At 48.5% G+C, this 60,948-nt stretch overlaps 1 protein-coding gene across 1 annotated transcript; it reads left to right on the top strand.

Moving 5' to 3' along the window:
• Positions 1–262: 262 nt before the first annotated feature.
• MAN2B1 (mannosidase alpha class 2B member 1) lies at positions 263–34,028 on the top strand (the record flags this gene model as incomplete). Its single annotated transcript, XM_080715381.1, has 24 exons — positions 263–424; positions 2,262–2,364; positions 2,499–2,672; positions 3,226–3,419; positions 5,124–5,256; positions 5,500–5,645; positions 8,859–8,975; positions 14,027–14,112; positions 14,195–14,315; positions 14,394–14,472; positions 15,484–15,593; positions 15,994–16,101; positions 16,408–16,524; positions 17,743–17,928; positions 22,403–22,500; positions 22,575–22,692; positions 30,018–30,136; positions 30,798–30,899; positions 31,025–31,112; positions 31,225–31,305; positions 31,936–32,163; positions 32,754–32,909; positions 33,007–33,109; positions 33,919–34,028. The coding sequence occupies 24 exons, from the start codon at positions 263–265 to the stop codon at positions 34,026–34,028; spliced, it is 3,039 nt and encodes a 1,012-aa protein (XP_080571507.1).
• Positions 34,029–60,948: the final 26,920 nt, after the last annotated feature.

The raw sequence follows: 60,948 nt of genomic DNA, 5'->3' as shown, positions 1-60,948 counted from the left end.
TCCCATGGGGACACAGGCACTCTAAAGCCCCAGGGCTAAATGCTAAAGGTGCTTTGACCCTAACAGTACCCGGAGGGTGGCATACGCTGCAATTTCCTAAACTCCATTGATTGCAGAAGCACCTCAGGCTGAAACCTCATCCCGTGACGCAGCTGGCACCTCCCTGGACACGCCCCCTAAGGCTCCGATTGGTCCGGCCGGCTCTGGGGTGGAGCGTTCGCGCGGCAGTAGAGACCCCGGAGGCCGCTGCCGCTGCAGAGCTATGGGTCCCGGCGAGCTGGCTTGGGTGATCCGCGCTGGCGACTGCCGGGGCGCGGCGGAGCCCGGGACTAGCTCTCGCGCCCTGCGGCCGCCCATCCCGCCAGTTTCCTTTCTATTTTTGTTGTTGCTGGCGGCGCCCGGCGCTCGGGCCGCGGGATACGAGGTGAGCAGGGCCGGCGAAGCCCCGAGTAAGGTCCGGAGGTGTGACTGGGTGAACTGTGGGTGTCTAGTGAACGGCTACTGATGCGACAGTGTGGTCCGAGTGCGTGCTTTGTTTCACTGAGAAGTCTGGCTGCTCGCTTCTGAGAACCGGGCTGCACCCGATCACCCCTGGTCTCCGGCCGCTTCCTTGGACTTGGTCGGAGGGGCGAGGAGGGGCTGGAGAGCGTCTGGCTGAGAGCGGAGCTGGAGTTAGCCTGCCTGCTGCTCCACTCTGACCTCTTGTACTTCCAGCTCCAGGCTTCTGTGCTCTCGTCCTAAAACTAGGCAGAACACCGTCCACTCCTAGGGTGGCTGCCTGCCTCCGCCACTGCTGTGATTATTTCTCCAGGGTGCTAATGAGAGCAACCCTTTATTACTTCAGGGTTGTGCAAAATGGGAGTGATATCTGTGAGAACAACTATGTGCGTGTCCTTCCTGGGAGGACCTCCTTTCTGCACGAAATCGGTGGTAGTTTCTCTAATGCGCTGAGCTCCTTGGAGAGCAAGACTTACTTTGTAAGCCAGGGCTGGTGGCACATATTTCATCTGTAATCCCAATACGTGGAGGCTGAGATAGGAGATAACAACGGTCCTCACCAGCAAACAGTAATTTAGCAAGATCCTGTTTCAGAATAAAAAACAGTCGGCTGGGCTTGGTGGCCCACACTTGTAATTGCAGTACTTGGGAGGCTGAGACAGGAAGATCTCAGGTTTGCACCAGCCTCAGCAACTTAGTAAGGCCCTCTTCAATTTAGACTCCGTTCTTTTCTTTTCTTTTCTTTTCTTTTCTTTTCTTTTCTTTTCTTTGTTTTCAGTACTAGGGATGGAACCTAGGGTCATTCTACCTTCAAGCTACACCCCCAGTCCTATTTTTTATTCTTTATTTTGAAACAGGGTCTCATTGAGTTGCAAAGGGCCTCACTAAGTAGCTGAGGCTGTCCACGAACTGTGATCCTCCTGCTTTTATCTTTTATTTTGAAACAGGGTCTCATTGAGTTGCAAAGGGCCTCACTAAGTAGCTGAGGCTGTCCACGAACCAGGATCCTCCTGTCTCAGCCTCCCAAATGCTGGGATTACAAACATAGGCCACCATGCCCAGTGAGACCCTGTTTTAAAATAAAGAGGGCTGGGGGGTATAGCTCTGAGGTAGAATGCCCCTGGGTTCTATCCCCAGTACCACAGTAGTAGTAGTAGTAGTAGTAGTAGTAGTAGTAGTAATAATAATAATAATAATAATAATAATAATAATGTGCAAAATAGTCTACAGCTGGGCAGACTTGTAAACCCAGTACTTGAAAGGCCGAGCAACTTGCTGAGGCCCTCAGCAACCTAGTGAGATCCTGTTTCAAAATAAAAAATAAGCCGGGCATGGTGGCACATGCTTGTAATCCCAGCATTCCAGAGAATTGCAGTTTGTGGCCAGCCTCAGCTATTTAGTGAGGTTCCTGGCAACTTGGTGAGACCCTGTTTCAAAATAAAGAAAAAAAAAATAGGGCTGGGGTATAGCTTGGAGGTAGAATGCCCCTGGGTTCCATCCCCAGTACTGCAAAAAAAAAAAAAAAAAAAAAAAAAAAAAATAGGGTTAGGTGTATATCTCAGAGGTAGAAAGCCCTTAGGTTGAATCTCTAGTACCAAAAATAAAAATAAATATATACAGCCATATCACCCTGAATGTGCCCAACACACACACAAAGACTTATCTTGTGTTTCTTCCACCTGGCGCCCCACTTCCAGCCTACCTCAGCTCCACGGTTACTAACAGGGTGTGGGTGTGTGTGTGTGTTTGGGGTCCCTGTGCAGACATGTCCCAGAGTGCAGCCAAACATGCTCAACGTGCACCTGGTAGCCCACACACATGATGACGTGGGCTGGCTCAAGACGGTGGACCAGTACTTTTACGGCAGTAAGTCAAGGGTGGGGACTGGACCCTGACCCTATTTCCTCCTGGGGACCTGGAATTTAGAGGGTGGGGGCAGTGCATGTCAAGGAATGTCCCCTTGGCTGTGCCTTCCCTGACTGCCTGACCCCTGTCCACAGCCAGGAATAATATCCAGCACGCTGGGGTGCAGTACATCCTGGACTCCGTCATCTCCTCCCTGCTGGCTGAGCCCACCCGTCGCTTCATCTATGTGGAGATCGCTTTCTTCTCCCGCTGGTGGCACCAGCAGACAAATGAGACACAGGAAGCCGTGAGGAACTTGGTGCGCCAGGGTGAGCCTGCCCCAAGGAAGTGAAAAGAGGAAGCCCACCCCGCTTCTGTTTCTGCAGGCTTGGTTTCTTTGGTTCTGTTACGCCATGTTTTGGCCACGAGTGCATGTTGTTTCACCCGCCTGAAGTCTCTTATTTGGAGAATTTTTTTTCTCTTTTGGTACTGGGGATTAAGCCCAGGAGCCCTTTACCACTGAGCCACATCCCTAGCCCTTTGTATGTATGTATGTATGTATGTATGTATGTATGTATGTATGTATTTATTTATTTATTTATTGAGACAGGGCCTGGGTAAGTTGCCCAGGGCAGTCTTAAACTTGTGAACTGCCTGCCTCAGTCTCCCAAGTAGCTATTTGGAGAACTCCTATGTACCTTGCAAGGGTCCACTTCTAGTGGCTTCTCAGAACAGCCTGCCTTGCAAGGAGCCTTCTTGGCCAAACCTTGCTACACTGGCCTTGGAGTACCCACGCTGCCTCCCAGGCAGGCCTTCCCACCCCAGCAACACACATCCTGTCCAGTTCCTAACAGCTGCCACGGCCTGCCATTCCTTGCTCAGGGCGCCTGGAGTTTGCCAATGGAGGCTGGGTGATGAATGACGAGGCAGCCACTCACTACGGTGCTATCGTGGACCAAATGACACTCGGGCTGCGCTTCCTGGAGGACGCATTCGGCAACGACGGGCGCCCCCGTGTGGCGTGGCACATCGACCCCTTCGGTCACTCTCGGGAACAAGCCTCCCTGTTCGCCCAGGTACTACACAGACCTCCCTTGGGCCCGCCTTTCCACTGAATCCACTTCTCCCTCAACAGCTCAAGCCCTGGTGTTTCCCTGCAATCTTGCACAACCAGCCCCCAGGGTGAATTGAGCCTGGTGGATAATGTGCCTTTTGCACTGTCCTTAGCCTGGCAGTGCCCCATCCTATGACTGGCCCTCCTAGAACTCTGGCCCGTCCCAAAGGTGAGGATCTTGGCTCCTCCACAAACTAGGTGGCAGGCCAGGGCTTACCTTGCTTTTCCAGCTGGTGCTGGGGATGGTACCTGGGGCCTCATGCATGCTAGGCAAGAACTCTACCACCGAGCTACAACCCCAGTTCCCTACCTGCTTTTACTTTATTTTTTTGCAAAATGGGATTGAACCCAGGGGCATTCTACCTCTGATCTACACCCCCATCCCCCTTTATTTTGAACCAGGGTCTCACTAAGTTGCAGAGGGCCTCACTAGCTGAGGCTGGCTTTGAATCTGCAATCCTCCTGTCTCGTCCTCCCAAGTCCTGGGATCACAAGGTGCCACCATGCCTGGCTTCCTACCTGGTTTTCTAATCAGTTTCATTATGCGTGTGCTCACTGATCTATGTCTTCAGGCTGAGGAAGAAGGAAGGCCTCATTACGGCTTTCACCAAGCTGGGGACGGGGAGGGTTCTGACTTTTTGCCTGCATCTTCCCTCCTGTTTCTACCCAAGCTTGGGGATAAACTGGAGGCCTCCTTAGTTTCCCTCCCTCCCTCCTTTCCTTCCTTCCTTTCCTTTTTTGTGGTACTGGGGATTGAACCCAGGAACATTCTACCTCTGAGCTACACTCACAGCCCTATTTTTTTTTTTTTTTTTTTTTTTTTGGTGCTAGGGATGGAACCCAGGGGCATTCTAACTAAGAGCTATACCCCCAGCCCTATTTTTTTTAATTATTATTTTGAAACAAAGTTTCACTGAGTTGCTGAGGGCCTTACTAAGTAGTTGAGGCTGGCCGAGAATCCTCCTGTCTCAGCTTCCCAAATTCTGGATTACAAGTGTGTGCTGCCACGTCCGGCTCCCAGCTCTATTTTTTATTCCTTTTTTTGTAATAGGGTCTCACTAAGTTGTGGAGGTCCTCACTAAGTAGCTGAGGCTGGTCTTGAAACTGCGATCCTCCTGTGTCAGCCTCTCAAATACTGGGATTTTAAGTGTGTGCCACCAAGCCTGGCTCCCCTTCCTTCCTTTCCTTTCGTTTTCTTTGCTACCTGGGGCTTGAACCCAGGCACATTCTACCTTCAGGCAACACCCCCAGCCCTTTTTATTTTTTATTTTTTGCGGGTTTGGGATGGAACCCTGGGGCATTTGACCTCCAAACTACACCCTCAGCCCTATTTTTTATTCTTTAATTTGAAACAGGGTCTCACTGAGTTGCAGAGAGCCTTACTAAGTAGCTGAGGCTGTCCGCAAACCGCGATCCTCCAGTCTCAGCCTCCCAAATGCTGGGATTACAAGCGTGCACCACCACGCCCAGCTTATTTTTTATTTTGAAACAGGATCTTGCTAAATTGCTGAGGCTGGCCTTGAATCTGTGGTCCTCCTGTCCCAGCCCCCGAAGGACTGGTTCCACTTCCTTTGTACCTGAGCTCTGACCTGTCCTTCCAAAGCTGGGTGGAGCATGGTAGTGAGGGCTGCTCTACCCTTAGATGCCCCTCCTGCTCTACCCTTAGATGGGCTTTGATGGCTTCTTCTTGGGGCGTATCGATTATCAAGATAAACTACTGCGGTGGAAGAACCTGGAGATGGAGCAGGTGTGGAGAGCCAGCACTAGCCTGACGCCCCCCACGGCTGACCTCTTCACTGGTGAGAGGGTAGAGCGGGTGCAGGCCGACCAATTACAGAGATCGCCAGGCTCAGAAGGGCTTGACTTAATGATCTGCAGTTACGATCTTAAAATTATGAATAATTTGCAAATGAGGTAAGTGCTTCTTCCTTTTGCACCTAGCCTATAGATTCTGAAGCCCATTCTGGGTGGGACATGGCAGGCTTGGACACCGGGGCAGGTCTGGGGTGCTGGGCACACCCTGAACCTGGTGTGGCCTATAGGTGTGCTGCCCAATAATTACAACCCGCCGGAAAGACTGTGTTGGGATGTGCTATGTAAGGACAAGCCCATAGTGGAAGATGCCCGCAGCCCTGAGTACAACGCCAAGGCGCTGGTCAATTACTTCTTGAATCAAGCTACTGAACAGGTAACCTTGATGTCCAGAACCTGACAGGCCAGTGTGCACCGTGCACTGAGCCCTTCCCATGTTCAGGGGAGCCTCTGAGGGCCATGAGAACGTGTCCTGAATGGTCCTTATGCTGCCCTTGTCACCGTTTCCCCCTGGGGTTTGCCATTCCTGCAGGAGTTGGGAGCGGTGGTGAGTGCCTATAATATAGCACCCATGAGGCTAAGGCAGGAAGCTCACAGCTCCAAGGCAACTTAGTGACAGTCTGTCTTTAAATTAAAAATAAAGCCGGGCGTTAGTGGCACACGCTTGTAATCCCCCGCGCTTGGGAGGCGGAGACAGGAGGATTGCACAGTTTTGTAGTTAGCCTCTCTGGCTTAAAAGACCCTGTCTTCAAATTAATAATAATAATAATAATAATAATAATAATGATATAATAATAATAATAATAATAATAATAATAAAAAAAACGGTCTGGGAGTGTAGCCCGGAGGTAGAAGGGCTTCCAGGAACCCCAGTACCATCAAAATAAATAAATAAATAAATAAAATAAAATAAAAATAAATTAAAAATAAAAAGAGCTGGGGATAAATCTCAGTGGCAGGGCACTCCTGGGTTCCATCTCCAGTGCCACAAAACAGAAACAAAAACACACAAACAAGAAACCCTGAGCATAGTGCTGCACACGCGTAATTTCAGTACTTGGGAGGCTGAGCTAAGGATGCCCTCGGCAACTTAGCAAGGCCTTCAGTAACTCAGTGAGACCCTGTTTCAAAACAAAAAATGAAATAGGGCTGGGAGTGTAGGTCAGGGGCAGAATGCCTCTTGGTTCAACCTCCAGTTCCAAAAAGAAAAAAGAAAAAAAAAAAAAAACAGAAAAGAAAAAAGGATAAAAGAAAATTAAAAAAAACCAAGAATGCCTGAGACAGCATGTGACAGCACCTCTGTGCCTCCTCTTAGTGGCCCCAGAGAACAGCTTGGCACTCACTGGACATTTCATCCTATGTCCTTCCCATGTGCCACAGCCCATATTTTTTGTATGTCATACTGGGGATTGAATGCAAGGGCACTCCAGGCTCCCACATATATTCTCTTTTTGGGGGAGGATACTGGGAATTGAACCCAGGGACATTCTACCTCCAAGTACACCCCTAGCCCTTTTTAAATTTTTTGTTTTGAAGCTGGGTGTGGTGGCGCATGCTTGTAATGCCAGCATTTGGGAGGCTGACACAGGAGGATTACAGATTTGTGCTGGCTTCAGCTACTTAGTGAGGCCCTCCACAATTTAGTGAAACCCTGTTTCAAAATAAAGAATTAAAGCTGGGCGTGGTGGCGCACGCTTGTAATCCCCGCACTTGGGAGGCAGAGACAGGAGGATCTCGCAGGTTCGAAGCCAGCCGCGCGCTGGCTTAGGAGACCCTGTTTCCAAAAAAAAAATGTAAAAATAGGTCTGGGAGTGTAGCCCGGAGGTAGAAGGGCTTCCAGGAACCCCAGTACCACCAAAAAAAAAAAAAAAAAAAAAAAAGAATTAAAAAAAAAAAAAAGGCAGCTGGTCGAGGTGACGCATGCTTGTAATCCCAGCATTCGGGAGGCTGAGACCGAAGGATCGCAGTTTGCGGACAGCCTCAGCTACTTAGTGAGGCCCTCTGCAACTCAGTGAGACCCGGTTTCAAAATATAGAATAAAAAATACAGGGCAGGGGCTGTAGCTCGGAGGTCGAATGCCCCTGGGTTCCATTCCCAGACCTGAAAAAAAAAAAAAAAAAAAAAGGCCAGAGATGTAGCTCATTGGTAGAATGCCCCAGGGTTCAATCCCCGGTCCTGAAACAAAAAATGTTTTGAAACGGGGCCCCTCTAGGCTGAGAATCTTGCTAAATTGCTGAGACTGTTCTTGAACTTGCGATCCTCCTGTCTCAGCCTCCCAAGTCCTGAGATTACAGGTGTGCACCCCATTTCTGGTTTTGACATATACTTCTGTGTGTGTGTGAGTGTGTGTTACTGGGGATGGAACCCAGGGGCTTTCTACCTCTGGGCTACACTCCCAGACCTATTTTATATTTTATTTGGAAACAGGTCTCCTGTTTGTTGCTGAGAGCCTCACTAAGTAGCTGAGGCTGGCTTCGAACCTTTGCGATCCTTCTGTCTCAGCCTCCTAAGCACTGGTATTACAAGTGTGCACCACCATGCCCAGCTCTGACATATATTCTTTTTTTTTTTTTTTTTGTAGTACTGGGGATGGAACCCAGGGACATTCTACCACTGAGCTAAACCCCCAGCCTTATTTTTTATTCTTTATTTTGAAACAGAGTCTCACCGAGTTGTAAATGGCCTAAGTAGCTGAGGCTTTTTTTTTTTTTTTTCCTTTTTTGTGGGTCTGGGGATGGAACCCAGAGGCATCTGACCTTCGATCTACATTCCCTGCCCAATTTTTACTCTTTATTTTGAAACAGTGTCTCACTGAGTAGCTGAGACTGTCTGAGAACCGCAATCCTCCGGTCTCAGCCTCCCAAACGCTGGGATTACAAGCATGCACACTGCCTGGCTGTAGCTGAGGCTTTCTGTGAACTGTGATCCTCCTGTCTTAGCCTACCAAATGCTGGTATTAAAAGAGTGCACCACCACACCTGGCCTGACATTACATATATATATGTATATGTGTGTGTATGTATGTATGTATGTGTGTATCTATCTATCTATCTATCTATATATATATATATATTTTTTTTTTTTGTGGTACTGGGGTGGAACCCAGGGGCATTCTACCTATGAGCTATACCCCAGCCCTATTTCTTATTCATTCTTTTTTTTTGTGTGTGTGGTACTGGGGGTGGAACACAGAGGCTTTCTACCTCCAGGCTATACTCCCAGACCTGTTTTTGAAAACAGGGTCTCACTAAGTTACTGAGAGCCTCACTAAGTAGCTGAGGCTGGCTTCGAACCTGTGTGATCCTCCTGTCTCAGCCTCCCAAGCGCTGGGATTACAAGTGTGCACCACCATGCCCGGCTCTTATTCATTATTTTGAAATAGGGTCTTACTAAGTTTCAGAGGGCCTCACTAAGTAGCTGAGGCTAGTCGCCAACCATGATCCTCCAGTCTCAGCCTCCTAAATGCTGAGATTACCAGCGTGCACCACCACGCTTGGCTTCTGACATATATTATTGATTGCGTATATACTAAGACACAGGTAGACTCGGGTGATCCAGAACGCCTTGAAGACACCTCTCTTGCCTGCAGGGCTGGCACTACCGCACCAACCACACTGTGATGACGATGGGTTCAGACTTCCAGTATGAGAATGCCAACATGTGGTTTAAGAACCTCGACAAGCTCATCCGGCTGGTCAATGAGCAGGTCAGTGTGCTCCTCTGTGGTACTCATAGGCAAATGTGTGGTGATCAGCTTTCTATCACTATAACAAATGCCTAAAGTAATCAACTTATAAGGAGAAAAAGGAGCCGGGCGTGGTGGCGCACGCTTGTAATCCCAGCGCTTGGGAGGCTGAGACAGGAGGATCACACAGGTTCGAAGCCAGCCTCAGCTACTTAGTGAGGCTCTCAGCAACTTAGTGAGACTCTGTTTCCAAATAAAGAATAAAATAGGGCTAGGGTGTAGCTTGGAGGTAAAATGCCCCTGGGTTCAATCCCCAGTACTGAAAAAAAAAAAAAAAAAATGAAAAGGTAGATGGGTACAGTGGCACATACCTGTAATCCAGTATTTATAGGCTAATACGGGATTACATGTTCAAGGACAACCTCAGCAACATAGGGAGACTTTCAGCAACTTTGTAGGATTTTGTTTCAAAATAAAAAGGACTGAGTATATAATTTGGAAGCTAAATGCCCTTGGGTTCGATTCCCAGTACAGGACAAAAAAAAAAAAAAAAAAAAAAAAAAAGGAAGAGAGTGGCATGGTGTTGTACACTTAGAATCTCAGCTGCTAAGCCGGGTGTGGTGGCACACGCTTGTAATCCCAGCATTCAGGAGGCTGAGAGCGGAGGATTGTGGTTCGCGGACAGCCTCAGCTACTTAGTGAGGCCCTCTGCAACTCAGTGAGACCCAGTCTCAAAATAAAGAATAAAAAATAGGGCAGGGGGTGTAGCTTGGAGGTCAAATGCCTCTGGGTTCCATCCCCAGACCTGGAAAAAAAAAAAAAAGAATTTCAGCTGCTAAAAGCCTGAGGCAGGAGGATCACAAATTCCAGGACTGCCTGGGAAACTGAGTGAACTCTGTCTCAAAAATTTTTTTGTAGCCGGGCGTGGTGGCGCACGCTTGTAATCCCAGCATTCGGGAGGCTGAGATCTGGAGGATCGCAGTTCGCGGATAGCCTCAGCTACTTAGTGAGGCCTCTGCAACTCAGTGAGACCCGGTTTCAAAATAAAGAATAAAAAATAGGGCAGGGGCTGTAGCTCGGAGGTCAAATGCCCCTGGGTTCCATCCCCAAACCCGCAAAAAAAAAAAAAAAAAAAAAAAAAAAAAAAATTTTGTGTGCTGGGTGTGATGGCACACTTGTAATCCCAGCATTCGGGAGGCTGAGACAGGAGGATCGCAGTTCACGGACAGCCTCAGCTACTTGGTGAGGCCCTTTACAACTCAGTGAAACCCTATTTCAAAATACAGAATAAAGCCGGTGGTGGTGGTGCACGCTTGTAATCCTTGCACTTGGGAGGTGGAGACAGGAGGATTGCGCAGGTTCGGAGCCTGCCTCAGCTGGCTTAAGAGACCCTGTTTCCAAATAAAAAATATAAAATAGGTCTGGGAGGTAGAAGGCCCCTGGGTTCCATCCCCAGTACCACCAAAACAAAACAAAACAAAACAAAACAAAACAAAATAAAAAAGACCAACAACAACAAAACCAGAATAAAAAATAGGGCTGGAGGTGTAGCTCAGAAGTAGAATGCCCTTGGGTTCCATCCTCAGTACTGGGAAAAAAAAAAAAAAAAAAGAAAAAAAATGTGGGTGATACTGGAATTGAACTCAGAGGCATTCTGCCTTTGAGCTACATCCCCAGCCCTTAACTTTTTTTGTTGTTGTTGTTTTTGTGGTACTAGGGATGGAATCCAGGGATATTCTACCTCTAAGCTACACCCCCAGCCCTACTTTTTATTCTTTTTACTTTGAAACAAGGTCTCACTGAGTTGCAAAGCGCCTCACTAAATGGTAGCTGAGGCTATCCTCGAACCTCGATCCTCCTGTCTCAGCCTTCCAAATGCTGGGATTACAAGCATGTGCCACCACACCCAGCTGTTGTTGTCTTGAAACAGGGTCTCACTGGGTTGCTGAGAGTATTGATAAGTTGCTGAGTTTGGCCTCAAACCTGCCATCTGCCAGGTGTGGTGATGCTTGCCTGTCATCCTAGTTCTTAGGAGGCTGACACAGGATGATCACAGGTTTGAGGACATCCTCAGCAAGTAGTGAGATTCTCATCGGCCTAATAAGACCCTGTTTCTAAATAAAAATAAAATAGGGCTGGGCATGTAGCTCAGGTAGAATGCCCTGGGGCTCAATCTCCAGGACCACACACACACACACAAACCCCTTTGATCCTCCTGTGTCAGCCTCTCAAGTATTGGGATTACAGGCATGTGCCAGCATACTTGGCCAAAATAAAATAGGGCTGGTGATAAACCTTAGTGGAGAGAGAGAGAAAGAGGAGGGAGGGAGGGAGGGAGGGAGGGAGGGAGGGAGGGAGGGGGAGAGAGAGAGAGAGAGAGAGAGAGAGAGAGAGAGAGAGAGAGAGAGAGAGAGAGAGAGAGAGAGAGAAAAGGGTTGTTTTGGTCAGCAGTTTTGGAGTCTCAGGCCATGATCTCTCGGCCCTTTGCCTTTGGGCCTGTGAGGAGGCAGCACATCGCTGTGAGAGCAAGAGGCAGGTTGAAAGGAAGAGGAAAGGCCTGTGGTCCCACTGACCCTTTGTGGATGTAAATGGCCTAAAGACCCTTGAGTGGGCCTCACCACTTAAAGGTTCCACTAACTCCCAAGAGCATCAGGTTTGGGACCAAGGCTTCAGCACATGGGCCTTTGGGGCAAATTCTGTATCCAAACCATAGCAACATGTCGTGTACCTGTGGCTGGGTTGTGTGCAAAGTTATGGGTGCTATCTTAGTCTTCTATTGTACCATAGCAAATTTTGAACTTTGCAGCTCAAAACATACATGTGGTCTTCCATTTCTGTGGGTTAGGAGTCTATTTCTGTTGCCAGGTCTCCCTGGCAAGAGCGGAGGTGTTGGCAGAGCTCAGGAGAGATTATGTGTCTTTGCTTTTCCTGCTCAAGGCTGCCTGCAGTCCTTGGTTCACAGCCGCTCCCTCCCTCCATTTCCAGAGCAAGCCGCGCACGGCATCTCTGACTTGGCTTCTGCGATCACATGTTTGTTATTTTCCCCTCTTCCGCATTGCTGGGCTCTGTATCAGCAGGACACAGGATGAAGCAATGAAATCCATGCTCTGGAGACTTTATTCCTGGTCTCAAAGAGGCGACAGGAGAGAAGGCAAGGGAGTCAAACTCCTCCAGCAAAGCCCACGGCTTCCTTTTATTATAGGTTTGAGAATGAAGGCTGGTCATCAAATCATTGTCTCTGGCTAAGGAGTAGAGCACAGGGTTAGGAATGCTTTGGGAGATAAGTTGTTATCTGGCAGTTTTTGCAAGAGGAGCTGAAGATGCTGTCTCCAGCAACCTCCTGGAGGTGGTCTTCCGGCTTTTTGTTGTTGTGGTGGTGGTGGTACTGGGGGTGGAACCCAGGGGCTTTTCTACCTCCAGGCTATATTCCCAGATCTATTTTATACTTTCTTTGGAAACAGGGTCTCACTCAGTTGTTGAAAGCCTCGCTAAGCAGCCGCGGCTGGCTTTGAACCCGGGCGATCCTCCTGTCTGAGCCTCCCGTGTGCTGGGATTACAAGCGTGCGCCACCACGCCCGGCGTGGTCTTCCACCTTTAAGCAGAGCAAGCAAAGCTGTAGTAAAACAGGAGGAAATAGCTTAGCTAAGGGGCATTGCGGTCACTGTCTTTGGTTTCCTCAAGAAAGGCAGTCTTTTGTCAGAGCAAGCAAAAGCTATAAATCCCTAAGCCAATATTTTTGAGACTTAGAACAGTTTCTCACACTGTTTCTCTCTTCAGGTTGTTTCTCCTTCTTCATTTGCATTTCTGGGAACAGAACCCAGGGCCTCAAGCATGCTAGACAGGCACTCTGCCACCAAGCCACACCCTATCTCTGGTGTCATGACTCTTCCTAGCTGAAATCTATCTGCTTCTCCTTTAAAACACCTCCTGCTGTGCCTCCTCCTCCAGGAAGCCTCCACTACACCACAGGCACAGCCCTTGCTCTTTCCCGTGCTCATGGCAACTCCCATGAACACCCGCGATGCCGAATCCAGGTGGACTGTAACCACCTGACCATCTGCGCTCAATGTCTCCCTCCTCCACTTGGCTGGGAATCCTGTGAGGGTGGAGACTGGCCTCTTTGATTTCACATTACACCTACAATCCGGGCATATAGAGGAATGGTGAATGAACTGTGTGTTTGTAACTGAACGGTCAGCCCTCTTTATCCACAGGTTTTGCACCTGCAGATTCAACCATCTGGGATAAAAATAACTGGGAAACAAAAATTGCATCTCTAGTTGGGCATGATGGGCCACACTTGTAATCCCAGTACTTGGGAGGCTGAGACAGGAAGATCCAGGTTCTCGGCCAGCCTCAGCTACTTGGTGAGGCCCTGTTTCAAAATAAAAAATAACAAATAGGGCTGGGGATGGAGCTCAGAGGTAGAATGCCTCTGGGCTCCATCCCCAGCACCACAAAAACAAAAACAAAAAGCATCTGTGCTGAATATGTACAGACTCTTGTCATTTTCCTCCTAAAAATGCAGTGTAATATGGTACGACTATGTATATAGATAGCATTTACACTGGGACAAGTATTATAAATCACCTAGAGGGAAGGTGTAATTCTAGGATTTGGGAGGCTGAGACCAAAGGATTGCAAGTTCAAGGCCAGCCTCACCAACTAAGACCCTGTTTCAAAGTAAAAAATAAATAGGGCTGGAGTTGGGGGAGCTTGGAGGTAGAATGCCCCTGGGTTCAGTCACCAGTACCAAAAAAGAAAAAAAAAAAGTCTAGTATACCAGCTGGGCGCAGTGGCCTGTCACGCCTGCAGTCCTAGCTACTTGGGAGGCTGAGGCAAGGATTGCTTGAGCTCAGGAAATCAAAATCCTCAACTTGGAAAAAATGAGGTTGAATACAGTTTCAGGTTTACTCTTGGAATCATCCCTGAAATCCGTTCAGGGACCATAATGTCTGGCTTTGGCTAGAATTTGCTTTCACACTGGACCTCTGGTTTGGTCTCAACATGTGCACATCTGTGGGCCTTGGGAAGGCTGAGACCCCCCAGGGCTCACACACTCCTCCTCCCAGCAGCAGGCGAATGGGAGTCGCGTCAATGTTCTGTACTCCACCCCTGCCTGTTACCTCTGGGAGCTGAACAAGGCCAACCTCACCTGGTATTTGGGGGAGCTGGGGAGCTGGGGAGGGGGTGGGCATGCCCGTGGCTCTTGATGTACCTCAGTGCTCCTGCCGCTGCAGGTCGGTGAAGGACGACGACTTCTTCCCTTACGCAGACGGTGCCCACATGTTCTGGACTGGCTATTTTTCCAGCAGGCCGGCCCTCAAACGTTATGAGCGTCTCAGCTACAACTTCCTGCAGGTGGGTGGGCGCCAGGCTCCACGGGGCAACCCAGGAGGCCAGCTGGACCTGGTGCCCCAACACCCTTTTGCTCCCCAGGTGTGCAACCAGTTGGAGGCACTGGCGGGTCCAGCAGCCAACGTGGGACCCTATGGAACAGGAGCCAGTGCACCCCTCAGTAGGTGTTGGGCCCATGAGGGGACAGGGGTACAGCTGACGCTAGGAACGGCCCTAGACCACCCTCTCAAGTCCCTCTTAAAGCTCCGAAGGTCAGCAGAGTGTGGTGGTGTGCATCTTTAATCCTGGTACTTGGGAGGTTGAGACTAGAGGGTCCTAGGTTTGAGGCAAGCCTCAAATTGCAATTTAGAGAGATTCTCAGATATTTAGTGAGTCCCTGTTTTAAAACAAAACAAAACAAAAAAATGAAATAGGTCTGGGGGCGTAGCTCAGAGGTAGAATGCCCCTGAGTTCAATCCCAAGTGCCATCATCACCACCACCACCACCATCAAAAAAAAAAAAAAAAAAAAAAAAAGTGTGGTGGTGCATACCTATAATCCCAGTATCTATGTCTCTCGGGCTGGGACAAAAGGATCACAGGATTGAGGCCAGCCTCACGAATTTAAAGTCCCTAAAAGCTAGCCGGGCGTGGTGGTGCACGCTTGTAATCCCCGTGCTTGGGAGGCAGAGACAGGAGGATAGCGCAGGTTCGAAGCCAGCCACGCTGGCTTAAGAGACCCTGTTTCCAAAAAAAAAATGTAAAAATAGGTCTGGGAGTGTAGCCCGGAGGTAGAAGGGCTTCCAGGAATCCCAGTACCACCAAAACTAACTAACTAACTAACTAACTAACTAACTAAAGTCTCTAAAAGCAGCTGAACGTGGTGGCGCACGCTTGTAATCCCAGCATTTGGGAGGCCAAGACAGGAGGATCACAGGTTCGTGGCCAGCCTGAGCTAGTGAGGGCTTCTGCAATTTAGCGAGACCTTGTTTTAAAATAAAAAATACAGTAGGGTCGGAGATGTAGCTTGGAGGTAGAAGGCTCCTGAGTTCAATTCCCAGCACCAAAAGTAAATAAATAAAATAAAATAAAGTTCCTAAGGATCCAGCCTGCCCGCACGGACCCTTTCCCATCTCCTTGGGGTCAGGGCTAAGTTCTGCGGAGACCCCACCTGACTCAGTGTCTGTCCGTAGATGAGGCGATGGCGGTGCTCCAGCACCACGACGCGGTCAGCGGTACTTCGAAGCAGCACGTGGCAGACGACTATGCTCGTCAGCTGGCCGAGGGCTGGGGTCCTTGCGAGGTGCGTGGGGCAGAGCCTGGGAGAGAAGGGGCGGACACAGGAAGGGCCTTGGCTTGGGATAGGAGGGGCGGAGAGAATGGGCGTGGTCTAGGGCAATAGGATGAGGCCTGGAAAGGTCTTCAGGGGCGGGGCCTAGGGAGGCGGGGTCGAGACGAGAATGGGCGTGGTCTAGGGCAGCAGGTGGGGTCTCCTAAGCAGAGATGTGGATGGGGCGGAGTTAAGGGGCTGGCTGGGGCCAGGCTTGCAGGGTGGATACTGGAGGGGCGGCATCTGGGCTTTGGGAAGAAGCGGTGGAATCCGGGGCGGGGCCTGGAGGGGCGTGGCCTCTGTGGGGGAGGGTCGGAGACCTGCCCGGGCCGGGTGGAGACCCGCGGTGAGGTTGCTGTGCAATCCTCTTCAGGTTCTCCTGCGCAACGCGCTGGCGCGGCTCAGTGGCTCCAAGGAGGACTTCTCTTTCTGCCGGGAACTCAACATCAGCATTTGCCCGCCTAGCCAGACTTTAAAAAAAGTACGCCAAGGCGGGGCGGGGCCACCTCTTTCTGTGGGTGGTACCCAGCGGGCAGAATCCTGCGGACCGCGGGGCTTGGCGAAGAAGAGGGGGCTTGGGCCGATGCTTTCCATAGGGCGGAAGCATCACCGGTTTTGGAGGACCATCCTGGGGCGAGCTTGCTTGGGGCATAGCAGAGCCAGGGGAGGACAGGGACAGTGATGGCTTGTCCTCCAAGGCCAAGACAGAATTGGGACGCTGCCACCCTGGTGGGCGGTTTGGAGAAGGCCTGCTGCAATCCAGTGCCTCCCCACCCCTCCTTCCCAGTTTCAGGTCACTGTCTATAACCCCCTGGGGAGGAAGGTGAATAAGACCGTGCGCCTGCCAGTCCAGGATGGAAATTTCTTGGTGAAGGACTCCAGTGGCAGGATTGTGCTCAGCGACGTGAGCCCATTTAGTAACTATTTCTCCGCCTCTTATGAGAATCTCCCCATGAACCTCTCTTCTTCCCCTGTCCCTAATACCAGCCTCCCTTGGGAGCATCTCCCCGACCTGAGTACATCCCCCTCCCTAGTTTTTGGTCCTGGTGATTGGAACCAGGGGTGTTCTTCTGAGCTACACCCCCAGCCTGATTTTATTCTTTATTCTTATTCTTATTCTTCTTCTTATTATTATTATTATTTTTTATTTTTTGGTGGTACTGGGGGTCCTGGAAACCCTTCTAACTCTGGGCTACACTCCCAGACCTATTTTTTATATTTTTATTTGGAAACAGGGTCTCTTAAACCAGCGCGGCTGGCTTCGAACCTGCGCGATCCTCCTGTCTCCGCCCCCCAAGCGCAGGGATTACAAGCGTGTGCCACCACGCCCGGCTTATTATTTTTGTTTTTTTGGTAGAACCCAGAGGCTTTCTACCTCTGGGCTATACTCCCAGACCTATTTTATATTTTATTTGGAAACAGGGTCTCACTAAGCTGCTGAGAGCCTCACTAAGTAGCTGAGGCTGGCTTCGAACCTGTGCGATCCTCCTGTCTCAGACTCCCAAGCGCAAGGATTACAACCGTGCGCCACCACCCCCGGCTTATTCTTTATTTTGAAACAGGGTCTCACTACATTGCTGAGGCTGGCCTGGACCCCGATCCTCCTGTCTCAGCCTCTCAAGTACTGGAATTATAGGTGTGCACTACACCTGGCTCCAGCTTCCTCCACTTAATCTCCCTCTAGGAGATTTTGTACCTGTTTATGAATACCCTTTTGAAACAGAAGTCCTCCTCTCTCCTACAATCTTTCCCTCACTCCTCTGTTCCAAGGACCTCTTCTGCTTCTTCTTCATTTCTCCCAGACCCTCCTAGTATCATCTCTCTAGGCTCCCTAGGGACGTTTATGCAATTTGGCAATCTTCTCTGCAGTATTTTTTTCCCCCCTAGTGCTTGGAATTGAACCCAGAACCTGGAGAATGCCAAGCACTGTGCTCTGTATTGAGCCATGCTCCCAGTCTCTGCAGTCTTTTTCTTGAAATCTGATGTCCCCTTCCTCCAACACCTAAATTTCTCCTCCTGGCCTAGAACTCCTTCCTCTCTTTGTGTTTGAGGCCTCCACCTAAGAATGGCTCTGTAGTGTTTTCCTGGCCTCCTGACTCAGTTTCCTCCTTCCTTCCCCCAGGTGGTGATACACCCCAGTTTTGACCTTGAGGACCACAGGGAGGAGTTGCTCTTCTTTGCCTCTCTGCCTGCCCTGGGCTTCAACACTTTCAGTGTAACCCAGACATCTGGCAAGATCCCTCGGTCCCGCTTCCCCCAGCCCAGCTCCAGGAACTCTGGAACTCATACTTTGGCCATTGAAAATAAGGTGAGACATTGTCCCCATCTCTTTCCCTGATTCTGTGACAAATTTATTTGGTGTGGGTGGTACTGGGGACTGTACCCAGGGGCATTTTACAACTCTGAGCTATACCTCCAGCTCTTTAATTTTTTGCTTTGTTTTGAAACAGGGTCTCACTGGGTTGCTGAGACTCTCACTATGTTACAAGTCCGTCCTTGAACTAACGATATCCTGGTCTCAGCCTCCTAAGTACTGGAATGACAGGTGTGCACCACTGTTCCTGGTGCCTGGGACAAATTTGAAGTGTTATGGTGAGCTACAGGGGCTTTATGTCAGAGAGTCTTTGGCTTACTGTTACCAATTCCCTGATTGTATGTCCTAAAGTGAATGAAAGACATTTATCTGAGCCTCAGGATTCTATCGTGGGGCTGTTGTGAGGATGCAGTGTGATCACTGTGATTCTTGATAAAAGTTTCAAAGATCATGGCATGTAGGAGTTTGTAATTTTCGAAGAGGCGTGGTGGCACACACTTGTAATCCTAGTACTTGGGAGGCTGAGACAGGAGGATCACAGGTTCAAAGCCAGCCTTGGAAACTTTGTGAGGCTCTCAGCAACCTAGTGAGACCCTGTTTCCAAATAAAAAATTCAGGCTAGGGGTGTAGCTTGGTGGTAGAATGCCTCTGGGTTCCATCCTAGTACCAAAATAAAAATAGAAGAAGAAGAAGAGCCAGGTGTGGTGGTGCACGCTTGTAATTCCGGTGCTTGGGAGGTGGAGACAGGAGGATTGCGTAGGTTCGAAGCCAGTTGCGCTGGCTTAAGAGACCCTGTTTCCAAATAAAAAATATAAAATAGGTCTGGGAGTGTAGCCCGGAGGTAGGAGGGCTTCCAGGAACCCCAGACCACCAAAAACAAAGAAGGAGAAGGAGAAGGAGAAGGAGAAGGAGAAGAAGAGCTTTCCTGATAAGATAACTGGTATTGGGGATGGAATCTATGGATGTTCTACCTCCGAGCTACACCCCCAGCCCTATTTTTTTTAATTAATTAATTAATTATTTATTTTTGTGGGTCTGGAGATGGAACCCAGGGGCATTTGACCTCCAAGCTACAACCCCCTGCCCTGTTTTTTTTATTCTTTATTTGGAAACAGGGTCTCACTAAGTTGCAGAGGGCCTCACTAAGTAGCTGAGGCTGTCCGTGAACCACGAACCGTGATTATTGGTGCATTGTAATCATACATCACATTGGAATACAAGACTTGAGAGGATATACAAGCACACGCACACATCATCCAATCAGCCCTCATCCAGCCCCCATCCCATTCCCACCCCCTCCCTCGATCCCATGCTTGTTTGGTGATTAACTTTGATACAGTTGCTTACATACCTCCTGGGTTTTAAAGAGGCTCCATCCTCCCCTATCCCATACCCTCTGATTGGTCACCTTAGTTGCTTCACTATAGGACCCTTTCTATAACTCGACCTCTTCCTGTTACCCCTTTCCTCCTAGTTATTGCTGATTAGGGGAAGCATCTGGTTTTTATTTTCTGCGATATTTCTCTGTGCATGCCGCGTTGCAAGTACAGATTCCACTCTTGACTGCCCCAGTAGTGGCCTGGCTACCTGGTGGACTGACCTAGACCTCGCTGGCTCAAGCAGCGGCCTTGCTTCATGGAAGGCCCCGATTCTGGCCTTGCTGGCCCCCGCACTATCCTAACCCCTCGGCTGGCTCCAATCCCGGCCTCGGTGGCCCCAGCACTGGCCTAGCCTCAAGGCAAGCTCCGTCCTAGCCTCGCTAACCCTGGCACCGGCCTAACCCCTTGGCAGTATCCTATCCTGGCCTTGGAGGCCCCAGCATCGGCCTTGTCTCACGGGAGGCTCCGATCCTGGCCTTGCTGGCCCCAGCACCGGCCTAACCCCTCAGCAGGCTCCGATCCTGGCCTCGGAGGCCTCAGTAGTGGCTTTGCCTCAAGGCAGGCTCTGATGCCGGCCACTGGCCCTGGCACCGGCCTACCCCTCGGCAGGCTCTGATCCCAGCCTCGCTAAGTAGCTGAGGCTGTCTGTGAACCACGAACCGTGATCCTCCAGTCTCAGCCTCCCAAATGCTGGGATTACAAGCGTGAGCCACCACGCCCAGCTTTTTAAAATATTTTTGCAACAGGGTCTTACTGAGTTGCAATATCAAGTAGCTGAGGCTGTCTGCAAATTGCAGTCCTCCTGTCTCAGCCTCCCAAGTGCTGGGATTACAAGTGTGTACCACCACGCTCGGCATAAGATGACATTTAAACTGAGACCCAGACCTGGCTGTGAACATCTGTGATCCCAGTACTTGGAAAGTTGAGATAGGAGGATTGTAGGTTCAAGACTAGCCTTAGCAGATTAACAAGACCCTGGGCAATTTAGCATGACCCTGTTTCAAAGTAAAAAAAAAATTGGACTTGGGGTGTAGCTCAGTGGTACAATAGCCCTGAGTTTGATCCCCAGTATAACAAATAAATAAAGACCCAGAGTCAGGCACACACATTTTTTTTTTTTTTTTTTGTGGTACTGGGGGTGGAGTGGAACCCAGAGGCTTTCTACCTCCGGGCTATACTCCCAGACCTTTTTTATATTTTATTTGGAAACAGGGTCTCACTAAGTTGCTGAAAGCCTCACTGGCTTCGAACCCGTGCGATCCTCCTGTCTCAGCTTCCCAAGCGTGGGGATTACAAGTGTGCGCCACCACGCCCGGCTAGGCACACACATTTTTAACCCCAGTACTTGAGAGGCTGTGACAGGATTGTAAGTTTGAAGCCAGGCTCAACAATTTAGCAAGATCCTCTGCAACTTCACATGATGCTGTTTAAAAACAAAAAGGGCTGAAAGTCAGGTTTGGTGGTGGTGCACACCTGTGATCCCAGTACTTGGGAGGCTGAGGTAGGAGGTTCACAGGTTTGACACCCTGAGCAGGTAGTAAAATTCTCATCAATTTAGAAATACCCTATTTTGAAAATAAAAATAAGTGGGGTGTGGTGGCACATACTTGTAATCATCACAGTACTTGAGAGGCAGAGAAAGGAGAATTGCAGGAGATACAGCTACTTAGTGAGGTCCTCTGCAATTTAGTTGAAACCCTGTTTCAAAATAAAGCCGAGGGTGGTGACGCATGCTTGTAACCCCTGCTCTTGGGAGGCTGAGACAGGTGGATCGCACAGGTTTGATGCCAGCCTCATCTACTTAGTGAGGCCCTTGGCAACTTAGTGAGACTCTGTTTCCAAATAAAAAATAGAAAAGAGGTCTGGGAGTATAGCCCGGAGGTAGAAAGCCTCTGGGTTCCACCCCCAGTACCACCAAAAAAAAAAAAAAAAAAAAAAAAAAAAAAAAAAGCTGGGTGTGGTGACGCACTCTTGTAATCCCAGCACTTGGGAGGCTGAGACCTCCCATAGGTTCGAAGCCAGCCTAGCTACTTAGTGAGGCTCTCAGCAACTCAGTGAGACCCTGGTTCCAAATAAAGTATAAAATAGGTCTGGGAGTATAGCCCGGAGGTAGAAAAGCCCCTGGGTTCCACCCCCAGGACCACACACACACAAAAGAATAAAGATAAGACTGGGGGTGTAGCTTGGTGGTAGAGGGCCCCTGGGTACCACCCCAGTACCACCACCACCACCCACAAACAAGTGGGGCATGGTGACACGTCTGTAACCCCAGTCCTTGGAGGAGGTGTGTTCAGTGGAAGAACACAGGAGACTCGCAGGTTTGAGGCCAGCCTCAGCAACATAGTGAGAATCTCAGCAACCTAGGGAGATTCTTTTTCAAAACCAAAACCAGAAATAAAAAGGACTGGCGTGGTGGTGCACGCTTGTAATCCCAGCACTCAGGAGGTAGAGACTGGAGGATTGTGGTTTGCAGATAGCCTTAGGTACTTAGTGAGGCCCTTCGCAATTCAGTGAGACCCTGTTTCAAAAATAAAAAGACTAAAAACTAGGGCAGGGGATGTCGCTTGGAGGTAGAATGCACCTACGTTCCATCATCCGTGGTACCACACACAAAAAAAAAGGAGCCGGGGGTATAACTCGGAGGTAGAGTGGCCCTGGCTTTAATTCCCAGTATCTGTCCCTCCAAAAAAGGCTGTTTGCCATGTGTGGTGGCACATCCTGTAATCCTAGTATATGGGAGGCTGAGACAGAAGGATCACGGGTTTGAGGCTAGCCTCAGCAATTTAGCAAGACCTTTTGCAACTCAGAGACCATGTTTTAAAAAAAAAAAAGGCTAGGGCTGTATACCAGAGGGCAAATAAATGCCTCTGGGTTCAATCCCTAGTACCAAAAAATTAAAAAAAAAAAAAAAAAGGAAAAGTTAAGGCTGAAGGAGCTTGTATTTGCATGGGGGTCAAGGGTGAGGAGCGAGAGGAGGTCAGGTGACCCCGTGACCCCGTGACCCCGGCTCCGTGCTGAGCCCTAGGAAGCATGGCGCGGCCATTTGCTCAGGTGGGGTCATCTCCATCTGTCCACCCTTGCCTGTTCAGTACATCCGGGCCACATTCGACCGTGATACCGGGTTCTTGAGGGAGATCATGAACAAGGACCAGAAACTCCTGCTGCCTGTGAGCCAAGCCTTCTTCTGGTGAGAGAGGGCCACTGGGCCTGGGCTGGGCGCACAGCCGAGGCCCTCCTGACCCTCACTTGTTCTGATCCCAGGTACAACGCCAGCACAGGTGACAGTGAAAGCAGCCAGGGGTCCGGTGCCTACATCTTCAGACCCAAACAAGAAGAGCCCTTCCCTGTGAGCCGCTGGGCTCAGACACGTCTGGTCAAGGTCTGGGCGGTGAATGATGGGCGGGCGGGGGTTGGGGGGCTGGGGACCTGGGAGGCTGACGTGCCAGGCCTGGGGTGAGAGAGGAGGAGGCTTTGCATCTCTTTCAGAGAGGGGCCAAGGCCTGACACTCTTCCTGTGGGGTCCATATTTATGGCTGCTTGCGTGGGAGTCTTCCCAACATTCTCACTGGCCATGGGCATCAGGAAGGATTGTACCAATCTTTGGAAATTGGGTGTGAGTGAAGAGGGCCAACTCTAGCTGCTAAAAGAGTCCATCAAGCTGGGCGTGTTGTCACATGCTTATAATCCCAGTGCTTGGGAGACTGAGACAGGAGGGTGAAAGGTTCTCAGCCAGCCTCAGAATATAGTGAGCCTCTCAGTAACCTACAGAGACCCTGTTTCAAATAAAACCATCCGGGCGTGGTGGCACACGCTTATAATCCCCATGCTTGGGAGGCTGAGACAGGAGGATCACACAGGTTCAAAGCCAGCCTTGGCTGGTTTAAGAGACCCTGTTTCCAAATAAAATATAAAAATAGGTCTGGTAGAAGGGCCCCTGGGTTCCATCCCAAGTACCACCAAAAAAAAAAAAAAAAAAAAAAAAAAAAGAAATAAGAAAATAGGGCTGAGGGTATAGATCGGAGGTGGAATGCCCCTGTGTTCAAACCCCAGTGCCACACACACACACACAACACACACACACACACACAGAGGGAGAGAGAGAGAGAGATCACCAAGCCAAGCCAGGTGCAGTGGCTGGGAGGCTGAGATAAGAGGATCACAGCTTCATAGCCAGCCTCCTCAACTAAGTGAGGCCCTCAGCAACTTAGACCCCATTTAAAAATTAAAAAAATAAAATAGGGCTGGGGTGTAGCTAAGAGGTAGACTTTCCTGGTTTCAATCTCCGGTAAAACACACACACACACACACACACACACACACACACACACACACACACACACTTCACCAAGCTAGGCCACGGTGGCACACACCTATAATCTTATTACTTGGGAGGATGAGACAGGTGGATGGCAGGTTTGAGGACAGCCTCAGCAACTGAGCCCAGTGTGGTGGCGCACACTTGTCATCTCAGCATTTGGGAGGCTGACTGAGACAGGAGGATCATAGTTATTGCCTACCAGCCGTACCTTTGAGCCAGTGGGAAAGGGATTTGAGCAGCTAGGTGTGGTACTTGGGAGGCTGAGACTGGAGGATTGTTCGAGGCCAGCCTCAGCATTTTAGTGAGACCCTTAGCAACCTACCAAGACCCTATTTCAAAACAAAAGATAGGACTTCCGGTAAGATGGTGACGGAGAAAAGCGGCACTTAGGAGTCCCACTAACAATCGATCTCTATTACCACAAAACCAGCGCCTTTCAGAGCCAGAAAACACTACCAGCAAAGAAATAAAAACTGTAAATATAAGGGACAGAGAAAAAGAGGGCTGGAAAATTGAGGCACCAGAAAGAAACCAGCCCACAGTGCCGCGGCCACCGCGGTGCAAAGCGGCCGGAGCTGGGGCACGGAGCGGCGCGGGCTACATTTTCCCTTGCAGCACCAGGCTCCAGAGAGGAGGAAGACTCAGAACGGAGCTCAAATCCAGAAAGGAGGTACGCCGGCCTCACGGCCTAGGACGCAGCAGCAGTGCCTTACTGCCGGCGGCAGCGGCGAGTTCACCAGACAGCTGAAGACCAAGGCACACAACGAGCCACCAGGCTCCAGATAGGAAGGGTGGATAGCAAGCCGAGGTGAGCAGTTGCTGAACAGCTGGGCGGCAGTCAGCAGTTTTTTCGGCGCAGGTAACATCTAAAGCTCCCAATAGCCGGCCCAGCACACCTGGCAGGGACTCAGAGTGGAGCTCAAAACCAGAGAAGAAATATGCCAGCCTCACGGCCGAGGGCATGGCAGTGGTGTCATATTGCCAGCGGCAGCAGCTGCGAATCCACCGATTCCACTACAGCTCCATCAGCGCATTCAACAACCGTGAGTCAAATTGCGGCCCCTAGGGGAGAAATCCCAGTACTGTACTCCCGGGGACTTGCGCAGATAGTGTCCCTGGGTCAGAGATTTTAGCAGTCCAACCCAGTGGGGGAGTGGAGGTGGCAGAGATATCACACCATAGTCACAACTCCCCACTGGAGAACGCCCAACTTGGCACCCCCCACGGTCTAAGCAGCCTCGATTGACTCCCTGGGTCTGAGACTTTGCGATACAACCCAGTAAAGGAGTAGTGGTGATTGAGATACCACAGACTTGAGATCCAGAGCACCTTAAGTGAACTCGTAGTGACCCAGGGAAGAACCCAGAGAAGGCACAAATTTCCAAAATCATGGGAAAGAGGAATAACAATGGAGCAGTGAATGCCCACAACCCCACAACATCAGAATCTGATAGCATAGAAATCCAGAGATCTCTAGAAGATCAAATCAGGAAAATAACTTTAGAAATAATAGAGGACTTTCAAAAAGAATTCAGAGAGAGTCAAAAAGAGATAAAGGATGCAATGATTGAAATAAAGGCCTCAATTCAAAGTATAAACAACAGATTAGACCATATGGAGAATAGAATCTCGCTTCTTGAAGATGATCACTCCAAAAATGAATGCATAGTTTCTAATTTAGAAAAAAAATCCAACAGCAGGAATCTGACATTGAAGAAATATGGGCCCATTTTAAGAGAGCTAACCTAAGAATAACTGGAATAGAGGAGGGAAAAGAAGGTAAAACCAAAGGGATCAATAATCTCTTCAAGGAAGTAATAGCAGAAAATTTTCCAAACATAGAGCAAGAGGTCGATACACAGATCCAGGAAACTTATAGAACTCCCTTTAGACAGGATTGGAGAACAGGATCCCCATGCCACATAATTGTCAAAATGGCCAATGTGGAAGCCAAGCAGAGACTCTTAAAGGCAACAAAAACAAAGGGCCAAGTGACATTCAGAGGCAAACCAATCAGAATCACTCCAGACTTCCCAAACCAAGTCATGAAAGCCAGAAGGGCTTGGAGTAACATATTCCAAACTCTGAAAGAAAACAACTTTCAGCCAAAAATTTCCTACCCAGCAAAACTATCCATCAAATTAGATGGGGAAATAAGAAGCTTCCATGACAAACGGAAACTGAAGGAATTTATGTCTTCAAAACCAGCGCTAGAGAAAATACTCAAGGAGATTAACTGCAAAGAGGAAATGGGTAATACACACCAGAACCAAAGAAACAAGAATTCCCATCCAGCAGACAACTAAGCAAAGAAGAATAAACAGTATTTCAAACAGAAATAAGATCTTAACATGTAGGGAATTAAAAATTATCTCTCTATAATTACACTGAATGTAAACAGCCTCAACTCCCCAATAAAAAGACAAAGTGGCAAAATGGATTAAAAATCAGAATCTATCCATCTGCTGCTTACAAGAAACACACATTACAAGTAAAGATAAGAACAAACTCAAGGTAAATGGCTGGAGCAAGGTAATCCATGCTAATGGTACTCGAAGACAAGCAGGAGTAGCAATGCTACTATGAGATCAGACAAGTTAAACTTCAAACCCAAACTTATTAGAAGAGACAGAGAAGGTCACATTTTACTGGTAAAAGGAATAGTCCAGCAAGAGGAAATAACAATAATCAACATCTATGCCCCAAACACAGGGGCAGCTACTTTTATAAATCAAACTCTTTGTGACATGAAGTCACACATAAATCCCAACACAATAATACTGGGAGACTTCAACACACCTCTCACAATACTAGACCAATCTTCCAGACAAGGGTCAGTAAAGATGCCTCAGAACTAAAGAACACCATTAACCAAATGGACCTGTTGGACACATATAGAATATTTCACCCAATTCCAGTGGAGTTTATATTTTTCTCAGCTGCCCACGAAACCTCCAAAATAGATCACATCCTGGGACACAAAATGAGCACTAGCAAATTTTTAAAAATGTTACATACTTCCCTGTGTCATCTCAGACCATAATGGAATGAAACTAGAAATCAACTATAAGAAGACCCAGAGAAACAACATAAACATGTGGAGACTGAACACCACACTTCTGAATGAAGAATGGGTCACAGAAGATGTAAGAGGTGAAATCAAGAAATTTCTAGAAACAAATGAAAATAAAGATACAACATATCAAAACCTCTGGGACACTTTGAAGGCAGTATTAAGAGGAAAATTTATAGCACTGAGTGCTCACATAAGAAAAACAGAAAATCTTCAAATAAATAGCCTAAAGACACACCTCAAAGCCCTTGAAAAGCAGGAACAATTGAACCCCAAAGCGAGCAGAAGACAGGAAATTATTAAAATTAGAGCAGAAATTAACGAAATAGAGAATAAAAAACAATACAGAAAATCAACAAAACCAAAAGCTGGTTTCTTGAAAAAATTAATAAGATTGATAAACCACTAGCCAACCTAACTAAAAATTTAAAAACTTAAATTTATCTGGAATAACAAAAAGCCCATAATAGCCAAGGTAGTTCTCAGCAACAAAAACCACGCAGGAGGAATCACAATACCTGACTTTAAACTATACTACAAAGCCATTGTAATAAAAACAGCATGGTACTGGCAAAAGAACAGATATACAGACCATTAGAGTAGAATAGAAGACCCAGAAACAAGTCCACACACTTTCAGCCAATTGATTTTTGACAAAGGGGCCAAAAACATACACTGGAAAAAAGATAGTCTCTTCAACAAATGGTGTTGGCAAAACTGGTTAACCATATGCAGAAAATTGGAAATTAATCCCATTTTTCACCCTGTACAAAAGTCAACTCACGATGGATCAAAGACTTGGAAATTAAACCAGAGACCTTGAAGCTCCTTGAAGAGGGCATAGGTCCAACACTACAACACATAGGCACAGATAAACATTTCCTCAACAAAACCCCAAAGGCACAACAAATTAAAAGGAGAATCAATACATGGGTTTGCATGAAACTGAAGAGCTTCTGTCCAGCAAAGGAAACTATCAAGAACCTCAATCGAGAGCCAACAGAATGGGAGAAGATTTTTGCCACCTACACCACCGATAGAGGACTAATATCTAGAATATACAGAGAACTCAAGAAACTCAACACTAAGAAAACAAAGCATCCAATAACAAAATGGGCAAATGAACTAAATAGACACTTCACAAAAGAAGAAATTCAAATGGCCAATAAATGCATGAAAAAATGCTCAACATCACTGGCAATCAGAGAGATGCATATCAAAACTACCCTGAGATTTCACCTAACTCCAACTAGAATGGTCATCATTCAAAACACAAACAACAACAGATGCTGGCGAGGATGTGGAGAAGTGGGAACTCTAAGACATTGTTGGTGGGATTGCAAATTAGTGCAGCCACTTTGGAAAACAGTATGGAGAATCTTCAGAAGAATGGGAACAAATCTACCATTTGATCCAGCACTACCACTTCTGGGTATCTACCCAAAAGACAGGAAACCAAACTACCAAACTAATGCATGTGTATCTATGTTCATAGCTGCAAAAATCACCATAGCCAAACTATGGAACCAGCCAAGATGTCCATCCACAGATGAATGGATTACAAAACTGTGGGATATGTACACAATGGAATTTTACTCAGCCATCAAAAAAAAAAAAACAACTCAATTACATCATTTTCAGGGAAATGGATGGAACTGGAGGACATTATGCTAAGTGAGATTTGCTAGTCACAAAAAATAAGAAATCAGATGCTTTCCCTAATATGTGAGAGCTAGGGAGAAATGGGTCATAGGAGGAACTCTTGAAAGAGGAAATCCTATAGAGGAGCAAACAAGACAACCTAAAGGAGGAGAAAGGAGGGGGGAAGAGGAAAATCTCTAAAACACACAATGTACTTAAACATATGGAAGTCAATCACTAAGCCAAGCAAGGAAGGGAGGGACGGGGAGGGAATGGGGTGGGAATTGGGTAGGGGTTAAATCAGCGATGTGTACATGTCTGTACATACAAGTTTTTTTACCCCAATATGATGTTTGAATATAATGCACCAATAAAAAAATTTAAAAGGAAAAAAACATAACAAAACCAAAAACAATAGATAACAATGGCTGAGGGTGTAGCTCAGAGGTAAAATGCCCTTGGGGTCTACAAATAAAATTAAAAAGCCTGGTGTGGTGGCGAACACTTGTAGCATTTGGGAGGCTGAGAAGGGAGGATCATGGTTCGCGGACAGCCTCAGCTACTTAGTGAGGCCCTTTGCAACTCAGTGAGACCCTGTTTCAAAATAAAGAATAAAAAATCGGGTAGGGGGTGTAGCTTGAAACTCGAATGCCCCTGAGTTACATCCCCAGACCCGCAAAAATAAATAAATAAATAAATAAATAAATAAATATAAAAATAAATTAAAAAAAGGAAAGTGAGAGGGGGAAGAGCGAGGCAAGAAACGTGGTCCATGCTGCTCTGGTCACTTTTCATGGCACCGTCCATGGCCCACAGCTACTGATAGCCTCAGAGCCTGGACAGTACAGTGCATTTCAGGCAGCCTTGGGCCAAGCTGGAGTGAAGATGTATGGCTGGCAGGCAATGGCGCATATGCCTCACTAAGTAATTACGAGGCAGAAGCTGGGCATGGTGGCGCATGCCTGTAATCCCAGTACTTGCAAGGTTTGCAGCCAGCCTCAGCAACTTAGTGAGGCCTTCCACAACTTAGCGAGACCTTGTTTCAAAATAAAAATAAAAGGGGCTGAGGATATATCTCAGAGTTAGAATGCCCCTTGGTTCAATTTCCAGTACCACTAAATAAATAAATAAATAGTAAATAAATAAAATAGGGCTGGTGTATAGCTCAAAAGTAGAACACTCCTGGGTTTAGTCTCCAGTGGCTTCCACCATCGACAGAAAAGGACTGGAGCTGTAGCTCAGTGGCAGAGTGATTCTAGGGTCAATTTCCAGTACTCACACACACACACACAGACACACACACACACACACTCACACACACACCAGGTATGGTGGTGCACGCTTGTGATCCCAGCATTTGGGAGGCTGAGACTGGCGGATCGCGGTTTGCAGACAGCCTCAGCTACTACTTGGTGAGGCTCTTTGCAACTCAGTGAGACCCTGTTTCAAAATAAAGACTAAAAAATAGGGCTGTGGGTGTAGCTCGATGGTAGAATGCCCCTGGGTTCCAACCCCAGTATCGCACACACACACAAAAAAATAATAAAAAGAAAGAAAAGAAAGAGGAACTGTGGCAGTGACCTGTGGAAAGTGTGGGCAGTGGGCGTGTGCAGGGTGCACCTCTGCTTGGTGGGGCTGACACCTGCCCTCTTCCCTTCCCTCACACCTGCAGACAGCCTTGGTGCAGGAGGTGTACCAGAATTTCTCAGCCTGGTGTTCCCAGGTGGTTCGCCTGTATCAGGGACAGCGTTACCTGGAGTTGGAGTGGACGGTGGGGCCGATACCTGTGGGGTAAGTGGTGCGGGCTGGCTGGGGGAGCAAGGGCATTGTGCAGTCAGGTATGGTACATGCAGTAATCCCAGTTCTTTGAGGCCGAGACTGGAGGACCACAGGTTTGTTGCCAGTCTCAGCCACTTAGCAAGATTCTAGAAAACCTAGTGAGACCCTGCTTTGAAAATAATGACAACAGAGCCGGGCGTGGTGGCGCAGCTTGTGATCCCAGCATTTGGGAGGCTGAGACTGGAGGATCATGGTTCGTGGACAGCCTCAGCTACTTAGTGAGGCCCTCCGCAACTCAGTGAGACCCTGTTTCAAAATAAAGAATAAAAATAGGGCAGAGGGTGTAACTCAGGGGTAGAATGTCCCTGGGTACCACCCCAAGAACTGCAAAAAAACCCCCAAAACAAAACAAAATAAAAAACTGGGCATGGTGGCGCACACTTGTAATCCCAGCATTTGGGAGGCTGAGACAGGAGGATTCGGTTTGCGGCCAGCCTCAGCTACTTAGTGAGGCCCTCTGCAGCTTAGTGAGACCTTGTTTCAAAATAAAGAATAAGCAGTAGGGCTGGGGGTGTAGCTCGGAGGTGGGATGCCGCTGGGGTCAATAATCTCCCCCCACCAAGAGCAGAGTGGAGCTAGGCGAAGGCCACCACCTTGTCATCCCTTTGCGTAGTGACGCGTGGGGGAAGGAGGTCATCAGTCGCTTTGACACACCGCTGGACACAAAGGGACAGTTCTACACGGACAGCAATGGCCGGGAGATCCTGATGAGGAGGTGGGGGACCGAGGGCCCTGGCCGTGTGCTGTGTGAGGGTCCGGGCAGTGTGGGCGGGAGGGGTGAAGGGAGAACAAGGAATGGGGGAGCCAGACCCGAGCTCAACCAAATCACACCCACCCCAGGCGCAATTATCGACCCACCTGGAATTTGAACCAGACTGAGCCAGTGGCCGGAAACTACTACCCTGTCAACAGCCGTATTTACATCACGGTACCTCCCCCACCCTGCTGCCCACAGCCCTCATTCCTAGTACCTCCTAAACACCTGGACCTGGGCTGGCTCGCAGCACCACTCCTTGTTCTCAGCCACCCTTCACCCCCAGGATGGAAAAACGCAGCTGACCGTGCTGACAGACCGCTCCCAGGGTGGCAGCAGCCTGAAAGATGGCTCTCTGGAGCTCATGGTGAGTGCCCCCCCATCTGAGCCCACTCTGGCCCCAACTGGACCTCGGGAGCTGCTTCTGTCTAGGCTCTCTGCTTGGGTCCCCCACCAAACTGAGAAGGCTAGTCATGTGTTCAGTTTTTTTTTTTTTTTGGCACTGGGGGTGGAACCCAGGGGCTTTTCTACCTCCGGGCTATACTCTCAGACCTCTTTTATATTTTATTTGGAACAGGGTTTCACTAAGTAGCTGAGGCTGGCTTCGAACATGTGCGATCCTCCTGTCTCAGCCTCCCAAGCGCCGGGATTACAAGCGTGGGCCACCACACCCTGCGTTTTTAGCCTTTATTTTGAAACAGAATCTCACTAAGTTGTGGAGGCTTCATTAAGTAGCTAAGTAGCTGAGGCTGGCTGTGAACCTGTGATCCTCCTATCACAGCCTCCCAGGGATTACAAGTGTGCCCCACCATGCCCGGCTTTTTTTTTTTTTTTTTTTGAAACAGGGTCTTGATAAATTGACCAGGCCCTAAACCTCTGATCCCAAGTACTGGGCTCACGGGCGTGGCCACGCTCGGCTCCACTCTTAAAATTGCCAACGCCCTTACCCAGTGTCTTGTCTTGGGATGCTGGCTCGACGCTCTCCCTCTTCCTGCAGGTGCACCGGAAGCTGCTGATAGATGATTTCCGTGGCGTGGAGGAGCCGCTGCGGGAGGACTGGTCAGGGGCTTGGGTGCGAGGGCGTCACCTCTTGCTGCTGGACAGAAATCGCCAAGCGGCCGCGGGGCACAGGCTGCTGGCAGAGAAAGAGGTCCTGGCCCCGCAGGTGGTGTTGGCCCCGGGTGGCGGCGCCCTCTACCGCCCCGGGGCCACCCCTCGTAAGCAGGTGAGGGGCTGCAAAGCTGGCGGACAGGACACGACCGAAGCCAGCGGGGAGTGGTGTCGAGTGCAGATTTTTTCCAGCCAGCCCTGGGGAGGTCAATGCCAGCCCAGGCCCAACCCAGCCCACCTGAGAAGCTTGCAGCCCCAGCTCATGCCCACCCACCTGCTGCCCGCCGGCCCCGCCTCCGTCCTCTCCCTCACTTCAGCCCCACCGTCTCACCAGCTGCCCCGCAGTCACCTGCTCGCCCGCCCCAGCTGCATTCCGCTCGCCCAGCTTCGCCTCTAAGCTTGTCCCTCTCAGTGCTGCCCTTCCCGGCTGTGGGCTGCCAGCCGGGGCCTGCCCCCAGCCGAGTCGCCCCACCCTCTCAGGGCTCAGCCCTCGCCTTCACCTGTCAGCCGCCGCTTTTAGCTGAGCCCTAACCCTACTCGCAAGCTCCGCCCACGGAATAAACCCCGCCCCCAAGTTCCTGGCCCCGCCCACCCACCGGGATAAGCCCCGCCCCCAGCCCAGTCTCTCTTCCCCCTCCTGACCTTGGCCGAGTCCCCCAGTCCGTGCACCCCCTCCCCTCCTAACCAGCCCCGCCCCTCTCGCAGTTCTCGGGGTTGAACCGGGAGCTGCCGCCCTCCGTGCGCCTGCTCACGCTGGCCCGCTGGGGTCCCGAGACACTGCTGCTGCGCCTGGAGCACCAGTTTGCAACCGGGGAGGATTCCGGCCGCAACTTGAGTTCCCCTGTGACCTTGGACTTGAAGGTGAGGATGCTGGTAGAGCTGGGAAGGAGACTGGAGCTTGGAAAGACAGGAAACGGGTTTGCCAGTCACTCAGCGGGGTCTGCCCACTCCCCCACAGGACCTGTTCTCCACCTTCACCATCACCCACCTGCAGGAGACCACCCTGGTGGCCAACCAGCTCCGGGCCAGCGCATTCAGGCTCAAGTGGACACCAGCCACCGGTGGGGAGTGGCTTCTGGGCTCGGCAGTTGGGGTGGTGGGAACGTTGGCCAGAAGCCCCAGGGCTGGCATCAATTCCGGGATAGGGACTTAGGGGTCAAAGTTGGTCCAGCAAGCCAGGCGAAGTGGCTCACACCCAGTACTTGGGAAGCTTACACAGGAGGTCACAGGTGCGACTCAGCAACATAGCAAGACCCTATTTATTTATTTATTTGGTGGTACTGGGGTTTCTGGAAGACCTCTACGTCCGGGCTACACTCCCAGACCTATTTTTATATTTTTTTATTTGGAAACAGGGTCTCTTAAGCCAGCGAGGCTGGCTCGGAACCAGAGCGATCCTCCTGTCTTTGCCTCCCAAGCGCGGGCATTACAAGCGTTCGCCACCACGCCCGGCGAGCATGACCCTATTTCCAAACAATAAAAAGGGCTGGGATGTAGTTTAGAGGTGAACACTCCTGGGTTCAATACCCAGTACCACACACCTACACACAGAAAGGAAGCTGGTCAAGCAAACTAGCTATGTGCCTTGAGGATTTGGGGATTGGGTTTAGTCCCGAGAACAAGATTTGAGAGTCTCCACGAGTGTCTAGTTTGGGGAGTGCATCCATTATCCCTGGGGGTCAGCTTGGGGAAACGGGGGCAGTGGTCGGGCATTGCAGAGGAGCTGGGCATCGGGATGGTATCAGGCTGGAAGAGTGACTTAATGTTCTGGGCGTGAGGTCCTGGGAGAGATTTGGGGGTGTACTGCTTTGTCCAGGCCCAGGGGGGAAAGCAGAGAATGTCCCACCTCACTCCTCCTGTCCCTCCCCAGGCCCTGCGCCCGCCCTCCCTGCCCCCGTGTTGGACCCCGCCGCCATCACACTACAGCCCATGGAGATCCGCACCTTTGTGGCATCCGTGCAATGGAAAGAGGACAGCTAGACGCACAGGGAGCGGCCCGTGCTCGGGGTGGGGCAGGCTCTCCTGCTGCTGCCTCCACTCACAGAAGCCATTAAAATGCTTCAGGTCACAATGTAACTGTGTGCTGTCTGGTTTTTGGAGAGGCACATAGAATGCCTAGTTCAGTCCTGCTCTGAGCCTTATGGCAAGACCACTTGGCAGTCTGAATCCTCATGCCAGACCCCACACGGTTATCACCCCCACATGCCCATCACTCCTTCCCCACCTCCTGCTTGAATCTTTGTCCACTCAAGCCCTGCACAGCTGTCTTAAGAAGCCACTGAAAGCTAGGCGTGCTGGCTCAAGCCGCCGTAGTCCCAGTATTTAGGAGGCTGTGATGGGAGGATTGCAGGTTTGTGGTCAGTTTCAGCAACTTAACCAGGTCCTCAGCAATTTAGCAGACCCTTTTTCAAAATAAAATAATGCCGGGTGTGGTAGCACAAACCTGTAATCCCAGTATTGTGAAGCTGAGACAATTTAGACTCTCAGCAACTTAGTGAGGCCTTGTTTCAAACAAAACAAAACAAAAGGAAGCTGGGGCATGGTGGTGCATGCTTGTCATCCCAGGACTTGGAAGGCTGAGACAGGAAGGATCACAGGTCGGAGGACAGCCTCAGCTACTAAGTGAGGCCCTCAGCAACTTAGACCCTATTTCAAATTATAAACAGTAAAAAATAAAGCCGGGTGTGGTGGTGCACACTTGTAATCCCAGCATTCGTGAGGCTGAGGCCGGAGGATTGCGGTTCATAGACAGCCTCAGTTACTTAGTGAGGCCCTCCACAACTTAGTGAGACCCTGTTTAAAAATAAAGAATAAAAAATAGGGCAGGGGGTGTAGCTCAGAGGTAGAATGTCCCTGGGTTCTATCCCCAGATCTGCAAAAAAAAAAAAAAAAAAGCTGAGGTGTAGCCTGGAGGTAGAATGCCCCTGGATTCCATCCCCAGTACTACAAACAAACAAACAAACAAACAAAAAAACAACAAACAAAATGAAAAAATAAAACAAGCTGGGCCTGGTGGCACATGCCTATAATCCCCAGACTTGAGAGGCTGAGACAAGAGGATCGCAGGTTCGAGGATAGTCTCAGCAAGTAGTGAGACTCTCATCAACCTAGAGAGATCCTGTTTTCAAATAAGAAATAAAAGCCGGGCGTGGTGGCGCACGCTTGTAATTCCGGCGCTTGGGAGGCTGACACAGGAGGATCGCACAGGTTCGAAGCCAGCCTCAGCTCCTTAGTGAGGCTCTCAGCAACTTTGTGAGACCTTGTTTCCAAATAAAATAGAAAATTGGTCTGGGAGTATAGTCTGGAGGTAGAAAACCTCTGGGTTCCACCTCTAGTACCACCACCAAAAAAAAAAAAAAAAAAAAAAAGAGAAATAAAATAGGGCTGAGGATGTAGGTCCAAAGTAGAATGCCCCTGGGTTCCATTCCCAATACCGCAAAAAAAAAAAAAAAAAAAAAAAAAAAAAAGGGAGCTGAGCCGAGTGGTGGTGGTGGGGCATATTGTAATCCCAATGGTTGGGAGGCTGAGACATGAGAATTGCAGGTTTGAGGACAGCTTCAACAGTGTAGCAAGACTTCCAGCAACCTAGTGAGACCCTGTTTCAAACTAAAAAGTGAAAAATAAAACAGGGCTGGGAGTGTGGCTCAGAGGCAGAACTCCCCTGGGTTCAATCCTCAGTGCCAAAAAATAAAATAAAATGGGGCTAGGAGTATAGCTTAGAGATAGAATGCCTTTGTTTTCAATCCCAAGCACCAAAAATTACATATACATGAAAATATATAAGAAAATATACATAATTTAAACTAATATATAATATATATAACAAACCCATCATTTTGGCACTGCAGTACCTGGAGTGGACAGAGCAAGCTCCTATTCTACCTACACTTCCCCAGTCCATTCAGTACAGTCTCCTTGAGTGGAGGGTGCATCAGTGGATAAGATATTATATTGATAAGAACAGATACTACACTGATCTTAGCCAAAAGGCCAAGAGGCCAAGATAACTTTTTTTTTGGCAGTACTGGGGATAGAACTCAGCGGCATTCTACCTCCAAGTTATACCCTAGCCTCCTCCCCCTTTTTTTTTTTTTGAGGTACTGGGACCGGGGATGAAACCCTGGGCATTTTACCTCTGAGCTACACCCCCAGTGATTTTTTTTAGTCTTTATTTTGAAACAGGGTTCCATTGAGTTGCAAAGGGCCTAAGTAGCCGAGGCTGTCTGTGAACTGTGATCCTCCTGTCAGCCTCCCAAATTGCTGGGATTACAAGCGTGCGCTGCAACACCCGGCCAGAGCCCTATTTTTTATTCTTTTTTCCCCCCAGTACTACTAGGGATGGAACGCAGGGGCATTTTACCTTTGAGCTACACCCCCAGTCCTATTTTTTAGCCTTTTTTTTTTTTTTTACATTTTTTGAAACAGATTCTCACTGAGTTGTGAAAGGCCTCGATAAGGATCTGAGGCTGTACACGAACTGTGATCCTCTGCTCTCCCCACCCCCCATGCTGGGATTACAAGCGTGTGCCACCACGCCCTGCTGGCCAAAATAACTTTTTAAATCCTCAGGGTGAGGAGATTGAGCTGGGATGGCCCCGAAGACCTTTGGAAGGCGTCTGCTGCTGGGACACAGTGAGGCTGGTCATTGGGGAGGTGTCTCATAATTTTTTCTAAGTCCCTCTTGGAGACTGAGGCCAGCCCAGGCCCCTCAGACAGTTCTATAGAAGATGCCCTGGGCCCATCATGCCACCTGCCGGCCACAGTGGGTGGAGATTCACCATTCCAGTGAGACTAGACAAGCTGACATCTTGGGGTCCAGGTCCCTTTTAGTCGTGCGCCACCTGGTGACTGCTTTTGTATTGACTCCTGAACTGGGCTGCCTTGTCTTCGGCAGGCCAGGCTGTCGAGATTTCCTCAAGTCTCAGGACTGGACTAGGAAGCCTTGAGCTGGGCCACATCCACTTTCAGTGCAGTGCAGGTTGAGGCTGCCTCCTGAGAATTTTACTAAGTCTTCCTCTTCCTCTAGAGAGGGGGGGTCCCTGTCCTCTGTTGGGGCTGGCTGTGGGGACACTTCCTGTGAAATTAAACCTTTGATCTGGGCCTGATGGTGCACACCTGTAATCACAACTACTTTGGAGACTGAAACAGGAGGATCACAAGTTGGACTCCAGCTTGAGCAATTTAGTGAAACCCTGTCTCCAAATACAAAATAAAAAAAAGGGCTGGAGCCAGGTGCGGTGGTGCATGCCCGTGATCCCAATACTGTGGAGGCTGAGACAAGAAGACCGCAGGTTGAAGGGTAACCTCAGCAACTCAGTGAGGCCCTCAGAGACCTGGCAAGACCCTGTTTCAAAATCAAAAGTAAAGCTGGGTGTGGTGGCGCACGCTTGTAATCCCCGCGCTTGGGAGGCTGAGACAGGAGGATCGCACGGTTTGAAGCCAGCCACAGCTATTTAGTGAGTCTCCCAGCAACTTAGTGAGAGCCTGTTTCCAAATGAAATATAAAATACGTCTGGGAGTGTAGCCCGGAGGTAGAAAGACCCTGGGTTCCACTCCCAGTATCACCAAAAACAACAACAACAACAAAAAAGGGCTGGGGGTGTGGTCAGGAGTTAGAATGCACCTGGGTTCAAACCCTAGTACTGCAAGAAAAAAAAAGGCTGCAGCGTTGGCTCACCCTGTAATCCAAGAACTGACTTGAGAAGCTGAGACGGGAGGGTATTGGGGACTGAAGTCAGGAGTGTTCTACCTTTGAGTTATACATCTAGCCCACCCCCTTTCTGTTTGGGAATAGGGTCTCAATAGGTTGTTGAGTCTTATTACTTGATGAGGATGTCCTCAAATCTGTGATCCTCCTGTCTCAGCCTCCTCAAGTACTGGAATTACAAGTGTGTGCCACCATGCCTAGCTCCTTTTTTTATTTTGAAGCAAGATTTCCCTAAGTTGCTGGGAGTCTTGCTATGTTCCTGAGGTTGGTCTCAAACCTCTGATTCTCCTATTTTAACCTCCCAGATATTGGGACTACAGGCCTGCACCACTCAACTCCTTAGATTTTATTTCTGAGGTACTGGGGATTGAACCCATGTGCATTCTATCTCTGAGCTACACTCCCAGCGTCCATCCATCTTTCCGTTCTCTCTCTCTGGGGATTGAACCCAGGTGCATTCTACCTCTGAGCTATACTCCCAGCTCCTCTCCTTTCCTTTCTTCCCTCCCTCTCTCTTTTTCTTTCTTTTTTTGCAGGTTTGGGGATGGAACCCAGCAGCATTCGACCTCCGAGCTACACCCCCTGCCCCATTTTTTAGTCTTTATTTTGAAACTGGGTCTCACTGAGTTACAGCCTCACTAAGTAGCTGAGGCTGTCCGCGAACCGTGATCCTCCAGGTCTCAGCTTCCGGAATGCTGGGATTACAAGTGTGTGCTACCACGCCCGACTCTTTTTCTTTCTGGTGCTGGAGATGGTACCCAGGAGTATTCTACCTCTGAGCTACACCCTCAGCCCTATTTTTTATTTTGAAACAGGGTCTCACCGAGTTGCAAAGGGCCTAAGTAGCTGAGGCTGTCCAAGAACCACGATCCTCCTTGTCTCCGCCTCCTGAACGCTGGGATTACAAGTGTGTGCTGTCGCGTCCCTAAGGCTCCATCCTGCAGAGCCCTGGGAAAGAACACACAAACGCCAAGTCTGTTGATGATGCTTCCTCTTTAATGCTTCCTCCTCAATGCGCACAGCAGGCAAATATATATCAGTCTCCTAACCCCTTCCTCATCACTCCACCAACCCCAAGCTTCCCACAGCTAGGGCATGCGCATTTCTAACCCTCTCATAGGCGGGCTGGTGGTAGCACGAGGCGCTGCATCACTGATCATCCGTAGGGCGCCTGATAGGGCTCACTGAGCAGGCTCAGGGCACCGCCAGCCTCGTGAGCCTCGTGACTTGGCAACATGCCTAGGCGCCATCTTGAGCCACTGCCCCATCCTGGTCTAGCCGAGTGGGCCGCGACAGTGTGCCACCATGCCTAGCTCTCATTTTTTGTTATTTTATTATTATTTTTGGTGGTGGTACTGGGGATGGAACCCAGAGGCTTTCTGCCTCCAGGCTATATTCCCAGACCTATTTTATATTTTATTTGGAAACAGGGTCTCATTAAGTTGCTAAGAGCCTCACTCCGTAGCTGAGGCTGGCTTTGAACCTGCGTGATCTTCCTGTCTCAGCCTCCCAAGTGTGGGGATTACAAGTGTGTGCCACCACGCCCAGCTCATTTTTTATTTTTAAACAGGGTCTCAGTAGGTTGACGAAAGTCTTACTACTTGCTGAGACTATCCTCAAACCTGTGATCCTCTTGTCTCAGCTTGCCAAGTACTGGGATTACAGGTATGGGCCACCATGCCTGGCCCTTACTTTTTATTTTTCAGTACTGAGGATTGAATCAGGGGTATTCTACCTCTGAACTATATACCAGCCCATTTTATTTTTATTTTGAAACAGGGTCTTACTAAGTTGCTGAAGCTGGTTTCCAAAGTGACCCTCTAGTCTCATCCTCCCAAGTACTGGGATTACAAATATGTGCCACCACATCCTGTCTTTTGTCCAGGCTAGCCTACAATTTGTGATCCTCCTGCCTCAGCTTCTCAAGTAGCTGGGTTTATAGGCTAATTTGGCCAAATTTTCCCTTCTTACAAAGATAGTTCATAATGAATTTAGACTGACCGTAATGATCTCATTTTGTGTGTGTGTGTCTGTGTGTTACAGGGGGTTGAACTCAGAAGTGTTCTACCTCCAAGTTATACTTCCAGTCCTATATTTATTTTTATTTGAAGATTGTCTCACTAAGTTGTGGAGGGCCTTACTAAGTTGCCGAGGCTGCCCAAGAACCTGCGATCGTCCTGTCTTAGCCTCCTAAATACTGGGATTGCAAGCGTGGACCACCATGTCCAGCTCTCCTGCCTGGTTTAAGACTTCATCTTAACTATAGTCATGTATAACTTAATGACCAGAACATGTTCTCAGAAATATAGTTAGTTCATTCATCACTGTGTGAACATCAATATTTACACAGACCCCGATGGTCAGTCACTCACACTGAGATTTACTTTTGCACTGTTAGAGATGGAAGCTAAGGCCTGTGTAGAAGCACAGACGAACAAGAGAGGCACGATGGTGCTGCCTGTGTGGCACTGCCCATCGCTTTACAGAGAGCATTATTCACTCTTTATTTACTGTGGTACCGAGGACTGTACTCATGGGTGCTCTACCTGAGACACCCCTGCAACCACACACTACCTATGTATGTAAAAAAAATTTATTTTTGGTACTTGGGATTGAACCCAGGGGCATTCTCACCTCAGAACTCTATCTCCAGCTATTTTAATTTCTTGTTTCAAAACAGGGTCTCACAAGTTGGGCGTGGTGGTGCACGCTTGTAATCCCAGCATCGGGAGGCTGAGACTGGAGGATCGCGGATCGTGGACAGCCTCAGCTACTTAGTGAGGCCCTCTGCAACTCAGTGAGACCCTGTTTCAAAATAAAGAATTAAAAATAGGGCAGGGGTGGCATCGGAGCCTGCCGTGAGGCAAGGCCGGTACTGGGGCCTCCGAGGCCAGGATAAGAGCCTGCTGAGGGGTTAGGCCGGTGCTGGGGCCAGCGAGGCCGGCATCGGAGCCTGCCTTGATGCATGACCAGTGCTGGGGCCTCCAAATCCGGGATCAGAGCCTGCCAAGGGGTTAGGCCGGTGCTGGGGCCAGCGAGGCCGGCATCGGAGCCTGCCTTGAGACAAGGCCAGTACTGGGGCCTCTGAGGCCAGGATAAGAGCCTGCCGAGGGGTTAGGCCGCTGCTGGGGCCAGTGAGGCCGGCATCGGAGCCTGCCGTGAGGCAAGGCCGGTACTGGGGCCTCCGAGGCCAGGATAAGAGCCTGCCGAAGGGTTAGGCCGGTGCTGGGGCCAACGAGGCCGGCAGCGGAGCCTGCCGTGAGGCATGACCAGTGCTGGGGCCTCCGAGGCCGGGATCGGAGCCTGCCGGGGGTTAGGCCGGTGCTGGGGCCAGTGAGGCCGGCATCGGAGCCTGCCTTGAGGCAAGGCCGGTACTGGGGCCTCTGAGGCCAGGATAAGAGCCTGTCGAGGGGTTAGGCCGGTGCTGGGGCCAGTGAGGCCGGTATCGGAGCCTGCCGTGAGGCATTACCAGTGTTGGGGCCTCCGAGGCTGGGATCGGAGCCTGCCGAGGGGTTAGGCTGGTGCTGGGGCCAGTGAGGCCGGCATCGGAGCCTGCCTTGAGGCAAGGCCGGTACTGGGGCCTCCAAATCCGTGATCGGAGCCTGCCAAGGGGTTAGGCCGGTGCTGGGGCCAGCGAGGCCGGCATCGGAGCCTGCCTTGAGGCAAGGCCGGTACTGGGGCCTCTGAGGCCAGGATAAGAGCCTGCCGAGGGGTTAGGCCGGTGCTGGGGCCAGCGAGGCCGGCATCGGAGCCTGCCTTGAGGCATGACCAGTGCTGGGGCCTCCGAGGCCGGGATAAGAGCCTGCCGAGGGGTTAGGCTGGTGCTGGGGCCAACGAGGCCGGCATTGGAGCCTGCCATGAGGCTAGGCCGGTTTCTGGCCTCCGAGGCCGGGATTGGAATCCTGCCAAGGGGTTAGACCGGTGCAGGGGCCAATGGCCAGCATCGGAGCCTGGCGTGAGGCAAGTTCACTCCTGCGGCCTCCAAGGCTGGGACCAAAGCCAGCTTAGGGGTTAGACCGGTTCAGGGGCCAGCGAGACCAGAACTGGGGCCTCCCATGAGGCAAGGCTGCTGCTTGAGCCAGCGAGGTCTGGATCAGTCCACTGAGTAGCCAGGCCACTAATGGGACCATCAAGAGTGGGATTGGTACTTGCAACGCAGCATGCACAGAGAAATATCGCAGAAAATATAAATCAGACGCTTCTCTTAATCAGCAATAACTAGGAGGAAAAGGGCAACAGGAAGAGGTTGAGCTATAGAAAGGGCCCTATAGTGAAGCAACTAATGTGACCAATCAGAGGGTATGTAATACTGGAGGACGGAGCCTCTTTAAAACGCAGGAGGTACATAAACAAATGTATCAAAGTAAATCACCAAAGAAGTGTGGGATGGAGGGAGGGGGAGGGAATGGGATGGGGGCTGGAGGAGGGCTAATTGGATGATGTGTGCTTGTATATCCTCTCAAGTCTTGTACTCCAATGTGATTGATATATGACTACAATGCACCAATTTAAAAATAAATTAATTAAAAAAAATAGGGCAGGGGGTGTCGCTCGGAGGTCGAATGCTGCTGGGTTCCATCCCCAGACCCGCAAAAATCAAACAAACAAAAAAACAGGGTCTCACTAAGTTGCTGAGGCTGGTCTCAATCCGGTGATCCTCCTGCTTCAGCCTCTCAAATACTGGGATTACAAGCATGTGCCATCATGCCTGGCTTATTTTTATTTTTAATTTGATTAATTTTTTTTTTTTTTTGCGGTACTAGGGATGGAACCTAAGGGACATTCTACATCTGAGCTACACCCCAGCCCTATTTTTTACTCTTTATTTAGAAACAGGGTCTCACTGAATTGCAGAGGGCCTCACTAAGTAGTAGCTGAGGCTGTCCTCGAAACTCGATCCTCTTGTCTTAGCCTTCCGAACGCTGGGATTACATGTGTGTGCCACCACGCCCGGCCTAGTTTTTATTTTCTGAAACGGGGTCTTGATAAATTATTGTAGGCTGGCCTCATACCTGTAGTTCTCTCTCCAAGTACTGAGTTTACAGTAAGCTTATTTGACTTCTTGCAACTGGGGATTCAAACCCAGGGGTGCTCTACCACTGAGCTGCATCCTCAGCCCTTTTTTAAATTTTGAAACCGAGTCTTTGTAAGTTGGCCAGGCTGGCTTAAACCTGCCATCCTCCTGCCTCAGGCTTCACAGTTGCTGGGTAACAGGCAAACGTTGCTGCCCATGGCGAGCACCTGCTGACTGATCATGCTGGTCATTTCTGCTTTGCGTCCATCACAACTACAATTCATGATACCCTTCACTTTGACCACTGGCTCGACCTCTGTGACCTTAGGCAACCGGGCACCGACAAAACCATGGCTTACGTTTTCAGTATCAGGAATGAAAGAAAAATCAGCTTCTAGCTGGGTGACATCTGTTATTGCCAGTACTAGGGAGGCTGAGACCAGGAGGATTACAAGTCTGAGGCCAGCATCAGCAATTTAGTGAGGCTGTCAGCAACTTGGTGAGATTTTGCTTCCTAATAAAATATAAAATGGGCTGGCAGTGTAGCTCTGAGGTAGTAGAATGTCCCTGAGTTCAGGCCCAGCACCACACACACACACACACACACACACACACACACACCCCCTAGCTTCATGACATCAAGTGTTAGGTATAAGGAATGAAATATGCCTGAGGAAAATACTTGAAATGATATGCACATGCTAATGCTGAGTCAGAGTGGGGTGTGTGCGTGTGTGTGTGGTGCTGAGGACGACCCTGGGCATTCCACCTGTAAGCTACACTTCAGCCCCCAGCTCCCCCCTTTTTTTGAAACAAGGTCTTGGTCTTGCTAAGTTGCTGAGGCTCGTCTTGAACCTGTGATCCTCCTGTCTAGCCTCCTTCTGGTTACTGGGGTTCCAGGCATCTGCCACCATCCCCAGCCAGATGCACTTGACAAAATTATAAAGCTGGTCTGAACATCCACAAATGCAGTGGCATATTTTAATGTGTCTTCTGAGGAAATGGAAGCATACAAGTTACAAGAAGTTGTCTAAAACAGGTAATACAATAAAATGTTTCTAAGAAGCATCTACAGACACTTTTGCTTCACAAGAAAAATACACTTTCCCCTTATAGCACTGGGGATTGAACCCAGGGTTGTTCCAGTACTGAGCTACATCCCCAGCTCCCCATTTTTTGGGGTACTAGGGATTGAACTACCAAAGGATTGGTCTACCTCTGAGCTACACTCCCAGCCCTATTTTATCCCTTAGTTTGAAACAGGGTCTAAGTTTTGAAGGACCTCACTAAGTAGCTGAAGCTGGCCTCAAAACCTGTAATCTTCCAGTCTCAGCCTCCCAAGTACTGGGATTACAAGTGTGTGCGACCACGCTCAGCACCCCCTTTTATTTTTTGAGACAGGTTATAGATATGTTGCCCAACCTGTCCTTGAACTCGTGATCCTCCTGCTCACAGTATCTCCAGTAACTAGGATTACTGGTGAATAGTCACGTGGCACACTTTAAAAAAAATCATATACAATTACTATTATTATTTTTGTGTGTGGTACTGAGGATTGATTTCAGGGGGATTCTACTTCCAAGATACACTATCAGTCCTTTTTGTTTTTAAACAGGGCCTCTCTAGGTTGCTGGGAGCCTTACTACATTGCTGAGGCTGTCTTCGAACCCACAATCCTCCTGTGTCAGCCTCCCAAGGACTGGGATTACAAGCATACCACCATGCCTGGCACTACTGCATACAATTTAACATAAGTGAAAATGTAATGCGGGGGTACATCCACAATTGCTGATACGAAACTGGTTATCCCCACACGGAAGGGCTGGGGAGAGCAGCCCCTGCAGAGCATGGTGGGGGAAGAAACTTGTATTTTTGTTTTTCTTTTGTTACCAGGACTTGAGCCCTGATGAGAGTGTGCTGAGCAGTGCTCTGCTACTGAGCTCCAATGTGGTTCTTTTTTCTTTTTTTGGTGCTGGGGATTAAACCTCTGAGCTACAGTACCAGCCTTTTTTATTTTGAAGCAAGAGTTTTGCAAAGTTGCTGAGGCTTGCCGCAAACTTGTGTTCATCCTGTTTCAGCCTCCCAAGTACTGGGACTATAAGTGTATGCCACCAACCCCGATCTACAGGGCCTAGAAAATTTAGTTTACATCACCTGTGTTGAGATGATGCCCATAACCACAGAATTTAGAAGGCTGAGAAAGGAGAACTGCAGGTTGACAGTCAGCCTCGGCTTAAAAAAAAAAAAAAAATAGGGCTGTGGATGTAGTTCAGAGGTAGAATGACTCTAGGTTCAATCCCCAGTACTGGCTGGGTGTGGTGGTGCACTCTTGTAATCCCAGTATTTGAGAGGCTGAGATGGGAGGATCGCAGTTTGAGGACAGCCTCAGCTACTTAGTGAGGCCCTCTGCAACTCAGTACCCCCAAAATATATGTGAATGCATATATATTATATATATTATATTAGTTATCTAAGTCTCAGTCAGAAGGAAAGACAAAGGGCAAAAAATGAAAATAGCTCAGAGTGTCTATGACACTTTACCTACTTACCAATTTATGTCAGATATTTAATAACAAGGACAATAGAAAAAGGCTATTCTGGCAAAACAATCAACCCCTCTCAGAAACTGAGATAAAGCAGCTATTTTCCAAGTAAAGGTAGAATGAATATATTAGAGATATTCAGTACCTTACACAGGCTGGTAGAAAAATTCCAACAATTACCAAATGCATCATTTTTTTCAGTTGTCTTAGTGAACAAGAATTCCATATAAAAACTACACTGGAGCAGGCAGTGGCACACGCCTGTAATCCCAAGATGTGGGAGGCTAAAACAGAATCACAGGGTCAAGGCCAGGGCACGGTAATTTAGCAAGACTCCGTTTCCAAGTAAAAAACACATAAAAAGGGCTGGGGTAGCCAGGTATAGTGGTGCACACCTGTAATCCCAGTACATGGAAAGCTGAGAGGGGAGAACCAGAGGTTCAAGGACAGCATCAGCAGTTTAGTGAGGCCCTCCACTGCATAGTGAGACCCTCTTTGTTTCTTTACTTCTTTTCTTTTTCCTTCCTTTCTCCCTTCCTTCCTTCTTCTTCTTCTTCTTCTTTTTTTTTTTTTTTTGATGGTACTGGGGTTCCTAGTAGCCTTTCTACCTCCGGGCTACACTCCCAGACCTAATATATATATATATATATATATATATATATATATATATATATATATATATATATATATATTTTTTTTTTTTTTTTTTTTTTTTTGAAAACAGGGTCTCTTAAGCCAGCGAGACTGGCTCCCAACCAGCGCGATCCTCCTGTCTCCGCCTCCCAAGCATGGGGATTACAAGCGTGCGCCACCACGCCCGGCTTCCTTCCTTCCTTCCTTCCTTCCTTCCTTCCTTCCTTCCTTTCTTTCCTTCTTTCTTTCTCATTCGTTTGTTCCTTCATTCTATGATTGAGCCCAGGGACATTCCACCTATGAGCTACATCCGTGGCCCTATTTCTTAATTTTTATTTTGAGACAGGGTCTTACTAGGTTGATGACAGTCCAACTACTTGCTGAGGCTGTCCTTAAACCTGCAATCCTCCTGTCTCTCCATGCCTGGCTGAAACCCTGTCTCTAAATTAAAATAAAAAAAGAGCTGGGTGTGGTGGCACACATTTGTAATCCCAGCATTTGGGGGGCTGAGACAGGAGGATCAGGGTTTGAGGACAACCTCAGCTACTTAGTGAGGCCCTCTGCAACTTAATGAGACCCTGTTTAAAAATAAAGATAAAAAATCAGGCTGGGGGTGTAACTTGGAGGTAGAATGCCCCTGGGTTCAATCCTCAACACACCACACACACACACACACACACACACACACACACACACACACACACACCGCGGCTGGGGTGTAGCTCAGAGGTAGATGCCCCTAGACTCACTCCCCAGAACCCCCTCCCCCCAACATACAATGAAACCTGGGCTGGGGTGTGGCTCAGTGGTAGAACGCTTGTATAACATGCTTGAGGCCCTGGGTTCTATCCGTAGTGTCATGAAATAATGAATGAGTAAAAAACCCCCTGTGAAGGCTGAAACAGGAGGATCAAGACCTCAAGGACGGCTTGGACAACTTAGTGAGACCCTATCTCAAAACAGAATAAAAAGGACTGGGGATAGAGTTCAGTAGTGGAATGCTTGCATAGCAGGCTTAAGGCCTTGGGTTTAATCCCTATTACAGTCCTCCCTCTGTAAAAAAGCAAAATCCCTATAAAAATTAAACCCGGGAATGTGTAAGGTAGAGCTCATGTCGCATAAGGTCCAGGACTCAACCCCTAGCACTAAATAAGAGCAATAAAAAAAGCCAGCTGCGGTGGTAAAAGCCTGTAATCAGTACTTGGGAAGCGGACACAGGAGGATCATGGCTTGGAGCCCAGCAGTGTGCAGTAACTTAGTGAGACCCTGTTTCTTTTCTGTTTTTCATTACTAGGAATTGAACCCATTGGTATTCTGCCTCCCAGCTACAGCCCTTTTTATTTTTTGTTTTGAAAAAGGATATTGGTAGGCTGTTGAGAGTCTCACTGTGCTGCTGAGAGCGGCTTTGAACCCGAGAGTCTCTTGTTTTAGACTCCAATTACTGGGACCACAGGCATGCACTACCACACCTAGCTGGGACCATTAAAAAAAAGAAAGAAAATAGGGTGTGGGGTATGGCTCAGAGGTAGAATACCCCTGGATTCAATCCCCAGTATTCAAACACACACACACACACGGAAAATAATTTCAACCAAGCCAGGCTTGGTGATGCATGTCTGTAATCGAGTACTTGGGAGGCCAAGACTGGAGGACTGCAGGTTCGTAGTCAGTCTCAGCAACTCAGTGAGACCCTGTTTCAAAATAAAAGAATAAGACAGGGCTGGAGGTGTAGCTCAAAGGTAGAATGCCTCTGGTTTCCATCCCCAGTATCATACACAGAGAATAAAACAATAGGCCTAGTCTAGGGGTGTAGCTCGGAGGTAAAATGCCCTGGGTTTAATCCCCAGTAACACAAACACACATACACAAAAGGGCTTTTAAAATTATCTTCCTTCAAAGCTTCTTTGCAAAGGTAGCTGAAATACAGTCCAGAAGCCAGGTATGGTGGTGCACACTTGTAATCCCAGTACTTGGGAGGAGGACACAGGATTGCAGGCTCGAAGCCAGCCTCAGCCAATTAGTGAGGCCCTCTGCAACTTAGTGAGACTGTTTCAAAAATAAAGAAAAAAGCCAGGTGTGGTGGCGCAGCTTGTGATCCCAGCATTTGGGAGGCTGAGAGAGGAGGATCACATTTCACAGACAGTCTCAGCTACTTAGTGAGGTCCTCTGCAACTCATTGAGACCCTGTTTCAAAATAAAGAATAAAAAATAGGGCTGGGAGTGTAGCTTGGAGGTAGAATGCCCCTGGGTTCCATCCCCAGTACCAAAAAAAAAAAAAAAAAAAAAAAAAAGAATGAAATACTAATATGGCATGGTGATATATACCTCTAATCTTAGTACTTGGAAGGCTGATACAGGATTGCAGGTTTAAGGCTAGCCTCAACAATGTAGCAAGATTCTCAGCAACTTAGTGAGACTGTTTCAAAACAAAACATAACAAAGGAGCCTGGCTGGTGGCACACGCTTGTAATCTCGGTAGGCTGAGATAGTAGGATCTAGGTTCACAGATAGCCTCAGCTACTTAGTGAGGCCCTTTGCAACTCAGTGAGACTCTGTTTCAAAATAAATAATAAAAAATAGGGCTGGAGGTGTAGCTCGAGGTAGAATGCCCTCGGTTTCCATCCCTAGTACCAAAACAAACAAAGAAATAAACAAACAGGCCGGTGGTTTGTAATCCCCACACTTGGGAGGCGGAGACAAGAGGATCGCACAGGTTCGAAGCCAGCTATGCTGGCTTGAGAGACCCTGTTTCCAAATAAAAATATAAAAAATAGGTCTGGGAGTGTAGCCTGGAGGTAGAAGGGCTTCCAGGAACCCCAGTACCACACACACACAAACAACAACCAACCAAACAAACAAAAAAGGGTTGGGGCTAAACCAGGCATGGTGTCACATGCCTGTAATTTCAAGTACTTGGGAAGCTGAGATAGGAGGACCACAGAAAGTGTTGAGGATGGCCTCAGCAAGTGTTGAGACTCTCATCAATCTAGCAAGACCCTGTTTCCAAATAAGAAATCGGGCTTCGAGCTAAAAAAAAAAAGCTCAAAGGTAGAATGCCTCTAGGTTCAATCCCCAATACTACACACACACTCACATAAAAAATAAAAAAGGTTGAGGGGTATACCTCAGAGGTTGAAGGCCCCTGGGTTCAATCTGTAGTACCACAGAACAACAAAATCGATGCACTGAGAGAAATGTTTCCTCTCACCCCATGCACTGGTAATGGATCCCAGGGGTGCTCTACCACCGGGCTGCGCCCCTAACTCCCTTCGAGACAGTCTCGCTGTTGCCCACGCTGGCCTGGACTCGTGATCATTTTGCCTCAGCCTCCTGTGTAACTGGGATTAGAGGTGTGTTAGCATACCTGGCTAAAAAATGTTTTACTTCTGTTTCTTTCCTGTTGGGAGTTTTCTGGCCCATCTACACAAACTACCTTATACTTAGCTTCCGATATTACTTACATTTATAGGATTTCTCAAGAGTGGGAACTTTCATGACTGAGAAGTGTTTGTTGAAATTGAAATCATTCCCCGTTCCTCACATCCACTGGGTTTCTATGCACTGTGCGACCTCGCGTGTTTATTTAAGGATGCAGACAAAGTGAAGGCTCGCTCGCATTGTTTACATTTAAACAGTTTCCCTCCGCCGTGAGTTTTTTCATGTCTCTGAAAGGAGCTTCGCAGACTAAAGGCTTTCCCGCACTCTGCACACTTATAGGGCTTCTCTCCAGTGTGCATCCTCACATGTCCTTGAAAGCTTGTGGGGTACATGAAGGCTTTCCCACACTGCTTACAGCCATAGGGCTTCTCTCCAGTGTGAGTTCTCTCATGGATCTGCACATAACTGGAACAGCTGAAGGCTTTCCCACACTGCTTACACTTGTAAGGTTTCTCTCCAGTGTGAGTTCTTTCGTGTGTTCGAAATGCGCTGAGGAAAATGAATGCCTTCCCACAGTCCCTGCACTTGTAGGGCCCGTCTCCCGTGTGTGCTATCATATGTCTCCGAAAGTTTTCAAGAGAAATGAAGGCTTTTGCACATTCCTTACATGCATAGGGTTTTTCTCCAGTGTGGTTTCTTTCATGTATCTGCAAATCCAGAGGATAATTGAAGGTTTTCCCGCACAGTTTACAGTCGTAGGGCTTCTGTCCAGTGTGAGTCCTTTCATGTACGCGGCAGTAACTGAGACGACTGAAGGCTTTCCCACACTCTTTGCACTTATGGGGCTTCTCGCCAGTGTGCACCCGCGTGTGTGCGCGGAAGGCTGGGCGAGCACTGAAGGCTCTCCCGCAGTCCCTACATTCGTAGGGCTTCTCCCCTGTGTGCGTCCTCTGGTGAATGTGAATGGAAGCAGAGCATCTGAAGGCCTTACCACACTGCTTACATTCATAGGGCTTCTCTCCAGTGTGAATTCTTTCATGTACTCTTAAAAAACTGGGACGAATAAATGCCTTTCCACACTCCTTGCATTTGTAAGGTCTATCTCCACTGTGAATTAGCATGTGCGTTTGCACACTTGTGCGGGAAATGAAGGCCTTCCCGCACTGCTTACATGTATAGGGCCTCTCTCCAGTGTGGGTCCTTTCATGGATCTGAATAGAACTGGGACAACTGAAGGCCTTACCACACTGCTTACATTCATAGGGCTTTTCTCCAGTGTGAATCCTTTCATGAATTCGAAGAGAACTGGGAGAACTGAGAGCTTTCCCACAATGCTTACACGGATAGGGGTTTTCTCGAAAATGGGTCAGTTCATGTGTTTGAAAGGGCTGATGATATATAAAGGTTTTTCCACACTGTCCACACTTATAGGGGTTTTCTCCAGTGTGAGTCCTTTCATGTCTTTGAAAGGATTTCAGGTAACTGAAACTGTTCCCACATTGCTTACATTTATACGGCTTATCTCCATACTTATATCCATAGAGCTCATGTCTGGGGTGAGATCTAATATGCCTGGTAAGGGACGAATGAAGCACGAAGCCTTTCCCACACACACTACATTTGTATGGTTTGACTCCAGGAGTTTTCGTGGTCACACTGAAATTTGGAATCTGGGTGAAGGTATCTCCACACCGACCACCTTTATTTTCACAGAATTTCTGTACCATATGACTTCTGTAAAAAATTAAAAGCATGTTAATAATGGTTGCTTATTAATTACCTATATTACAATTTATTTTTATCATTTCCATAGTCGGTTTTTTGCTCTGCTGAACTTGTGTGCGCACGTGTGTGTTGTTGAGGATTGAATCCAGGGTGCAGAGTGTGCTAGGCAAGTTCTCTATCACTGAGGTACACCTCCAGCCCCGTCTGAGCTGTTGGAAAATAAATAACTGTTTATTGTTTGAAAATAAAACAGGTTTGGTGGCATATGCTTGTAATCCCAGTACTTGGGAGGCTGAGACAAGAGGATCACAGGTTCGAGGACAGCCTCAGCAACACAGTGAGACTCTCATCAACCTAGCGAGACCCTTTCTCAAAACAAAACAAAAAAGGCTAGGGGTACAGCTCAGAGGTAGAATGCCCCTGGATTCACCCCCTGTACCAAAAAAAAAAAAAAAAAAAAAAAAAAAAAAAAAAAAAAGCCTGGTGTGGTGCTGCATGCCTGTAATCACAGTACTTGGGAGGCTGAGACAGGAAGATGGCAGGTTCAAAGCCAGCTCTCAGCAAGTAGTGACTCTCATTAACCTAGTGAGACCCTGTTAAAAAAAAAAAAATAGGGCTGGAGTGTAGCTTGGGTACATATGCACCTGGGTTCAAGACCCAGTACCAAAAGGAGAAAACAAAAAAAAAAGCTGGGGTGTGCTGGTCCATGTCTATAGTTCTAGTACTTGTAAGGTTGGGAAAGGAGGATTGCAGGTTTGAGACCGGCCTGAGCAATTTAGGAAGACCCTGTTTCAAAATAGAAATAAAATTGGGCTGGAGTGTAGCTTAGAGAAAGAACATCCCTGAGTTCAAATCCTAGTACAACAAAAACCAAAAACAAGACCAAAAGATTTTTGGTGAAAAAATTTTTTTTTCTTTTTCTTTTTTTTTGTGGTGGTGGGGATGGAACCCAGAGGCATTCTATCTTTGATCTACACTCCCAGCCTGACTTTTTTTTATTCTTTATTTTGAAACAGGGTTCCACTAAATTGTGGAGGGCCTTACTAAGTAGCTGAGGCCGACCGTGAACCTGGATCCTCTTGTCTCAGCCTCCCAAAATACTGGGATTACAAGTGTGTGCCACCACATCTGGCCTGGTGAAAATTTTCTAAGAAAAAATCAATTTGAGGCTGGGCGTGGTAGTGCACGCTTATAATCCCAGCACTTGTGAGGCCGAGACAGGAGGATTGCACAGGTTCGAAGCCAGCCTCAGCTACTTAGTGAGGCTCTCAGCAACTTAGTGAGACCCTATTTCCAAATAAAGTATAAGAAAAATAGGTCTGGGAATATATAGCCCGGAGGGAGAAGAGCCTGTGGGTTCCACCCTCAGTACCACCTCCCCCCCCAAATCAATTTGAGTCAGGTGTGGTGGTGCACACCTGCACTCTCCAGAGGCTAAGACAGAGGTTTGCAGGTTTGAGGCCAGCCTCACAATTTAGTGGGACCCTGTTTCAAAATAAAAAATAAGTGGCCAGGCGTGGTGACACACGCTTGTAATTCCAGCATTCAGGAAGTTGAGACAGGAGAATTGCGGTTCACGGACAGCCTCAGCTACTTAGTGAGGCCCTTTGCAACTCAGTGAGACCCTGTTTCTAAATAAAGAATAAAAAATAGGGCTGGGGTGTAGCTTGGAGGTAGAATGCCTCTGGGTTCCATCCCCAACATCTCCCCCGAAAAACATCAATCTGAGGCTAGGTTTATTGGTCTTTGAATTTTTTTTTTTTGGTGGTACTGGGGTTCCTGGAAGCCCTTCTACCTCCGGGCTACACTCCCAGACCTATTTTATATTTTTATTTGGAAACAGGGTCTCTTAAGCCAGTGCAGCCGGCTTCAAACCTGTGCGATCCTCCTGTCTCCGCCTCCCAAGTGCGGGGATTACAAGCGTGCGCCACCACGCCCGGCTTGAAATTTTTATACATACCAAAATTCTTTTGAAAAAGACTGCTCTCTCTAGTGTGCAAAACTCACCTTAGATTTCTCCACTGGATTCTGTATGGATCTTTGATGTTCCAATTTTCCCATGAATTCCCTAAAATGCAGACCCAAAAAAATCATTGTATGTTATTAGGAACTAGCGACGCATCATCAGATGCAGGTCAAAATGAAATGGCTCTGTCTGGTTTAGTTACTGATGCATCCACTGTTCACCTCCAAACCCTAGAGTAGCCACGATGAGCAAGAAGCGCTTGGCCCTTAATTAACCAGGCGGAGGATGGCAGTGTCCTTACCTACACAGGCCAGGTTCCTCAAAGTCTCCTCCATCACATCTCTGTAGAGGCTCCTCTGGGAAGGATTCAGCAGAGCCCACTCCTCCTGGGTGAAGTTTACAGACACATCCTCAAAGGCTACTAAATCCTAAAATATTTCACACATGCATACCAGATAAGAAGTGAGGTTGTTCAGGCTAGGGATCTATAATCAAATTCTTAATTCACACAGCATTCTATAGTCTCCAAACATTTATTCTCTTATTGCCCTCTTTTTTGTGTGTGGCACTGGGAATAGAACCCAGGGACACTCTGCCTCTGAGCTACATCCCCACTTTTTATTTTTTTTGTGGTACTGGAGGTGGAACCCAGGGGTTTTCTACCACCAAGCTATAATCCCAGACCTATTTTATATTTTATTTGGAAATAGGGTTTCACTAAGTTGCTGAGAGCCTCACTAAGTAGCTGAGGCTGGTTTCGAACCTGCGTGATCCTCCTGTCTCAGCCTCCCAAGTGCTGGGATTACAAGCATGTGCCACCATGCTCGGCTCAGCCCTTTTTATTTAAAATTTTTTTTGTTGTGAAACAGGGTTTCACTAGGTTGATTAGTCTACTTGTTGAGGCTGTTCTTGAACCTGTGATCCTTCTGTTTCAGTCTCCCAAGTACTGGGATTATGGATACGCACCACCACAATCAGCTTTATTCTGTCCCTTGTCAAAAATTTTTTTTTGGAGATGCTGGGGATTAAACCTAGGGGCATTCTACTTCTGAGCGACACCCCTAGCCTTATTTTAGTTTTTCTTTTGAAATGGTCTCACTACATTGTGGCGCCTCCCAAGTACTGGAATCACAAGTGTGTGCCTCCATGCCAGGCTGAATGTCAGAAATTTAACTCTGAGGGGTGTGGTGGTGCACACCTGTAAGCTAAGCTACTTGGGAGGCTGAAGTAGGATTTAAGTTTCAGGCCAACCTGGGCAACTTAGGGAGGCCATGTTTAAAAATAAAATAAAAAGCTGGGTGTGGTGGCACATGCTTGTAATCCCAGCATTTGGGAAGCTGAGACAGGAGGATCACATAGGTTCGAAGCCAGCCTCAGCTACTTAGTGAGGTCCTTTCAACTCAGTGAGACCCTGTTTCAAAATAAAGAATAAAATGCCGGGTGTGGTGGTGCATGCTTGTAATCCCAGCATTCGGGAGGCTGAGACTGGAAGATAGTGGTTCGTGAACAGCCTCAGCTACTTAGTGAGGCCCTCTGCAACTCAGTGAGACCCTGTTTCAAAATAAAGAATAAAAAATAGGGCAGGGGGTGGGTGTAGCTTAGAAGTCAAATGCCTCTGGGTTCCATCCCCAGACCTGCAAAAAAAAAAAAAAAAAAAAGGGCTGGGGATGTAGAATGCCCCTGGGTTCCATCCTCAGTACCTAAAAAAAAAAAAAAAGAGCTGGAGGTGTAGCTCCGTGTAGAAATCTCCTGGGTTTAATCCCTAGTACCCCTCCCCCCAACAACAGGGACCAAAAAAAAAAAAAAAAAAAAATCAGCTGTGTGTGGGGGTACATGTCTATCATCCCAGTACTCAGGAGGCTGAGACAGGAGGAATGCAGGTTTGATACCAGCCTTGGCAATTTAGTGATACTATCAGGAACCTAGACAGATCCTGTTTCAAAACCGAAGCATAAAGGCAGGCATGGTGGTTGTACCTGTAATCCCAACACTTGGGAGACCAAGACAGGAGGATCACAATTTCAGACAGTCTCAGCATGTAGTGAAACTCTCATCAACCTAGGAAGACCCTGTTTCAAAATAAAAATTAAAAAAATAAGGCTAGGAGTATAGCTCAGAGGTAGAATGTCCCTGGGTTAAATTCCCAGTACTAGAAAAAAAAACAAAACAAAAATGAAAAAGAAAATAGGGCTGGGGGTGTAGCTTAGAGGTGGAATGCCTTTGGGTTCAATTCCTAGTACCCAAAACATAGACAAAATATATAACTCTAGTGTTAATGGACAGAAGACGATACTTATGTACAAATGAAGGAAGCATTAGGTGATATACTCCACTCTCTTTCCCATACTCCTTTTAAACTTGCCCACGATCTAGCAATTTTGAATAGTGTCTTCAGAATTTACTGTGCAAGCCGGGCGTGGCGGTGCACGCTTATAATCCCAGAATTCAGGAGGCTGAGACTGGAGGATCGTGGTTCGCGGACAGCCTCAGCTACTTTAATGAGGCCCTTTGCAACTCAGTAAGACTCTGTTTCAAAATAAAGAATAAAAAATAGAGCTGGGCATGGTGGCTCATGCTTGTAATCCCAGCATTCGGGAGGTTGAGATCGGAGGATCACGGTTCGCAGACAGCCTCAGCTACTTAGTGAGGCCCTCTGCAACTCAGTGAGACCCGGTTTCAAAATAAAGAATAAAAAATAGGGCAGGGGATGTAGCTCGGAGGAAGAATGCCCCTGGGTTCCATCCCCAGACCCGAAAAAAAAAAAAAAAAAAGAATAAAAAATAGGACTGGGATGTAGCTTGGAGGTAGATTGCCCTTGGTTTCTATCCCCAGTCTCCCCCCCCCCCTCTCTCACACACACACACACATACACACACAGAGCAGTATTTTTTTTTTTCACAAGCAAACACAGACATGAAAAAGCCCAAACACCATATCGACTGGCATGGATGAATGAACGGATGGTCTCTGGGCTCTGTATACAGAAAACATACTAAGGCCAAGAAACCACTAATAAACCTCAAATATAATTCCAGGATCTGGGAGGCAGTAACTAGTGGTACAGTTCCTGTATAGCATGCACAAGGCCCTACGTTCAATACTAAGCATCTCACAGAAACAAAAATAACAAAACTTAAGCCAGGTGCGTGGCCCACACCTGTAATCCTAGTACTCGGGAAGCTGAGATAGGATCACAAGTTTGAGGACAGATTCAGCAAGTAGTGACTCTCATCAACCTAGGGAGACCCTGTTTCAAAATGAAATAGGGCTGGGCCAGGTGTAGCTCTGAGGTAGACTGCCCCTGGGTTCAATCCCCAGTACCACACAAAATAATAAAAATGAATAAATAAATGGAATAAATTAGGGCTTGGGGTAGAGCTTGGAGGTAGAATGCCCCTGGGTTTAATCCCTAGTAACCATCCCCCCAAAAACAAACAAAACCCTAAAATACAAAAAACACTGCCAATGTGTGGCAATCTGTTTCAAGTCCCAGTTTTTGGCAACAAAAAATATAAACAAGCTAGGTATATACAAAAAAAGAAGTCACAACAACCCACCATCTGGTGTCTCTTTTAACAGAAATTAAAAAAAGGGCTGCGGGTGTGACTCAGTGGTAGAGGGCCCTGAATTGTATTGCTGGCATCACATGCACACAATGTTGAAAGGGCAGAAAACACCAAACAAGAATTCTGTATCAAGCAAAAATCAAGCTGGTGTGTGTGTGCCTCAGAGGTAGAATACCCCTGGGTTCAATCCCCAGTAAAACACACACACACACACACACACACACACACACACACACACACACACACCTGAAAAAATAAAAAAAGAGGGAGAAGCTAGAGCAGAGGCTCACACCTATGGTTCCAGCTACTTAGGAAGCTGAGAGCCCAAAGAATAAATAAGACAGGGCTGGAGTATAGTTCAGTGGTAGAGCACTTGCCTCCCTGGGTTAATCCAATAAACTGTAATCAACCAATTTATACGTAACAAAATAAGATAAAATAAAATGATGGCTCAGCGTGGTGGTGCATGCCTGTCATCCTAGCGCTTGGGAGGCTCAGACAGGAGGATTCTCAGCAATTTAGCGAGACCCTTTTATAAAAAAATAGATAAAATGAGGGAGAGATCAAGACTTAATGAGGAAGACATAAAGACAAAAATTGAGAGGATTCACCAGTGTACCTGTTTGGCAAGAGCTATTAAAAGAATTTAAAAATTAATTTGTAAGGAAATCCTCTCATAGATTAAAATAATTGTGGCTGGAAAAATAAGTTTATTAGAAAGAGCTGGGTGTCGGTGTGGTGGCACCCACCTGTAATCCCAGTATTGAAGAGGCTGTGACAGAATTGCATATTTGAGGCTGAGGTTAGTTTAGGGAGATTGTTAGCAACTCAATGAGACTCTTTTAAAATAAACTAAGAAATAGGGCTGGGGGTGTATCTCCAAGTAATCCCCCCCCCCCCATTATTGCGTGGGTTTGAAATGCACAAGGGAGGAAGCAGAGACAATGATTGGGGTTTGGAGAGAAGCTGAGTTTTAGGAATGCAGAGAAGGCTCTTCCAGGGCCTTATTTTGTTTCTGTGGTGCTGGGGACTGAACCCGGAGCATTCTGCCTCTGAGCTCCACCCCCATCCCTATTTTATTTTGTATTTGGAAACAGGGCCTTGGTTGTTGAAAGCCTCGCTAAACTGCTGAGTCTGGGTTTGAGCCTTCCATCCGCCGGCCACAGCCTCCCTGGGATTACTGGCCTGTGCCACCATGCCTGGCTAAATTCGGGTCCTTACTACCAGGTCTAGAAAGAGGTGGACTGAGGGGGATAGGAGACAAAGCTTCCACACCTTCGGAAGCCTCGGCGGAGAGAAACCAACCAGCCCCTTGCGCCGCGGCTCCCTCGCAAGAACCTGGCTCAGGGGTCTGGATCGCCGCCTCGCGGGCTGTGGGCCGGGCCGGGCCGGGCAGGGGGTCCGAGGCCCCTCCCGCCCGCCGGCCGCAGACCCGCGAGCCGCAGCGGGGGCCGGGGGTCCAGGCCGGAACCAACCTGCTCCTTGGGCCCCTCGCCCGGCTCGGACGCCCGCGCCCCCCCACTCACCATGGCCGGCCCCCGGGCGTCGGCAGGACGCCGCCCCCGCGGCTCCAGCCAGCGCGCCTCAGGCCGCCGGGGGGCGTTAAAGGGCGACCCGAGACCGAAGCCCGCGGCGGCAGCGCGCGGTGACGTCAGGCGCCCGCGCGCGCGGCCACACCCACCGCGTGGACCACGCCTCCTGTGGACCCGCCCCCTTCCGCCTGATTGACAGCTGCGGGAGCCCCGCGAGCTGAACTCACCCGGATTCTACCTGTGGCCTAGAACCTTTTCCTTTCCTGGCTTTTTGCATTAAGCAGAACTTTTTCCGGGCCGAAGGCAGGCCACTGACGGCTTCCTGCAGCCGCTTGAACGCGGAGACAGGGTGTGCGGGGAATGCCAGGCTCAGCTGCCAGATGTTACCACCCTCTAAAGTGCCGGCAGCCCATTGGGCAGCAAGTACAGGGAAAGGGGTTCACTCAGGCCAAGCCACAGTGGAGCAAGAGGATATAATGTGCTCCAGCGATCAGGGTCTTGGCATAATGAAATTGTGAACCAGGTTTGCAAAGACAGACACTTAAAAGTGACTTGGGGTGCTGAGCTCAGTGGTACACACCTGGAGCTCCAGTACTTGGGAGGCTGAGGCAGGAGGATCGTAGGTTCCAGGCTTGTCTCCTGCTAGGGAATTTAGCGCGAACCTCAGCAATTCAGTGAGATGCTTTCAAAAATAAAATATAAGCCGGGTCTGGTGGTGCTCGTCTTGAATCTCAATACTTGGGAGGCCGAGAGTGGAGATTCGCAGGTTTGAAGACAGCCTCACCAATTTAACAAGGCCTTCTGCAACCTATTGAGACCCTGCTTCAAAAATTAAAAATAGCCGGGCATGGTGGAGCACGCTTGTAATCCCCGCACTTGGGAGGCGGAGACAGAAGGATCGCGTAGGTTCGAAGCCAGCCTCGCTGGTTTAAGAGACCCTGTTTCCACATTAAAAAAAAAAAAAAATTAAAAAATAGGTCTGGGAGTGTAGCCCATGGGAGTGTATCCCGGAGGTAGAAGGGCTTCCAGGAACCCCAGTACCACCAAAATAAAATAAAATAAAATAAATAAATAAAAATAAAGCCGGGCGTGGTGGCCACACGCTTGTAATCCCCGCGCTTGGGAGGTGGAGACAGGATGATCGCGCAGGTTCGAAGCCAGCCTCAGCTACTTAGTGAGGCTCTCAGCAACTTAGACCCTGTTTCCAAATAAAATATGAAATGGGTCTGGGAGTATAGCCCGGAGGTAGAAAGCCTCTGGGTTCCACTCCCAGTACCACCAAAAAAAAAAAAAAAGGTATAGGTATAGGTCTGGGAGTGTAGCCCGGAGGTAGAAGGGCTTCCAGGTAACACACACACACACACACACACACACACACACACACACACACACACAAGAATAGAAACGGAGATATAGCTCAGAGGCAGAATGCCTCTGAGCTCAATCCCTGGTATCACAAAAATAAATAAAATTAAATAAAACTGGGGGGTAGCTTGGGGGTGAAGTGCCCCTGGATTTAATCCCTAGTACCACACACAAAAAATATTAAATATATGTGTGTGTTTAATGTCTACCCCCCACACAACCTACCTCTATCCCTTTTAGCTGGACAGTCTGGAAGTACAAGAAAAACAAATAGAAATATGTAGCTATCGCCGGGTGTGGTGGGGCATGCTTGTAATCCCAACGCTTGGGAGGCTGAGACAGGAGTATTGCACAAGTTCGAAGCCAGCCTCAGCTACTGAGTGAGGCTCTCAGCAACTTAGTGAGACCCTGTTTCCAAATAAAGTATAAAATAGGTTTGGGAGTCTAGCCCGAAGGTAGAAAAGCCCCTGGGTTCCACCCTCACCACCAAAAAAAGAAAGAAAAAAAAAGAAAAAAAATATATCATAGAGGGTACAAAAGTCTGGAGAAGAGTACAGAATGCTTTGACTATGTGTCTCTAGGAGCATCTGTTGGTTTTTCTGGACCATTGTCTCTTGAGGGTTTGTGAACTTGTGTGTCTGCCAAAACATGTCCACCTGTATGTAGAATGACACAGTGTGTGATTTCATATGCCTGCCTGAGGGGCTGTATGTATGCTTTGCATATGTGTGTATATTTACTTTTAAACCTGAAATGGTTTCATTTTGTTTGCCTAATTGCCCTGGTGCCACCTCCCTTAATTCCCTTCTTTTCCTTTTTTTTTTTTTTTGTATAGTTGTTTCTTTTTTTTCTTTTTGTTTGGTTGTGTTGGTCAGGGTTCAATAGATTAACAGAACTCACAGAACACATATATGGTAAAAAGGGATTTATCAAATCAGCTTACAGACCAAAGCAGTGTAGCTCCAAGTTTCTGACTGCCGTGGAGAGCCGGAGGGACCAGCAGCTGGTTGATCCATCCGGGAACTGGTGTCTCAGAATCAGAGTGAGCTCTAATCCAGGAAACTCTCTGGAGAAACACTGGTGAAAGTCCAGTTCAAAGAGCTAAAAGCTGATATCTCAGATGAGGGCAGATGCGCTTTCTTCAGGAAGAACCACAGGTGCATTCACGCAGCTCTCTCCTTTTTTTTTTTTTTTTTGTGGTACTGGGGTTCCTGGAAGCCCTTCTACCTCCGGGCTACACTCCCAGACCTATTTTTACATTTTTATTTGGAAACAGGGTCTCCTAAACCAGCGCGCACGGCTGGCTTCGAACCTGCGCGATCCTCCTGCTTCCGCCTCCCAAGCGCGGGGGTTACAAGCGTGCGCCACCATGCCCGGCCTCAGCTTTCTCCTTCTATCCAGGCCCTGAGCTTATCAGAACTGTGCCGACTCCTGTCAGAGCAGGACTTCCCCTTCAACCTGCCAGCAGGTA

The sequence above is a fragment of the Muscardinus avellanarius genome, assembly GCF_963383645.1.
Source record: "Muscardinus avellanarius genome assembly, chromosome: 18".
In the NCBI taxonomy this organism is placed as follows: domain Eukaryota; kingdom Metazoa; phylum Chordata; class Mammalia; order Rodentia; family Gliridae; genus Muscardinus; species Muscardinus avellanarius.
This window is presented reverse-complemented; position numbering and strand designations above follow the sequence as displayed.